Source organism: Lycium barbarum, chromosome 12 (genome assembly GCF_019175385.1).
Source record: "Lycium barbarum isolate Lr01 chromosome 12, ASM1917538v2, whole genome shotgun sequence".
NCBI classification, from domain to species: Eukaryota; Viridiplantae; Streptophyta; class Magnoliopsida; order Solanales; family Solanaceae; genus Lycium; species Lycium barbarum.
In genome coordinates, this window is record NC_083348.1 from 47,624,430 (window position 1) to 47,696,518 (window position 72,089).

The 72,089-nt window shown below is 38.9% G+C and overlaps 2 protein-coding genes and 1 long non-coding RNA gene across 7 annotated transcripts; 2 read left to right on the top strand and 1 right to left on the bottom strand.

Moving 5' to 3' along the window:
* The first annotated feature begins 7,138 nt into the window (after positions 1 to 7,138).
* LOC132624952 (ferredoxin) lies at positions 7,139 to 7,833 on the top strand. Its single transcript, XM_060339716.1, has one exon. It carries the CDS (start codon positions 7,225 to 7,227, stop codon positions 7,657 to 7,659), a length of 435 nt encoding a protein of 144 aa, XP_060195699.1. The 5' UTR covers positions 7,139 to 7,224; the 3' UTR covers positions 7,660 to 7,833.
* Positions 7,834 to 8,199: 366 nt separating this feature from the next.
* LOC132624951 (MLO-like protein 4) lies at positions 8,200 to 40,659 on the bottom strand. The gene is given in 15 exon segments (XM_060339715.1): positions 8,200 to 9,020; positions 9,124 to 9,184; positions 35,385 to 35,452; positions 36,098 to 36,133; positions 36,262 to 36,432; positions 36,515 to 36,555; positions 36,632 to 36,681; positions 37,227 to 37,312; positions 37,824 to 37,898; positions 38,279 to 38,370; positions 38,618 to 38,678; positions 39,131 to 39,247; positions 39,341 to 39,567; positions 40,194 to 40,251; positions 40,337 to 40,659. Coding segments are annotated over 15 exon segments (1,707 nt in total). The 5' UTR covers positions 40,463 to 40,659; the 3' UTR covers positions 8,200 to 8,582.
* LOC132624953 (uncharacterized) lies at positions 9,193 to 33,782 on the top strand. Of its 5 annotated transcripts, none has more exons than XR_009576581.1 (7): positions 9,193 to 13,977; positions 16,700 to 17,789; positions 20,193 to 20,290; positions 23,169 to 23,242; positions 30,370 to 30,446; positions 32,079 to 32,173; positions 33,348 to 33,782. It is a non-coding gene; the product is annotated as an uncharacterized LOC132624953 (long non-coding RNA). The 5 variants fall into 5 exon arrangements; XR_009576582.1 differs by having other exon boundaries at positions 20,214 to 20,290; XR_009576583.1 differs by lacking the exon at positions 20,193 to 20,290 and having other exon boundaries at positions 16,700 to 17,546; positions 17,701 to 17,789.
* Positions 40,660 to 72,089: the final 31,430 nt, after the last annotated feature.

Here is a 72,089-nt window from a genome sequence, read left to right on the forward strand (position 1 = left end):
AGCATCTCCCTTGTAAATATACCATCCCCGAGAATCTAACTCGGCCCAAATCATCAATCAACAATCCGAGAATTTAACTCGGCCAAACTATCAACAACAATACCAACAATCGTGCCAACAACATCAACAATCAGTTCAAGACGCATTCTAACATTGATAACCTTTGTCATACAATTCAACGACATTTCATTTATGTTCAATTCAATTCACATAATATTCAAAACAACCCAATCAACATACTACTTCACCCGACACCTTCCAAATTCAACAAGAACAATAACAACCTATTTCCTTCTTTCAAACTCAATCACAACAACCCAACTTACAATCTTCCAAACACATCTCTTATCTCCAAATTCATGAGTTATATCAACAACCCATACATTAATAAATTTATTCTTACAAATATAAGAAACCACACTAATGTCACACTAACTTCTTCAATAATGCACAAACGATTTCAAATTCATTTCAAGCCACCAAACCTTCATTTTACATCATGGAATCCACAACACAACAATCAAACTACTAAATAAAAATCAATTCATCTTTCCTACACCATACAATCCCATTCGGCCACCCCCCAACATATATCTATTTCATGAGTTTCATCCGTTTATACATGCTACAATACTCACAAATCATCTATAACACATGAAAGGAGGGGTTAAACCTTACCTTTATTCTTTGACTCCTCTTATTCGGCTAGAGCTTCCATCTCTCACCATAAGTACTTTGCTTGTTCCAACAACCACTCCATGTTAATTAGGACCTTCAAATTAGTTATAATACTAGGAGAAAATGATTTTTCTTCATCAATTTCCATGGATACATATTTTGGACTTATGGCCGAACACTACTATATTTCTCTCTTCAAGTTTTCTTGAGTTGGAAGATAAATATTTGTCTTGCTTTGTAAGCATGTCCACATATATATAATTAGCCTCATCAAATAGAGTGTGGACACATGCCCCTTCTCCAAGCTTCTCTAATTTTCTTAAATTAAAAAGATGACTTAAACTTGGTTAGTCATCACTCTTTTCTTTCTTTTTTTTTCAAGACTTACAAGTTTCCATAATTCACTTCTAACCCTAAATTTTTTCTTAATATTTCCATGAGCCACCTTGTGAATTTTCCTTTTTACCCCTAGCCTTTCTTAATATTTCCACATCAATAATGTTCATAAGCAACTTGCATATTAAACAAGATCAAAATATGGCCTTGCCCTTAACTTTTCGCAATTATCTTGAATTATCCGAACGTACAAAATACGGGCCATAACAATAATACTTACAGATCCTGATGGGAATAACTAAATATGATTAAAGGCGAGCCAATGGTGAAAAATAAGGATGACATTCAGAGTATGAGGGTCCGAAGGTCCGGGGTTGCTAGTCCGGGGAAGTGGAACAATAGCTGATGTATGGATGAAAGCACGTTGAGCTATTAAGGGCTAAAACACGAGGATGATGCAGATGACCACGAATACAGGAACTAATTTCAACATATAGCAAATACATAACCAGTCGTACACATGTATTGTTGAATTATATTATGATACGTTAGTTTCTATTAATGATACCCCCATACACCCCCTTACATTCAAGGACGAATGTTCTTAAGCGGGGAAGGATATTATATCTTGCACCAGTTATTACATTTTGCACCATTCGGGCGATTAATCCATTTCAATTCAGTTAGAGTACGTTTGAGGAAAAAATCTTCCCTTGAGGTTATAAGTAATGTTGATCCAGGAGCGACTGAAGACAGCTCAAAGTCGTCAGAAATCCTATTCAGACGTACGACGGTGAGACCTAGAATTTCGATTTGGCGATGGGGTATTTTTGAAAATATCGCCTATGAAAGGTGTTATGAGATTTGGTAAGAAGGAAAACTCAGTTCGAGATTCATTGGCCCTTATAAAATCCTTCAAAAAGTCGGTCAAGTATCTTACGAACTGGGACTTCCATTAGAATTAAAAGCAGTTCATCCCATCTTTCATGTGTCTATGTTAAGGATATGCATCGGAGATCCTCCAATCCTTCAAGTATTGTGCCATTAAATGATATGCAAGTCACGGATAGCCTAACCAACGAAGAGGAGCCAATTTACATCCTTGACGGGCAAGTCCGCAGACTTAGAACTAAAGATGTGGCTTCCATAAAGGTGTTGTGGAAAATCAAGGGCAGGTAATAGATGACATGGGAAGCCGAAGAGGAAATGAAAGCCAAATAACTTCATTTATCCCTGCTAAAGTTGATGTCGCGTTGGAAGAGGCCTTACAAGACTCCACTCAACTAGACGATGATTCACGAGGTTGTATCCATACTAAAGACGACACTTATAATAGACTTACATGAACTGTAAGCATTTTGTGTTGGAAGCCTAGGTGTGATACACCAGACCTCGGAAAAGAATGAGAGTTGTTATGCTAATTAATGATCCATGTTGAGTGTCGATCAAGAGAAAGATAAGAACCAAGATGATCACCTGATGTACATTAGTACTGATGTTTATTTCCCCTACGAGATCCTACGTATGATATGTTGCGTAATGATACCTATGAGGTCCCACATTCATGGGCGAATGTTCCCATGGGGAAGGATGTTACACCTTAGAAAATTTCATATCGCTAGGGTTATAAGCAAACTAACGTGGGCTCAGAGGGTCCATGGAACTCTTATAAGGTTAAGCAAGACTATTAACCAGTATTAAGAGAGTATCTAAAGGTTCCGAGATTAAGCGAAATGAAGAACGAAAGTTATCGAAACTTTGAGAAAACTTGGCAGAATGTGGCACGGGATTTCTAGTCCAACATTATATAGGTATATCTCCTAACATATGAGGATTTATGGAGGGAATCACCTATCCAAATTGAATTTCATTGAGTCTAGTTTCCAATGCAACAAACTGCTCGTCGATAGGACATCGGAGTAGGAAATTATGGGCGTTTCAAGACAGACTACTCGAGCAGTGCATTTTGAAGCCTCGGGGCAACTCGACAGTGCAACTCGACGACTCGTCCAGAAACTTGAAGGTCCGTTGAGGTTCCTGTCGAGTTGAGGCGATGGAACCGACCTATGAGGGTATAAAAAATCCATCCCACCTCATTTTCATCATTATCCAACTCCTCAACACCTCTATATACCTCCATATACTCCTTTCAAGATATTTTACTCACTGGATCATTAGTCACTCCAATTTATACGCTAATTAGCTCGGGAAGCTAGTGGAAATATCATAGTATTGTAATTAGTTGTGGAGAGAAACAAGGGAGGAGAGATATCTAGTTGAAAGCTAGCAAGGATCAATCCAAGCTTAGTAAGGTAAGATCTTCCCTTTACATCTATGAAATTAAGTTAATTCAAGGTTATATTCACTGGATTATGATGTACATAGTCGAATTTAGTAAAACACTGATCAACCCTAAATTGAATGTTATTCATTGAATAATATAGATATGGGATTGAGCTTGGTATTGTATGTGTTAAGTTAATTGTTGTTATAACCTTGGGAACGTAGTAGAAACAGAGGAAATATTGCTCAAATTCCTGTAACTCGAATCACCCTTCGATATGCAACTCATATATGTTGATGTACAAACATGATAGGTTATAACTAAAGACATATCCTTCAATATAGCTTCGGGGAAGGAGTGACCATCGAGATAAGGATTTGTTCAAAGTGACGGCTCGACAAGTAAGGTATGTAAGGTGTTTGGTACTCCTTTTTCCTTAGCATAAATCTAAATATAGCATACCGATGCATATACCCCGATGATTCTGCTCCAATCATGTATCACTTCTTATAGATGTCCTTGATTGAATTGCTTACTTTTTTTCCCCAATTAGTTTGATATACTTCTTCAATGATTCTTAAATATCATCATGTCAATCATCATTAAGTTATTTCTTTGAGTTCGATACGAATTTCATAATTCATTCGGAGGTTATCGACCTTACGTCACTCCGGAAGGCCCGATGTTAGTTCATTGGCTCCTCATGCATTATATATATGTATTGAACTATTTTACTACTCCGCGCTGCATTATAGTCGGTCGGCAGGCACGTAGATATGCACACCACTGCAGTGGGCATGTTATGATGTTACCCCGGACGCGGGATGATGATGATATGATGAAGATACGATGATGACACGATGATGATGCTACTATATGTATGTACTTGCATATGATTTTTTTTAAACTCATGCATTGCATATTGTACATCCCCAGTGGCGCAGGTTACTTTTATTCTCTTATATCTATGTCTTACTTATGTTATTGTTTCTTGCCTCACATACTCAGTACTTTTATTCGTATTGATGTCCCATCCTACGAGACGCTGCATTTCGTGCTGCAGGTCCTGAGAGACAGAGCGGAGGACCTCTTTAGTAGGACTATCAGCTTTAGCGGGTCATCAGCAAGTGCCATTATACCGGGCTTGCTCTTTTGGTATATGCTATGTTTACATGTTATGTATACGTATCTTTTGGGTATGACGGGGTCCTGTCTTGTCCAGTATGTCATGTATATGTACTCCTAGAGGCTCATAGACAGTATGATGTATGTAGATGCCATGTACGGCGTCGCGACCTTCGTTTGATTATGACGCTCTTGTGGCAGCCTCGTCGGCTAGAGAATATATATATTATGTATGGTCATGCATATGTCTTCTGTTGTATTGGGCCTTTTCTACGTGCAGGTGTCTTTCTATGTTACAGTGAGATCACATTTGAAGCCGGGATAGTTGTACTGAGATTATGTCAGTATACGCCAGGTGGTATTATTCGGTCGATAGGGTCGGGTGCTCGTCAGCCCCTCGTCAAGGTGTGACACCATTAAAGCTTGAATAATAGTATAAATTAACTTCATATGTTCAGGTTCCTTTTCGTTGCAATTGATTCTCTCTTACTAGAAGAACATTTTGAATAGATCTCGTTCTATTTGCTGTCGGGTTTCTCTCTTTGGTGGTGATCTCAAAAGTATCAATACAACGTTTTATATAAGAGTAGGATGTCTACTTCTTGTTCTCCAAATCCTAGTAGAATGGGTTCAAGAAATCAAAGAACCTAAACTAAGTTTGTCTTGGTTTCCAAACCGCATCGGCCTTCTCCTTGTACCTGGCTAATTCAATGTCTTGATCCCTAGTGAAAGAGACAAGGTTGTGAGGTTTTTTGCCAGGTTATGTTATCGTATCCGAGTCATGTTGGTGAGTAAAAGTTTTCATGGTTCACATATGAACGTTGTTGATGTTGCCACCTGAGTAGAGGTCATGGAGGCTCATGAGGACATTATAAGAGATAGGCAGAGAGTTCGTCATGTTGCACCTACTAGCAATGTTCCATCTGAAGCAGGGGTGGTCATGGTCAAGGTTATTCTAGATCAACCCAATCAGCTATACTTTCTTCTTTCAGTTCTCCACCAGCCACTTAGGGGCAGCAACAATATCATAAGTATGGTGGTTCATCTTAGATAGGGACCAACATTTCTAGGTCCCGTGGAAGAGCTCCAGTAGGGAGACCTCCCCGTGTGTTTGGTATGGTCATACAAAATACAAATTCATCCAATAGAGTTATTATAGGCAATGTTGCTCAAACTTTCCAAAAATGATGATGCACCCTTGTCTGATTCTCAAGAAATGCACTAAGTTTGGAGGATCTAACATGCACTCATCGTCTTTTTTGAAGAGTTTGATCCATATAAATTATAGGTATACTTTCTGTATGTTCTCATGATGCTTCTGCACTTATAGATCTGGGATATATGTATTCCTATTTGTTGCCTTACTTTACTCCGTGCTTGGATAAAGAACTTGTTATACTCGATGTTTCATTTGATGTCTCGAACCCAGTAGAAGAGTTAGTTAGAGTAGATATAGAGGCTGTTTGGATCGACTTATTTTACATGCTTTTAAGCCAAAATAGTTTTTCACCACTTTTGCAGTGTTTGCGTAAGATTAAAAAGTGCTTTTTAGCGAAGCCAAGATAACAATAAGCCAAAAGCCTAGGATTCCTAACTTATATCTTATACTTATAAAGCCAATAATTTATAGGGTCATTTGCACTTTGCCCCTATTTTGTGTTGGTATTTAATATTTTCCACTCAATGCAAATAACTTTTTCGCAAGGCATAAATTTATATTTTCGCATTATAATATTCCACAAGTTATGCCCCGACGCCTTAAAGAACTTATGCCCCGCTAGGCATAAGTTCGATTTTGAAGGATAAAAATTAAAGACCAGCCCATTTGAAGGGCATAAATTAAAGACCAACCCATTTGACGGGCAAGTCGTGCAATTTCTTCTTCTTCTTTTTTTTTTGCGCAGATTGCCCTTCATTTGGGGTGGTCTTTAATTTTTTTCCCTTCAAATTGGTGGTCCTTAAGTTTTACCCCTCGCCTAACACCCCGAGGTTGTGGGTTCGAACCCCAGGTCAGTAGAAGAAAAAGAAAATCGCAAGATAGAATTTTGCAAGGCAGATTTTGCAAAATTCAGCTTTAAGGCAGAATTTGGGCCGCACAGGCAGAATTCTACCTGTGCCATGTAAATTCTGCCTGAAGGACAAAATTTAAAGACAACCATTTTAAGGGGTAAAAATTAAAGATCACCCCCAGCGAAGGGCAATCCTACAAATTGCCCCAATTTCTTTAAGTTATAAGCCCGTCCAAATAGGCTCATAGTCTATCCAGTACACTATTCAAATAGTGAAAAAATATTTAATTGTCCAATACTCAGATTAAAATTTTATCTTAATAATCAGATATAAACACTGATTCAAACCTCTCAATGTAAGAAACAACAAACGGAGCCGTAAGTAATCCATCCTGGCCATTTGTATTTGTTGGGGTCCTCTAATTTATAAGGGGAAGAAAATCCTTTTTATGCCAGTACCATATCCTTTTTTCTTTTTTCCATTTAAATTGTGGTTGACAGTGGAAGACAGGACAAAATTAAAGCCACAAGCCTTTTGAGAATGAAGGGCTAAAATTGAAGCTTACCATCACATTTACAAAATGACTGGTGAATCCCTCTATGCTGATAAAATGATAAAGCTAGCCACACCATGTTGACACGTGGAAGATAAACCTCCCTAACCCTTCTCCAAAGCACATTATATCCACAAGCCCCTCACTTCTTCTATCCTCATATCTCAAGTGGGAGCATATATCAAGTGAGAGCAAACCAAAGTAAAGCAAAGAAAAGAATTGTTTCTAACTTTGAGAAATGGCTAGTATTTCAGGTACCATGGTTAGCACTTCTTTCCTCCCAAGAAAGCCAGTTGTGACTAGCCTGAAAGCCATACCAAATGTTGGACAAGCTCTCTTTGGGCTTAAATCTGGTAGAAATGGTAGGATTACTTGCATGGCTACATACAAAGTGAAGCTTGTTACACCAGATGGCCCAGTTGAGTTTGATTGTCCAGATGATGTGTACATTCTTGACCAAGCTGAGGAAGAAGGACATGAGCTTCCTTACTCATGCAGGGCTGGTTCTTGCTCATCTTGTGCTGGAAAAGTATCTGCTGGAACTGTTGATCAGTCTGATGGAAACTTCCTTGATGATGACCAAATTGCTGATGGATTTGTGCTCACCTGTGTTGCTTACCCACAGTCCGATGTAACCATTGAGACTCACAAGGAGGAAGCACTCACTGGCTAAGTTCTACATTTGTTCACCTATCCATCACTACCAAAATAAAAAATAAAAAGAACACTTCATTTGTTTGATGAGCATTTACTTTTGATATGTAACTTTTTTTGTTTTCCCTCTTTTGTTCTCATAAAAGATGCTATGTATGTCTTTTAAGTCAATGACTTGTGCTTAGTATATCAACTCCTATCTCCTTTAATGATGGATGTGCTTATTTTCATCTATATTTAACTTGTCTCGGATTCACCTGCTAAATTGTGTGCTCCAATGAAATGGATATTGGTTTACTGATAGTTTCCGCCAGTCTAGTTGAAATTTCATGCGTAGATGGCAAATGTAATCCATGTTCAACCAAGACAAAATGTATTTTATCTCATCACACTCTATTTTACGACATTAAAGAATCACCACTAGTACCTTAGTCTAGATCCAAGATAATACTTTATTCCATAGCCTTAGGGCTACTGAAAATTTACAAAGTTAAATAAGTCTTAGATGTGCAAGCACTACATCTTTGATGCGGACATTGATTCTCATGAGAGGTCACAATTGTTGCGAGCAAAGATAATAAAGCATTTTCATTATGCTACTAATACTTGCTCTGTCATCCTGCCCAATCCTGGGTGGAAAAGAGTCATGGGGCGTAAAACAAAAACATCTTAAAGGTCTAATGTTATAAACTGGAAATTCCCATGTAAAATTAGGCATATATTCATCAGACTGTTCCTTTACAAATAATATATGTTCATTTTCTGAGTAACACAATACAAGACTAATCTAGCTTAAACATAGAGAAGTGGTCTTCAAGTCTAGATAGCAAAGGCAGCAATTTATACTCTTAAGGGGCTTATCCCATGCACGAATTGCTCTGCGTCTACTCAGCTAATGTAGTGTATTGTACAGAATAAATACTTGTGTAGCACGAGAAAAAATCATGTCTTCTGAAACAGCTCGAAGAGTGTTTCCAGCTTGCCTGCATCATCATTATCTACAATCTCTTCTATATCAGTAACCAGAGGTTCAGATGAATGCCTCTCATCATCCACGATCTCCTCTGTATCGGATGAATATTCCCTGTTTCTGAAGGAAAGTTCATGTTCTGGTTGGTTTGAAGTTTCAACAATGCAATCTTCATTTGAGACAACATTCTCATCTAGGTGGTGAAATGAGCCTCTAGAGGAACATGGAGATAAAGTTACTGTTGCTATCTCATCCCCCTCATCAATTGTTGATCCAAGGGAACATGTCGATCTTGTAGTGATAGAGCGTATCGCATCTCGCTTCGACTTGTCCTTTACTCTTTTGCACCAACTGTGAAGTGAGTCTCGAACACTTTCAGCTACTAGAGCCTTTCCACACCGCGAACCCATCTGTAACCAAAATGTTTGTATGAGACTCTAGTTCAGTTGGCATTTTAATACTTGCTAAATGTATTATTATAGAGAGACATAGTAAATGAGAAAAAAGTATCACCTGTGAGATAATCACGTTTAAAGGAACAGTGCCGTGGCTTCACCAGAACTGCACAACAACCCTGTTCAAAGAGTGCAGTTTCTGAGTACCAAATAGGTCTACAAAGGGTCCATCATGAATCATCATAAGACTAATTTTATAAAAGATCTATTAGGGATTCCTTATTCATCTTAAAGAATGAAGTAGTATATGAATTGCCCAAGAACCATGTTCAATAAATGCAGTTTCTAGTACCAAAACCATCTGCTTAGGGACCACATTATCATCATATCATATCATCATGTAATATACTAAATAGTGGGAAGCTCCATAATTGAAAGTTATATTACGATAATACTCTTCAAAAGTTGATTGACTAAATTACCCTCAATCTAAAAGTAAAATTACCCTCATCTAAACACTATTCCTGTAATATATTTGTTTCAAATAGGAATCTACCTTCCAATAAATGATAAATGAAACAATTAATAGAAAATCATCTCTTATTAACCAATTAGCAATTATAATGGAAAGAAACGTTACTTATCATGTTAATAAATTGTAACCTTTCAAAGTGTAATGAATTAGTAATTATAATGGGAAAAAATGTCAGTTATCATGTTAACCAGACAGATTATGAGGAGTTACCATTAATAATACAACATGGTCTACATTCATTTGATGTGAATAAGTGCAACTCTACAAATCCATTTTACGTTAATCAATGCTTCTTTTCATCTCTCATACTTTAAATGCCATATACTAAATGAATACTTCATCTTCACTTTTACTTGTCCACTATTCTATTAATAGATTTTCACTTTTACTTGTCCACTTTCGCATATCAAGAGAAAAATAATTTATTTTTTCTATTTTACCCTTAATATTAATTACTCATTCCAAATTATTTTTCAAATCCAATGCAATTATACATTAATTAATATGGGTATCATGACAAAATGTGCATTTCATTTATTATTTCTTAAGAAGTGTGTAAAGTCCATAGTGGACAAGTAAAAGTGAACGGAGGGATTACAAAGATAGTCCCACAAACTAGGCCACGATAATATCATAATTATGAGTCGGGTTATTAGTCACGATATCTACACACTTCATATTCCCATCCATCTTCGCTCCATTTATATAAATTCAAATAATCATAGCAAACAAAGTGAGTTGCAGCAGTAGTAGAAAGGGAGAGATTTGTTTGAACTAAGGAAAGATTTCTCCAGCTCATGTCCAACAGCCAGTGTTTTAAAATGAAGTCTTGCCCGGGGCGGGGCACTGGCAAAACCCCCGGGGCATACATCGGGGCTTAATTGCTGTGAGGCTTACGCCCTAAGCGCCCGACTGTAAGCCCTAAAACGCCTAAGCTCGACTGTACGCCCTAAACACACCTAACGCTCAATGCTCGCCTAACGGTTCTTACAAAAATTATATGTTAAATTCCTTAATTAAGGTCGTTGACCTTCATAATTCTTTAACAAATGAATGATAGTTAATACTTTTTCATCTATAGAAATAAGAAGATTGAGTGTAACTCAAATAACAAGTCGTAATATTGTATATTTACTATTTGAGAACATCGTGAGAGTGAATAACACTTAAAAATTCTTTTAAAAATGCATAGCCGAATTGTACATTTCACTTGTCATTGGTCTTTTGTCCCATGTATCAAAATTATCATATTTTATTATTTCGATATTTGAAAGTAATTTTATTTTTATTCGTGAAGAAATTACATTTTAATTATAATACTGATAAATTTTATTGATTATTTGCTTATATGAAGATAAAATGAATATTATGATAGTAATATTGTTTTAAGAAAGAAATTGTGATTTTTTCACTGTTTGAAAGTTCAGATGTTAGAGTTGATTTGCATTTCATAATTAGTTTTATTTCATTGTATTGTTTATGCTTCTAAAGTTATGTTATGTATAATTACTAGTTGTAAGTGGCGTATAATGAATTGCTTTGATTAGTATTTTGTGAGGATAGAGCGCATATTATTTTTCTTTTATTTTTTTATGTAATTTTACCTAGTTAAAAATATTATTATAATTATATTATTTTATGAAATACTAAAAATTAAATACTTATGGGGCTTACGGCCCGTGTCTCGGTGCTCAAGCCTTGCCGAGGCATATGTAAAACGCTCTGCCTTACGCCCCCGCCTTTTAAAACACTGCCAACAGCTATGTGTTCTTTTAGTTAATATTATCTCTCCAGTATTTGTTCTATCATGTCTTATGCTTAGGCCTTGGGTTGTTTTGAATTTCCTTTCTTGGGATAGTTTTCTAAAATTTGGTAGTCTGCCAAAAAATTTATAATCGCTGTCGGCCCACATGCATTTTTTTACTACTAATTTTTATTTTCATTTTCATTTTTTCATCGTCATTTATAGCAATTGACATTGCTTATCTGATTAAGATTATGAATAGTTGGTGGTCATAGCAAGAATGAATTATCATCAGTTTCATTATCAATGTGTGAGGGTAATGAAATTCAGAAAGCCCTATTCACTACTGCACTCCAGCATATTGACACTAAAAGGTTTCTTTATAGTTAATTATATGTCATTGTTTCATCTCTTTTGTTTATTTACATCCTACTTCAGTTTGTTTCCTATGATCTGATAATTCCCTTACAATTGTTAAGTATTACCATTTGCAAGGGTGAATGAGATGGCAATATAAATGAGACAAATGGAACTAATAAAATTAAAGGAACTGAAGTGGATGTTTATATGTGCTATATAATCTCATTCTACGTTTTTAGTATTATTCTTTTATCGTTACGTTATCTTCTTTAAATATAATTTGGGAACTATGGGATTAAAAACATGAAGTGTCAGCTTAAGTAAATACCTGCAAATTGTAAAGGCTTGGCCAAGCAAAGATAAATATGTATATTACTGAATTCAACTTGGATTTAATTATTATTTAATTTCTTTTCTCTTTTCAGGGTGTATTTCCTACTCAAAATAAGTTATCCTACCTTTAAATTCTGAAGATTAATGTGTGTTTATTGAGCTATATTTGTAGGTTTTGTGGAGATATATATTTTTTCGTGGTGTCTTTATTAATTTCGTTAGAGATATTTACATGCATTTTTTAAATTTAGAGCAGGAATTCATCGATATACCACATACCATTAGATGCTATATTATCTTAATTAGTTTTACGTACTTTAGCATTTCCTATTTTGCAAACAACTGACTAATAATTAAATAAATGAAAATTAGCTGACACGGTTGTGTTTATATAGAGAAACATATATTTGGTAGAATATATTTTAGTCTAGAAGAGTATATTTGAAATCATCCTTTGCATTTTTTTGGATGCAAAAGTAAGCTCTATATATAAACACATTAATCAATACATGGTCATCATATTTACAAAAATATTATGAGATAAATAACTATCACCATGAAAATAGGTCTGTACAAATTTTATATAGTAGTAGCGCTCAAACGTGCAACGCACGTTCCAAAGACTAGTTGCATTATAATACACGTTACAAAACAAGTAACAACAATAAAACCAAGATATATATGTGTTGATAATTAGTCTTCTACTTGATTTTCATTTCATGTTTTAATCTAGAAAGACAGTCTACCAGTTCCTGCTTTAGTTCAACAACTATTCAAAAGTCATAACAGCCGTCAACTTAGGGCATTCAGTAAGGACCCAAATTCCGATGCAACAACGCCTGGCAATTATCTCTTTTGGTTTGATAGATATTAATACCTTATTTTGAAGGTATTGGACTCGGACCAGGCTTGAAAATCAGGAACAATGGCTTAACCTAGCAACTAGACAGGACTGAAACTTGAGGATTTTAGCTTAGCATACAAGGTGAAAATGGCAAAATCAGACAAAAAATAAAATATGACAGGTCGTCAACAGCTTGGGTGGAGGGTTCGAGTTTTAGTATCTCGTCACTTCTGCTGCTAATATTTTAGCTGCTATTTTAAGTGGTTCTCACCAATGTTCCCCTTAGAATGTAATGTACGTAGATAACTGAAGAGTAATTCGTAATCGAAATGGTAATTTGAGAGCTAAAATGGACTGTTATTAATCACTGAAAGATTACAACCAAAAGGTTACAAGGTTACAACCAAATGATCGCAAGATCAGAATGGTAACAGTGTGAAACTCTAGTTTGAGCTTCAACCTGCAATGGTGGAATTAATGGTGAGATTAGAGGGAGAAGATAGAGAGAATTGGAGAAGAAGAAGAGAATTGAAGAAATGGGCTCAGAATTTACCGGTCCAAAACTAACTCTCCATTGAGGCCCAATGCAGATATATACAACTAATCAACCCAATTACTAACTAATCTCGGTCGTCGATCTCATCACCGCCTCAATGATTTAATCCCCTCCGTTGAATTAATGAGCCCAGTCAACTGCCAGCTGGTGCCAACTGTGCGCCAACTGGTCCTGTCGTTACACGCCACGTCTCCCACTTGATAACAAAACCACTAAACCCTCCTCATTTCTCTACTTTCCTAATCAGAAAAACCTAAGCGTCGTTTCCTTACAAACCCTCCTCCTTCAAATCGACCTTGTCCTCAAGGTCGGAGTTGAGCTACAAATGTCGGGAACCTACTCTGAATGTAATCCCAATCCTCCCACGTGGCAGCATCGGGGCCCAAATTAGCCCACTGAACCAAAACCTTAACCCCCATTGCATTATTGACCTTCACCATTCTTCGTTGGAGAATCGCGATTGGCTGCATCAAAATGTAACCGTCGACATCACAAGCAGGTGGGGTGTTGGTGTGCAACCAAGTCCGACCCGATACATCGCTCTAGTTGAGACACATGGAAGACCGGACGGATCTGCGAGCCCGATGGAAGCTCTAAACGGTAAGCCACTGATCTTACTTTTGCAATAATCTTGTAGGGTCCATAATAGCGTGCACTAAGCTTTAGGTTCCTGCGAAGTGCAACTGAGTTTTGATGATAGGGTTGGAGGTTTAAGTAGACCATATCCCCAAGCTGTACGATACGCTCAGATCTGTGATGATCCTTAAAAAACTTCATGCGCGACTAAGCTTGGGTGAGGTTGTCCTTCAGTTGTTGGATGTGTAGCTGCCTTTCTGCTAAACACAGCCCAACTGGGGTACGAATAGAGTGTGGTAGTGACCCAGTAGTGACTTGAGGTGGTTCATACCCATAGAGAGCTTGAAATGGTGTTGTCTTCAAGGAACTATGAAAATTCGAGTTGTACTAGTACTCAGCTAGAGGTAACCACTTAAGCCAACTCTTAGGATTAGTAAAACCATAGCTCTAAGGTAAGACTCCAAACACCTGTTGAGTCTTTCTGTTCGCCCGTCTGTCTGTGGGTGGTAAGAGGTAGACATATGCAACTTGGTGCCCAAGGCTTTGAATAAATGCTGCCAGAACCCACTGGTAAAAATAGAATCCCTATTTGATACAATGGATCTTGGAAATTGATGTAGTCGATAGATCTCTCTAAGAAATAGGTCAGCTACATCAGAAGCAGTGGAGGGATGTTTGAAGGCAAGAAAATGCCCATATTTAGTTAACCTGTCCACCACCACTAGAATAACATTCTTATGCCCAGAATTAGGAAGCCCTTCCACAAAATCCAAGGCAATGTCAAGCCAAGGAGAATCAGGGATGGGTAGGGGCTGTAGCAACCCAGGTGTGCATACAGATTCAGTCTTAATTCTCTGACAAACATCACACTCAGAGACTAACCTGCAAATCCCCTCTCTCATATGGGGCCAAAACAAGAGCATCTTGATTTTTTTTGTATGTTTCTTGCTGCCCTGAGTTTCCTCCCAATGGGGACTGATGCAATGCCTCAAAGATAGATTGTCTCAACTCATTACCCTTACCTATCACAATCCTATTATCATACCTTATAACCCCTTGTGATAGAGTATTGTTATGTCCCGTATTTTTATACATTGGGACAACCCGGATTAACTATGATAATTTAAGGCCAAGACTATTCCGGGATTTGAAGTCGGGATTTTTGACCATTTGATTTTATTTTGAGACATAAAGTTATATATAAAATTGTGGGCATTGAACACTTAGGAAAAATTGGGACCACAATTCATAAATTTGGAATTAAAAATCTTGCAAAATAAGGCCATGGTGGCCGTGTATATGAAGTAGTCCCACACAATTGTGTGGCCAATTTTAAATGGTCCAACACATGTGTGGGCCAAAGATGTGGAGATATTTTGTGGAACCTTAAAATATGAAGACTAAGTCATTTTTTTTCTCATTCAACACTTAGCAAATAAAACAAGAACTTGGAGAGCTCCACTCCCTCTAGCTCACGGCTAAGACCAAGGAAAACCAAATCCCTTTCAAGCCTCTCCAAAATTATTTCTTTGGTTCAAACCCACTAATTAGAGGTCCCTAAGTAGCGTGGAGACATTGTTGGAGCGATCAAGTCATTTATTTGAGAGATTGCAAACCCTAACCCATTGTGGAGTTGAAGAGGAAAAGTGAGAAGTTTTCTTGTTTTATGAGTTATAAATATTGTATGCATATTGTAGTATGTTAATATGGATGGAAATCATGAAATATTGTATGTTGGAAGTGGGTTGTGTGATAGGTGGTCTAGCCGTGCAAATGGGTGTTGAAAATGAAATTGATGAATTAATTGGTTGTAACATATTTGATTGTTGTAGAGTGGAGAAGAGAATAAAAATCATCGAAATATGTATATGTGTAGTGATAGACGAATATGGGTCTTATTATATGCCGAGGATTGCACTAATATCGCTTAGCGTCGAAATGGTTGTTGTGATAACTTTTATGTTAGAAATGAGAGTTTAATGTCTCAAATTGATATGGTAAGTGTTGAGGACTGATTTGGAGAATTTTGTGCACTTAATGAAATCCTTATTTATGAGAACCATCAATATATATATGTGTAGTGTGGCCGGGTATAACCTCCAATTTGTAGCAAAGAATGAATTAATATCGCTTAGCGTTTTAGTTGTCGTCGTTATGAATTCTAGTTGGAAATAAGTGTTTAATGACTAAAGAAAGATGTTGAGATTGTGTGGGCTGATTTGAGGCCCATTGTGCGTTTGATGTAATTCGTATATTTGTGAAAATGACATCGTTATATTGTGGATTGTTGATACAAATCATGAAATGAAATTGAGGAATGTGCTATAGGGGCTGTCTCGGTTTAGGGGGCTGTTTTTCGGCCAATTTGGAGTAAAATGTTGGATCGTTGGAAATATTATGTGAGTTGTTTAGAATGCCCTTGAATATTGTTGAAAAGGATTCGGGTTGATAATTGAATGTATGAGCTATGTTGTGGCTTGAATGTAAGCCGTTGAAAAAAATATTAGGAATGTTGTCGAATGTTGAAAAAGAGATTTATTAATGTAATATTGCCTTTCGGATTGATTATCGATGTTGCTAGGTTGGTTATTGTGGTTGTTGTTGTTGATTTTGAGCGAGTTAAATTCTCGGGATGGCCTATTTACAGGGGAAATGCTGTCGAATTTTCTGTAGAATTTAATGTTAGTTGGAATAAATGGCTTAAGTGCCTATGTTTAATATTGGATATTCGTTGGCATATTTGTAGACCTTGGGGAGCCCGAGGCGTAGATTGGAATTCACTTTAGATTGGCCATCTTGGAGTGCGTACGAGGTATGTAAAGCAACCTCCCTTCTTTTTGGCATGTCTTAGTTTTACATAGGCTAGATTAGAGCCTTAAGGAAATTCCAAATCCGAAATCCGAGCATGATATGATCTATATATGTTCCTTGGCACTCTTATGTATGATTTGATGAAATATGAACCTTTATGTATTTGAAATAATCGCTTTCCGAACTTTGCGCAAAAAGGTTTCACTTTAAAGAACTTCGAAATTTCTGAATGCCATACATTTCACATAAATGCTCGGATTGCTCCAATATTTTTATAAAATTTTGCATTATGTATGATACGTATGTTTTCCATAGGCGGGCCCGACTTGGGTAAATACCCGTCCGTGGGTCCCGCGACTTTCCTTTATGTAATTCAGAGAATCTTTGAAAGAATTTGGTATGATTATTATTCCGATTTCAAATATGATCATTTTACTTATGTTTGAATTTATGATAATGATTTTATGCATATGACTACTCACGACTCTACTCGTGCATTCTGTTATTCCTTTCGCCGAGTCCCGGGCCGGTTCTGTTGTCGTGCGCATTTTGATATACTCCGGAGTTATGCTGTGTTTATGGTTCACCGAGCTACTCGCAAAAGAGGGTCGGGTTCCACCTATATTTGGTGTTATGCTGTGTATGGCGTTATGTTGTGATGTGATATGTGACGGGGATACGGAGATTTGAAACTTTCTGGTGTTATGCTGTGTTATGGCGCCATCGACGGGTGGGCGACCATATTCTTCTGTACCCTATGCATTACTTACATATTTTTGAAAGTAAGCAAATTTTGATATGTTGAATTTGCACTTATGTTTGGTACTTCCATTTCGTTTATGTCTCAGATTTGCTTTCTGTATATTCTGCTTTGCATACTCAGTACATATTTCGTACTGACCCCCTTTCTTCGAGGGCTGCGTTTCATGCCCGCAGGTACAGATGCACAGTTTGGTGATCTACCCATTTAGGACACCCTCTTCTGCTGTTTGGAGTGCTCTTCTCATTTCAGAGCACACATTTTGGTATATATTCGTTCGCTATGTATATATGTATTTGTTCAGGGGCACGGCGGGGCCCTGTCCCGCCATATGATTCGGTTTGTCTGTTTAGAGGTCTGTAGACGTATTTGTGGGTGTGTGTGCCTACTTCTGTACAGATGTGTTTGCATGACTCTATTCGTTATGGCAGCCTCGTCGGCGTGCATTTTGTATATGTTTGTGGCATCCTTGTCGGCGTGCATTTGTATATGCGTTTTGGGTCGTTGTGCCATTTGACAGCCTTGTCGGCTTTTGACATATTTGATAGCCTTGCCGGCTTTTTGATATATGTGCATATGTTCGGCGATGTATATTCCGCTGCCTTTTCTGATTCTGATATAATGTTTTGTACGCGCAATCGCGCAAGATAATATTCGTTCTCAACTCTGTTTAAAAGTGATGATTTAGTTTGTATGTCCGTTTGGGTGCCCAAGTAGGGCACCAGTCGCGGCCCACGGGGCTGGGTCGTGACATGTATAGTGAGGTTTAGAGCCTGGTGCTGCAATTAACTCTGTAAGCAGCTGTAAGGACTGAGGATCATTGTTACACCTTCCGTTTTGTTGCAAGGAATTTTGGCTTATTGGCGGTGTGTACCTTCGGTTCGGTAATTAGCACTAGAGTTTTGGATATGAGATATTTTACCTTGTATGTGTATAGGAGTATAAGTATGCATTTTTGACATTACGAGGGGATTAGAAGTGAAACGAATCGAATCGGAGCAAATCAGAGCAGTTCAGAAAAACTGCTGAAACCAATCAGCGTCGACGGCCCAAAGGACGACCGTCGACACGTTGACGAGCCGTCGTCTGGCACCGTAAACGGGGTTCTGCAATCAGGCATCTCAGGCAGCAGTTCGACGGGGCATGTCGACGGACCGTCGACCCTACTCGTTGACCCGCGGATCTAGAAGTTTCCAGCCCTGATTATAAATATAAGATCCCACGTTTTTATTTCATTATTCTCCAAAAAAATATCCTACATCTCTCTAGAACTCTCCAAAACCCTCCCTCTATTTCTACAATAAATCTATACCAAAAACCAAGATCAAAAGTAAAGATTAAGAGATTCATGTGCTAGGAAGCCTACTAGGGTTTGTGAAGAGTAAGAATTTCTTTGGCATTCAAGTGAGGAATTTTATTCTAAGGGAGTAGATTGGCTCAAGGCTTATTCCCAAGTGATTAAGGAGAGTTTTATGTTTATTTCATGTTATTAAGAATATTGAGAGGTTGAAAGACTTGGATTATGGGAGAAAGTGGAATATGAGCTTAGATATGAAAATAATCGTATGTTGGGTAGTAAGTTAATGTGAACCATGATCCTTAGTATGAGATGAATATAATCTCATTATAGATAATGCTAATGATGTTGAGGAAATGTTATGTGAGGAATAAAAATGATGTATTATAATTATGGTTATGGATACCCTTGAAGGGAAATTGTGAGAATTGAATAATGCTTAGCTTAAAGAGGTTATTGATTAGGATATTGTGGGTGTTATTGTTGATGTTTGGGAGTCGTTCATTATATGGAAGAAGTTGTTGAAACAAAGGAGATATTGCCCAATTTTCATTCGCTCTTAGTCGCCCTAGCTAAGCTTAAGTATGCCTTCAATTATCTAATCTTAGTGCAAATTCCCTTGAAGGTAGAATCACAAGCTTGAGAGGCACGCAATTAGATGATAGAGTTGAATAGATACAAAGGTATGCGAGGCTAGTCCCTTCTTTTCTAAGGCATGATCGTTACAATATGATTTTCTTATCTTTCCATAACTCTCTTATAATCCGAGAATTACGAGTCTATGATTGATAAGAGCTTCTCACGAAATAAAGACAATAGATGCGTTATGAATATGACAATGATGATGAGGAGTCTAAGTCTAGAGACATCAAAGCTTATGATATGACATTCTTATGAAGCTAACGATTCCTTGGTGTTATTCATTGTTACTGGACTCACCTTATAATGCTAGTTCCTTCATGGTGAGGCATGATGATTATGACTATTCCATAATGGAATCGGGGGTTCTTGACCTTACGTCACCCCGATAAAGCTAGCTTATCCTTGAGTTTTTATGCATGCTTTATGATAAGGATATGATGATGAGATTACACCGTTCCTGGATGGCCGGACATGTCACCGCTAATGCGGGCTGCTTATGATTACACCGTGCCTAAAGGGCCGGACATGACACCACTAGTGGGCGGCGGGTGATAGTTACCCAGACGCGGGTTAACGATGATGGTATATTTGATATGCATAACATGTGTTTTCCTTTAAAAACTTAAGCAGGTTATATCTTCACCTCATGTTTCATTGTTTCTTTTTATGCTAGTATTGTTCATGCCTTACATACTCAGTACATTTTCGCACTGATGTCCTTTTTTTTAGACGTTGTGTTCATGCCCACAGGTAGACAGGGAGACAGTGCAGACCCGTAGGAGCTTATCTCATTAGCGGATTCACAGGAACACTCCACTACTCCGGAGGTGCTACTTATGGTCATAGTATTTTGTATATATTTTGGGTATAACGGGGTCCTGTCTCGTCCTTATGTCCTAGTACTCTAGTAGAGGCTTGTAGATACGTATGTGTGGGTAGTAGATGTCCCACGATGACTACATTGTATTTTGTATATCATTTTTGTAGCCGTGAGGGCTTATATATATGCATATGTTGCCTTCGAGATTATGTGTGTCCAAGATAAGTATGATGACTAGAATAATGAGTGGCGCTCGGTAATCCGCTCCGGGTGCCCGTCATGGCCCCCTAGTCGGGTCGTGCCAAAAGTGGTATCAGAGCAGTTCCGTCCTAGGGTGTGTCTACGAGTCGTGTCCAGCAGAGTTTTATATATGGGTGTGAAGCGTGCCACACTTATAAACAGGAGGCTGCGGGGCATTTAGGAAAAATTGACCATTCGTTTTCTTACTAGATCGTGCCATAGAGCCATATTATAGATTTTCTCCTCCCTAATTGTGCGTTATGATTTCAGCGATGCCGGTAAAGAGAAAAGCCACAGCCGCCCAGAAGGGCAAAGCTATGACAGAACGGAGGATGGAAAGGGAGCCACCAACAAATATAGAAGATGGTGAATATCATAATGAGGCTTCATCCAATACTTCTCACACTCCGTGTTACACCTTGGAAAATCCCCCGTATACGTACAGTGAATAGGATAGCAAAGGACATAGCGTATGCGATGTTTCGATGAGTAAGAAATAGTATTTGATGACCCTCAATGAGATTTCAAAGGCATATAATGCAAAGAAAGAAAGTTGCCAAGGAAAGAGAACCGTATGCTGTGTATCCGATAAGAATTTCGAGCAACGAGTCTATGATGGTGTAATGATGTCTTGGAGACAAGTAATAACGTCTCTTAGATTGGTATTGAGATGTTAAAAAAATGCCAAGAAGGTTCCATAAGGATTGGAGATCAAACAAGTCGACGAAAACAAGTTCTGGAGAACTGGACAATATACGGCCAGACATACTGGCCGTATAATATTCACGGACCGTATGTCCAGTCCATAGATCCAGTCCAGAGCAACATGGCTCATTGGACCAAATATACGGTCCCAACATACGGTCAGTAAAAATTATACGGACCGTATGTTGGTCCGTATAAAGTGGTTCAGCCAGCTTTTGTATTTTAATATAAGGGACCCTTTTCATTTCATTTTCATTCCATCCCCCACTCCATAAGACAAGAACACTCTATAATATTCTCCAACATCCATCCACAAGAAAATCAAAGGAAATCAATGATCAACAACACCAAATCCATGAATCAAAGTATATGAAACCCAAGTAAAGTTCATCTTCCCCAAAGAAAACCAAAAGAGGTGAGATAGGGTTTTGGTGCTAGAGGAGAAACTCCACTCAAGACTTGTTCAACCATTATCTAAGGTAGGTTTCATGACTAAACCATGTTTTTTAAGGAATTGGAAGGATAAGATACTTGAATTGTAGAAAGACATAGGAAATGGTTCATTAATGAGTGAATAGTGTCATGATTGGATGATAGTTGGATTGAATCATAAATGTTGGGGTGTTGTGATTACGAATACGTCATAAATGACATTTAGACCATAAGATAAGTATTATATACGAGGAAACACGATAGTAAGCTATAACCACAAATGTGGAGAAATTGAAGAGAAATGGTTGATTGTGGTCAATATATGTGAATGATGATTGTTGATTGCAATATTGTGAATGTTGTTGTGAGCGTTTGAGAGTTGATATAGAATATGGGAAAATTAGTATAAACAAAGGAAGTGTTGTCCAATTTTCCCAAGCTTTAGAAAGCCCGTTCTTACAATTGCGTAGCTAATGACGATATAAATTCTCTTGAAGGTAGAACGTGTGCATTAAAGGAGAACACGCAAGCGATAGCTTAGCTAAACGCCAAAGGTATGTAAGGTTTATCCCTTCCTTCAAAGGCATGAATCTTTCAAGCTTTCCATAATCCTCCTATATGATGGAACTTATGAGTTCTTAAATATACTAAATTACATACGAGCATGATGATGATGATAATGAGTTAAAGTATAGAGATTCGATAGTTCACGATATGATGATCCCATAACGCTAGTGATGCCATTGTTGTTAATACTCACCTTATGCACTATTTCCTTCAAGGTGAGGCAAAGTACTCATAAATGTTCATAATGTAATCGGGGGTCTACGACCTTACGTCACCCCGACATAGTTATGGTTGTCTTCAAAGTCTAATGTATAATCCTAACGCTAAATGTGAAATAATGCTAAGTCATGATATGTCTATAAGATGATTAATGATCCTAGCTTATAATATGCCTATGTTATGTATGAATATGCCAAGCTATGATAAGAATATGATACATTCATGGAATGTGTAATAGTGACGGGTAATGATTGATTTTGTGACGATGAGATTCCACCGTGCCTAGATGGCCGGGCATGTCACCGCTAAGGCGGGCTGCTTATGATTCCATCGTGCCTAGATGGTCGAGCATGTCACCGCTAAGGCGGGCTGCGATGTTACACCGAGCCTAGTGGGTCGGGCATGATCACCACTAGTGGGCGGCATATGATGGTTACCCGGACGCGGGATAACGATGAGATATGTTATGAGATGTGATGAGATATGTGATGTGACGAGACATGTGATATGACGAGATATGTGATGTGATGACTTACGTACCATGATTATGTAAAATGTGATATATGTACGAAATGTAATTGCTTGTGACACTCTTGCAGGTTATATCTTTCTCTTATGGCTCACTGTCCTCCTATTGTAATTATTCCATTCTTGTCTTACATACTCAGTACAATATTCGTACTGACGTCCGTTTTCTTTGGACGTTGTGTTCATGCCCACAGGTAGACAGGGAGGAGAACTTGAGACAGAGTCGTAGGAGCTGCTAGCTGATTGAAAGCACTCCTTTGTTCCAGAGGTGCTTGATCATTCTTTTGTGTATTTTTGTATATATTGGGCTCGACGGGGTCCTGTCCCGTCTATGCGTTTTGTACTTCCTTAGAGGCTCGTAGATACTCAATGTGGGTTATGTGGTCGGATAAAGTCACTATGGTATAATTGTATTTATTATTTTTGATAGCCTAAAGGACTTATGTATATGAAACTATTTATGTTTACAAATGAAACATGACTTCCCTATAATTTGAAGATAAAAATTGATAAAAGAGTAATTAACGAACATGATGAGTAGTAGAACGAGCGGTGCTCGGTGGTTAGCCCCGGGTACCCGTCGCGGCCCCTAGCTGGGTCGTGACACTCCGCCTACTCTAGAAGAACAAGATGGGGCTTCAGCTCCGGCTCCTATGCCTCCAGTTCCTCCACCGGGTACTTCAGGTCAACAAATGACCGAAGCTATTCAGCTATTGACACAACTAGTTGCCGCTCTGGCTCAGCGGCAGAGTACGGGTCCAGGTGACAGGGCGACTAGTGCTAGAGCCAGTGACTTTATGAGTTTAAATCCCCCAGAAATTTTCGGGTCAAAGTCGGATGAAGACCCGCAAGGTTTTATTGATAAAATACTGAGAACGTTGAGAATTATCCATGCCTCTGATACTGAATCTGTGGAGTTGGCATATTATAGACTCCGGGATGTGGAGGTTCTTTGGTATAATAATTGGATATCTTCGAGGAAGGAAAATGCATCTCCCTCAGTTTGGCAAGAATTTGTAGATGCTTTCATCCGCCAATATTTTCCACCCGAGGTTCGAAGGGCCCGAGCTGATAGGTTTTTGAATCTGAAGTAGGGGAATATGAGTGCTCAGGAGTATAGTCTCCGTTTCAATTCATTGGCCCGGTATGCTCCCACTATGGTAGCCGATATAGGAGATAGAGTGCACAAATTCGTGAGTGGCTTAGGGCCACATTTGTTCAAAGATTGCTTGACAGCTTTGTTGAAAGAGGGGATGGATATTTCCCGCATTCAGGCCTATGCCCAGAACCTGGAAGAGCAGCAACATCCGCAAAAGAGTGAGTGCGATGTTGATAGAGGGTAGAGTAAGAGGGCCAGATCTGTTAGTAGTGAGTATAAAGGGGGTCAGCAACAGTATTCTAAGTACTCGGGCCAGTCCGCGATTAGTGCACCTCCTTGGTTTGTAGGTAGGAGATTTGACCGCCCCATTCATTCAGGGCAGGGTCAGAGCTCGAGAGCTTCGGGTTCCTAGTTTGGAGGTGATTATAGTCAGACGAGACCACCGATCCCACGATGTAGTCAGTGCAAAAAGTTACATTCGGGCCTGTGCTGCCAAGGTTCAGATGCTTGCTATGCCTGTGGACAGGTTAGGCATATGATACGAGATTGTCCATCGATGGTTGGTAGAGTTGGGGCTCAGCCCACGGGATCAGCAGCCGGTTCTTCTTCATCCGTGTGCCCCGAAGGGCAGACTCCCCAGATTCCAGCAAGCCGTGGTAGGGGCAGAGGGGGAACATCCAGTTCAGGGGGTACCCAGCCCCGTATTTATGCTCTAGCCGGATACCAGGATCTTGAGTCCCAGATGTGGTTACAGGTATATTGACCATATTCTCCCATGACGTTTATGCATTGATTGATCCGGGTTCCACGTTGTCTTATATTACTCCCTATATTGCTGACCGTATTAGGGTGAAACCCGAGCCAATTAAACCTTTCAAGGTATCTACTCCTGTTGGTCATCCCGTAATAGCAAGGCAAATGTATAAAAATTGTGTGCTTGTAGTATGTGACCGCCAGACTACAACTAATTTGATTAAACTAAAAATGTTAGATTTTGATGTGATTATGGGCATGGATTGGTTGACCTCTTGCTATGCTAATGTCGATTGCAGAATGAAAGTAGTTCGATTTCAATTCCCAGGAGAATCGGTGCTTGAATGGAAAGGTAATACAGTGTCCCCAAGAGGTAGGTTTATTTCCTACCTCACGGCAAGGAAGATGATAGCTAAAGGCTATATTTATCATCTAGTCCGAGTTTATAACACGGAAGCAAAGCCGCCGACTTTTCAATCCGTCCTGGTAGTAATTGAATTTTCGGATGGATTTCCAGATGAACTTCCAGGCCTTCCTCCGGAAAGAGAGATTGATTTTTCTATTGATGTGTTGCCGGACACCAAGCCAATACCTATTCCTCCTTACCGAATGGCACATGCAGAGTTAAAAGAGCTGAAGGCGCAACTGAAGGATTTGCTTGAGAAAGGATTTATCAGGCCCAGTTCATCACCATGGGGAGCACCTGTCCTATTTGTGAGAAAGAAAGATGGTTCCCTAAGGATGTGCATAGATTATAGATAGTTGAACAAGGTAACGATAAAGAATAAATACCCGCTTCCAAGAATTGATGATCTGTTTGACCAATTACATGGTGCCAAATGGTTTTCCAAAATTGATCTAAGATCGGGGTATCACCAAGTGAGGGTTAGATAAGAAGATATTCCCAAAACAGCTTTGAGAACAAGATATGGCCACTATGAATTTCGGGTGATGTCATTTGGGTTGACTAATGCTTCAGCAGTAGAATCTGATAAATAATGTATTCAGGCCTCTCTTAGATCTATTTGTGATCGTGTTCATTGATGATATTTTAGTATACTCTCGGACAGAAGCAGAGCATGCAGACCATTTGCGCATTGCCCTTGGGATTCTTCGGACTCGTGAATTGTATGCTAAGTTTTCGAAATGTGAATTTTGGCTAAATTCTGTAACTTTTCTGGGCCATGTTATTTCAACTGACGACATTCGAGTTGATACTCAGAAAATAGAGGCTGTGAAGACTTGGCCAAGGCTCACAACACCGAAGAGGTCCGTAGCTTCTTGGGATTAGTAGGTTACTATAGAAGATTTGTGGAAGGGTTTTCCTCTATTTCAGCACCATACACGAAGTTAACTCAGAAATTCGCAAAATATTTCAGTGGACTGATGCTTGTGAACGTAGTTTCCAGGAATTAAAGGATAGATTAACTTCAGCCCCAGTCATGACACTTCCAGAAGGACCAGAGGGGTATGTTATTTATTGTGACGCCTCCGGTGTCGGAATGGGCTGTGTGCTGATACAGCACGGTAACTTCCAGGCAGTTGCGGAAACATGAGAAAAACTATCCGACCCATGATCTTGAATTGGCTGCGGTTATTCATGCACTAAATATGTGGAGACACTATTTGTATGGCGTTCATGTCGATATTTATACAGATCATAAGATTCTCCAATATATCTTCAAGCAGAAGGACTTAAACCTACTACAAAGGCGATGGTTAGAATTATTAAAGGATTATGATGTGAGCATTTTATACCACCCCGGAAAGGAAAATGTAGTAGCTGATGCACTTAGCCGCAAATCAATGGGTAGTCTATGTAAGGTCTCTCCAGAGAAGAAAGAATTAATCCATGAGCTCCACCAGCTAGCTAGCCTCGGAGTTCTCCTAATTGATTTAGGCAATGTCGGAGTTGGTATTCATAACCCAGCCGTTTCGTCCTTGGATATGGAGGTGAAAGAGCGCCAATATGAAGACCCTCAGTTAATTTACTATAGAGATACACTTCCTGAGAAAGAGAAGTCACCATTTGAAGTTTCTATAGATAGAGTTCTTAGATACCGAGGCAGGCTATGTGTTCCAAATGTTGCAGGGCTACGTCGTCGTATTCTAGAAGAAGCTCATTACTCTCGGTATTCCATTCACCCAGGAGTAACAAAGATGTATCACGATCTCAAGCTAATGTATTAGTGGATGGAATGAAGAAAAATATAGCCGAATTTGTAGCTCAATGTCCAAATTGTCAATAAGTGAAAATTGAGCATCAAAGGCCAGGAGGATTGTTACAAGCCATGGAAATCCCAACCTGGAAATGGGAAGTGATCAACATGGATTTCATTGTAGGTTTACCTCGTTCCCGGCGTAAGTATGACTCCATATGGGTTATTGTTGATAGACTCACAAAATCAGCTCATTTCCTTCCAATCAGAACTACATATTCGGCAGAATATTATACAAGGTTGTATCTTAAAGAGATAGTGTGACTTCATGATGTCCCAGTGTCTATTCTCACAGATAGAGGAGCACAATTTACAGCTAAATTTTGGAAGTCTTTCCAAGAAGGTTTGGGTACTCAAGTGAGACTTAGCACCGCTTTTCATCCGCAAACTGATGGATAAGCTGAACGCACTATTCAGACCTTGGAAGAAAAGTTACGGGCATGTGTGCTAGATTTTGGGGGTAGCGGGGATGATCACTTGCCTCTTATCAAGTTCGCATACAACAACAGCTACCATTCCAGTATCCAGATGGCCCCGTATGAGGCTCTATATGGAAGAAAGTGTAGATCCCCAATTGGATGGTTTGAAATAGGAGAGGTACAACTAATAGGTCCGGAGTTGATTCAGCAAGTGGTGGAAAAGATCAAGGTTATCCGGGATCGATTGTTGACAGCCCAAAGTCGTCAGAAATCTTATGCGGACAACCGTCGACGAGACTTAGAATTTCAGGTTGATGATTGGGGATTCCTGAAGGTATCACCGATGAAAGACGTGATGAGATTTGGGAAGAAGGGAAAATTAAGTCCTCGATACATTGGACCTTATATGATTATCCGCAAGATAAGCCAAGTAGCTTATGAACCGGACTTACCTCCAGAGCTTGAATCAGTCCATCCAGTTTTCCATGTATCAATGCTCCGTAAGTGTGTCGGAGATCCTACCAGAATCGTACCTATAGATGATGTTCAAGTTACGAAAAGGTTGTCTTATGAAGAAATACCCATTGCTATACTAGATAGACAAGTACGGAAACTTAGAAATAAAGAGGTAGCCTCAGTTAAGGTCTTGTGGAGAAGTAATAATCGAGAGGAAATGACTTAGGAAGCGAAAGAAAACATAAAGTCCAAATATCCATAATTTTTTCCACCCCCGGAAGAGATTCAAGATGAGACATCAGTATTAAGAGGTATGTAATGCTTTCTATTTAATGCTTTTAGTCGTGTATGGCCATAATTTCTTGCTATTGTGTGGTGGCCTTATTAGGCGATGTTATTGTGGACTGTTGTGACAGGATGGTAGCGCCATATTATAGGGGAAACTCTGGCGAAATTTTTGTAGAAATGTCGAGAACTTAACATTCGGGGACGAATGTTCCCAAAGGGGGGAAGAATGTTACACCTTCCGTTTTGTTGCAAGGAGATTTTAGCTTATTGGCGGTGTGTACCTTCGGTTCAATAATCCAGACCAGAGTTTTGGATATGAGCTATTTTACCCTGTATGTGTACAGGAGTATAATTATGCATTTTTGACATTACGAGGGGATTAGAAGTGAAACGAATCGAATCGGAGCAAATCAGAGCAGTTCAGAAAAACTGTTGAAACCAGTCAGCGTCGACGGCCCAAAGGACGACCGTCGACACGTCGACGAGCTGTCATCTGGCACCGTCGACGGGATTCTGCAATCAGGCATCTCAGGCGGAAGTTTGACAGGGCATGTCGACGGACCGTCGACCCTGCTCGTCGACCCACGGATCTGGAAGTTTCCAACCCTGATTATAAATATAAGATCCCATGTTTTTATTTCATTATTCTCCAAAAAATAGATCCTATATCTCTCTAGAACTCTCCAAGACCCTCCCTCTATTTCTATAATAAATCTTTACCAAAAACCAAGATCAAAAGTAAAGATTAAGAGATTCATGTGCTAGGAAGCCTACTAGGGTTTGTGAAGAGTAAGAATTTCTTTGGCATTCAAGTGAGAGATTTTATTCTAAGGGAGTATATTGTCTCAAGGCTTGTTCCCAAGTGATTAAGGCGAGTTTTATGTTTATTTCATGTTATTAAGAATATTGAGGGATTGAAAGACTTGGATTATGGGAGAAAGTGGAATATGAGCTTAGATATGGAAATAATCGTATGTTCGGTAGTAAGTTAATGTGAATCATGATATTTAGTATGAGATGAATAAAATCTCGTTATAGGTGATGCTAATTACGTTGAGGAAATGTTATGTGAGGAATAAAAATGATGTTGTATTATAATTATGATTATGGATACCCTTGAAGGGAAATTGTGAGAATTGAATAATGCTTAGCTTAAAGAGGTTATTGATTAGGATATTGTGGGTGTTATTGTTGATGTTTGGGAGTCGTTCATTATATGGAAGAAGTTGTTGAAACAAAGGAGATATTGCCCAATTTTCATTCGCTCTTAGTCGCCCTAGCTAAGCTTAAGTATGCCTTCAATTCTCTAATCTTAGCATAAATTCCCTTGAAGGTAGAATCACAAAACTTTAGAGGCACGCAATTAGATGATAGAGTTGAATAGATACAAAGGTATGCGAGGCTAGTCCCTTCTTTTCTAAGGCATGATCGTTACAATATGATTTTCTTATCTTTCCATAACTTTCTTATAATCCGAGAATTACGAGTCTATGATTGATAAGAGCTTCTCACGAAATAAAGACAATAGATGCGTTATGAATATGACAATGATGATGAGGAGTCTAAGTCTAGAGACATCAAAGCTTATGATATGATATTCTTATGAAGCTAACGATTCCTTGGTGTTATTCATTGTTACTGGACTCACCTTATAATGCTAGTTTCTTCATGGTGAGGCATGATGATTATGACTATTCCAAAATGAAATCGGGGGTTCTCGACCTTACGTCACCCCGATAGAGCTATAGCTTATCCTTGAGTTTTTATGCATGCTTTATGATAAGGATATGATGATGAGATTACACCGTGCCTGGATGGCCGGACATGTCACCGCTAATGCGGGCTGCTTATGATTACACCGTGCCTGGATGGCCAGACATGTCACCGCTAATGCGGGCTGCTTATGATTACACCGTGCCTAGAGGGTCGGACTTGACACCACTAGTGGACGGCGAGTGATAGTTACCCGGACGCAGGTTAACGATGATGGTATATTTTATATGCATAACATGTGTTTTCCTTTAAAAACTTAAGCAGGTTATATCTTCACCTCATGTTTCATTGTTTCTTTATTATGCTAGTATTGTTCGTGCCTTACATACTCAGTACATTTTTCGTACTGACGTCCTTTTCTTTTTGGACGTTGTATTCATGCCCACAGGTAGACAGGGAGACGGTGCAGACCCGTAGGAGCTTATCTTATCACCGGATTCACAGGAGAACTCCACTATTCCGGAGGTGCTACTTATGGTCATAGTATTTTGTATATATTTTTGGGTACGACGGGGTCCTATCCCGTCCTTTTGTCCTAGTACTCTAGTAGAGGCTCGTAGATACGTATGTGTGGGTAGTAGATGTCCCACGATGACTACATTGTATTTTGTATATCATTTTTGCAGCCGTGAGGGCTTATATATATGCATGTGTTGCCTTCGAGATTATGTGTGTCCAGGATGAGTATGATGACTAGCATAATGAGTGGTGCTCGGTAGTCCGCTCCAGGTACCCGTCATGGCCCTCTAGTCGGATCGTGACAATCATACTCATAGCTGAGCATCACTTCTTGCATCCAGGTAGGTTCTAGGGCTGTTATAGCACAACAGGCAGGATCCTCCTATTGCCTTCTAGACAAGGCATCATCCACTCTGTTTTCCGACCCTTTTTTGTACTGTACTTCATAGTCCAATCCTAATAGTTTGGTCAACCTTTCTGTTGTAATGCTGTGGTCACCCTTTGCTCTAGCATATACTTAAGGCTGTGGTGTTCAGTCTTGATGATGAAATGACCACCCTATAGGTAGTGCCTCCATCTATAAACAGCTGCTAGGACTGCCATGAACTCCTTTTCATAAGTAGAGAGACGAAGGTGCTTGGGTGACAATGCCTTGCTGAAAAAAGCAAGTGGTTGACCTTCTTGCATCAGCACTGCCCCTATCCCTCTAGCACAAGCATCAACCTCAATAATGAAGGTCTTATTGAAATTAGCCAGTGCTAACACAAGTGCCTTGGTCATAGCACACTTTAACTCCTCAAATGCAACAGTAGCTTCATCAGACCAAGTGAAAGCATTATTCCTTAAGATATTAGTCAATGGCCTACTAATCAGTCCATAGGACTGGATGAACCTCCTATAATACCCTGTTGGTCCCAGAAATCCTCTAAGTGTCTTTAGAGTATTGGGAATTGGCCAGCTTGCCATAGCCTCAATTTTGGCTGGATCTGTGGCAACCCTTTTACCAGTAATCACATGGCCCAGATACTCCACCTTGTCCGACCCAAATGAGCCCTTAGACAACTTAGCAAATAGTTGTTCTTTCCTCAGTACTGCCAACACCTGACTGAGATGATGAGCATGGTTTGAAACCGATGCACTGTACACCAAGATTTCATCAAAAAATACCAACACAAACTTCCTTAGGTAGGCAGCAAATACATGGTTCATCAGACTTTGGAAGGTTGCAGGGGCATTAGTTAGGCCAAAAGGCATGACCTTGAACTCATAGTGCCCCAGATGTGTCCTGAATCCAGTCTTGTGTATGTCCTCCTCCCCCATTCTAATTTGGTGATACCCTGCCCTAAGATCAATCTTAGAGTAGATACATGATCCACACAGTTCATCCCAAAAGTGATCAACCAATGGTATGGGAAATTTATCCTTGATAGTAATGTTCTTTAGTTCCCCATAGTTAATACAAAATCTCCAAGTTCCATCCTTCTTTTTGACTAATAGAACTAGAGATGAGAATGGGGAATGGCTAGGTTGTATAATGCCATTGTTAAGCATCTCATTGACCCGTTTCTCAATTTCATTCTTTTGAAAATAACTGTACCTGTATGGCCTGATGCTCACTGGTGATGCTCCTTCTTTCAGGGGTATGAGATGATCATGATTCCTCCTGGGAGGTAGGCTCTTTGGTTAAGCAAATACATATGGGAACCTGCTCACCACTTGGTGAAGCTCCTCAGGTACAATTTTTTCTTCCTGAACTTCTACAGCTGATAGTGTGAACAAATGTGCCCACATAGTTTGACCCTTCCTTAGAATGTGCTTCATGCCATTGGCTGTCATCTTTTTAAGCTCATCATGATGATACATGCCCCTTAGTTCTACTCTCTTGCCCTTATGAGTTACTTGAACCTTGTATTCTAGGAAATCCAACAACACAGGTTGTGTTGTTTCATCCAGTCTCCTCCTAGTATCATCTCATTCCCTCCCAGCCTGATCAACCTCACAGAATCTTCAAATTCAATTCCATGGCTCCATTTAAACCTAGGACAAGTATGTTGACTGTATATCCTGTTGCCATCAGCAACATTGACTCTCATAGGTGTAGCATGCATGGCTTATGACACAGCCCAACTTCTTAGCAGTGTCAAGGTCTAGGAACCTGTGAGTACTCTCTGAATCCAGCAGGATAGTGATTTTGTTCTTCTTGGATTCTCCTACCAACCTTATAGTGTTAGGCATTTCCACTCCTGATAGGGCATTTAGGCTGACTGTTTCCTCCATTATTTCTCCTGATTGCAGAGCTTCTAGCTCTTTTAATTCAGCAGGGTTCATTTCTAGTGTCTGCTCACCCCTTGTTCTACTATGGCATCTATGGCATTCAACTGCTTCAGCTTGCATTGGTGGCCCATAGTGTACTTCTCTCCACATTTGAAACACAATCCATTTGCCCTTCTATACTCAAACAGCTTGTTGTTCTGACTGTTCCCACCAGAGCCCACATTTCTCCCATATCCACTAGTGTTTTGATTCCACCCTGATGTTGCTCCTTTGTTCCATTGGACTTTATCCTTTTTCCCTTGGGCATTCAGTAGATTTTGTTAGTGTCTTGCCTTGTCAATTGCTTGAGTAAATGAGTAGGGGTTAAGCAACTTGATGGTGTGTCTTATGTCTTCCTTGAGTCCCTCCACAAAGAACTCTAAGAAACATTCCTCAGGAATAGCAGGGTTGCGGATTAAAACCCAAGTCTTAAGGTTCTCAAACTGCTCCAAATACTCGTCTACTGTGCCTTTTTGCTCCACTTTTTTGAATGCTCCTATTAGATTCAATTTACTGTTGCTTGTCTCTTCAAACCTTTTACAAATTTCTTCAGTGAATTCCTTCAATTTAACTGATCCTCTGTTAATGTGATAGGAAAAGAACCAGGACTCTGCCTTCCCTGACAGATGCATCACTGCAATCTCAAGCTTCTGATCCGGGTCGAAGATGCGATCGTACTGGAAGTACCTATCAGCCTTTCTCAACCACTAACAAGGATCAACTCCATCGAAATATGGAAACTCAAATCTAGGGTGGTGATCCCTAGGGTTCGATGATCTTGTATACTCGTTCGCTTCTCCTCATGCATTTTTGCCGCCTGAAAGTTCCATTTGACGAACTCCTCTAGGTGCACTACCTAGGATTCCTTCCTGAGTTGGAGTTTGACTTGAAGAGGTGTTACCAGTTGCTCCTTCTGGCTTATTGACCAATTTTTCCAACAGAAAATCCATTGTTTTACCTAGTTCTTCCATTTTCGGGTCATTAGACTCGATGTAAGTTTGTAATTGAGTATCCAATTTATTTTACCAACTCTTCAGTCATTTTTTATCGTGTTTCTGGGACTGTCATAGTGGCTAGAATGGGCTCTGATACCAATTGTAACGTATGTAGATAACTGAAGAGTAATTCGTAATCGAAATAGTAATTTGAGAGCTAAAATGTACTGTTATTAATCACTGAAAGATTACAACTAAAAGGTTACAACCAAATGATCACAAGAACAGAATGGTAACAGTGTGAAACTCGAACTTGAGCTTCAACCTGCAATGGTGGAATTAATGGTGAGATTAGAGGGAGAAGAGAGAAAGCGAATTGGTGAAGAAGAAGAGAATTGAAGAAATGGGCTCAGAATTTACCAGTCCAAAACTAACTCTCCATTGAGGCCCAATGCAGATATATACAACTAATCAACCCAACTACTAACTAATCCCGGTCGTCAATCTCATCACCGCCTCAATGATTTAATCCCCTCCGTTGAATTAATGAGCCTAGTCAACTGCTTAGTCAACTGCCAGCTGGTGCCAACTGGTCCTGTCATTACACACCACGTCTCCCACTTGATAACTAAACCACTAAACTCTCCTTATTTCTCTATTTTCCTAATCAGAAAAACCTAAGCGCTGTTTCCTTACATAGAAAAAGATTGAAGTTCTCTCAATGTCAATGACAACTAGTCACTAGTCCATTTCTGTGTGAAACTAGTTTCGTCTAGTAAGATCTGATCAATGAAGATTGAGGGGTGCAGTTGCATACTAGAAAGGAATCAGTGGATAAGCTCCAGTTATAGAAGATGAGAGATATAGGTATGTAGTAGAAAGAGGAATACAAACAAATAAACGATGCAAGACAACCTTCACCGAAAGATAAATGTATGTGTACACAGTACACGCAGTCGCAGAACTAGAATTTTTACTAAGGGGTGTCAAAATATAAAAAAAGTAAATATATGACGAAATTAAGGGGTTCAACACATAGTATGTATATATATATATATATTCTTTTTACATATTTACATAGTGTAATTTTAGGCGAAGAGGTGTCGATTGACACCCCTTGGATGCATTTGGCTCCGCCACTGAGTACACCCGAGGTTAAGACTGATAGACAATGAAGGAACTACCATGGCAACAACGGGAGTCATTTGACCAACCATAATTTTTATACTATATGCAAACACAGTGCCTTCTAAAAGGGTCTTTTGCAATCGTTTAAGATAAGTACAAGTAAGCGCTCATGTTTATTCCCCATAAGAAGCATGTCGGGAAAGTGAGATGAGACGGTACTATGGTGGCTATGTGAAAACAGCTCAGAGGCTCAGTCTTATAGGAGAATGATATGATCAATGAAGATGTACCGATAGAATTGAGACAGGGATGACCAAAAATAGAGTACTACAGGAGCATTATATAGGAAGATACTTAACAAAGTAAAGGCAAGAATGGGCTAAAGTGGATATAAAAGTAAAGTTCTTCATAAATTGAACTATATTAAATGCAGAACTGGTTCCATGATAGTACTTTTAAAGTGAAGCACTGAGAAGTACAACTCTATAGAAAATAGGACAATGCATTTGACCTACTAATTTTAGCTTCAAGGGCGAGGGGCTAGGTGGTCAAGGTGTATATTACATACCCTGAAATCAATCTGATGACAACCATTGCATGGTTCTTCATGAAGCACGCCCGTTGCTCCAATCCCCACTGCAGAAATGGATAAATAGTGTTACGAAGTGAATCATTGATCTAAAAGAACAAAAATTCTTCTTGAGATAACAGTCTTTTTCATGTCTATATCAGTCAAGAAAAAGACTTTTTATAAATGGGTGTCTCTATCAGTCAAGAAAAAGACTATCTTTCATCTAGGCCTACTATGTACAAGTTCAGTTTGCACACTCTAATAAAGAAGCACATAGATGTCATTTTGAAGCATAAATTCGTTATATAGTGATTATCCCTGTTAGTTTTCGAAAATTCAGAGAAAGAGAATAAGGTTCAGTAGAAACTTTTTTCATTCATCCATGTCCGAAGGGCATACACACATATATCTACATAATACATTTCAAAAGTTAGTAAAACACCTTACCTATCCAACCACTATTGTACTTTCTTATAAGACATATTCCACAAAACAAGGACCACCATTCTTTTACAAACTAAACAAAATATTAAAATAGGAACTATTAATTAAGACTATCCAGAAGAATCTCATTTTTCTAACACACTCCACATTCATTCATTTTTAGCAGTAAGAGAAATCTATTTACATGTCGACCTAAGAAAGTAGTAATCTTTAAACAAGAGGATGATCCATGGATTATAGAAAAGAAGAAAGGCGATGAATCTCACCAAGGACCAGATAAATGTTGCCAATTCAAAAGCATTCTGTGCAGACAAAAATATCATTGTTAGGGCATTTAACCATGCAAATCCTTTTTATCTTTTCACTTGTTTTTCTTAAAATGAACATTGAACGGTGAATTCAGCAAGATCAGAGTGATCGAGAATTTAACCTGAAAAGATATAAACTGTATCAATCGTAATAGTATCTTCGGTTTCCCAAACCAAAATAATTCATCGCGTGGCTTTACTTGTGTTCCAATAAGTGGACCCTTTGGCTCTGCAATTTCGAGTGCCAACAAGGAGACTACATGCTGTAGTTTTGTTCCAACCACCATGACAAGCTTTGGTACAAGGAATTGTTGGGCATCAGATACACAGATCATTTCAATGAAGTAACGGACCAAAGAAAGTAGGCTGACTTACAATGGCAGGAATAAAAGAAAGCCACAAGTAGATATTAAGACCTGCAATATAAGAAACATCATTTTGAAAACGTCAACAAGCCAGAGATGATGTTTCCATGTAACAACATTTAATTACCATGAATGTTGATGAAGATGCATATGATGGCATAACCCCAAAGTAGCCAGCTGCAAAGTCCTAGAATAAGTCAGCACAAATATGCAACTATCAAAACACCCATTTCTAGAAGAAACTAAGATAGAAAAGGGCATCCTGGTACACCAAGCTCTCGCTATGTGCGGGGTTTGGGGAAGGGCCGGACCACAAGGGTCTATTATACGCAGCCTTAACCTGCAATTCTGCAAGAGACTGTTTCCACGGCACCAACAACTGACCTCCTGATCATATGGCAGCAACTTTAAGAAACTAAGATCAAAATTGAGTAAATTTCCAAATAGTAACAGAACTACATCTCATTAACTGTGCAAAGAAGGGGTTTCCTATACTCTTTATTTGATGCTAAAAAAAATGATCCCAGCGTATTCCCAACTTTGCACGTGTTTTGGAAACAGTTTATGCAAAAGTACCTAGCTATATTCATACGCCAACAGACACTCAAAGAGTACCTCAGGTTTTTGGTAGATGCTATATCACAAAGTATAATAATTACTGAGTCAAAATGTCCTCCCACCCTACTGTGAACTAAAATGATCTAAACCAATAACAAACATACCTGATCCCTACAATTTCATAAAATTCATCTTCCATGCTACGAACCATGTACTTATGGAAATTGTATGTAAGTGGAAGCTTATGATTCTGCATATTATTGAAGCAAGGGTCAGGCAATAAAATAAATAAGTGAGCTTTGAGAAGAACAACAGTTTTTGATTCTTGATTTGGGTAAGTAATAAACCTGCTATAAATGTGTCCTCTTATCTCTGGCATTATTTATAAGTATCACCAGACAAATAAAACACCCTTTTCCACAAACACCTCCAAGCAAGAAAATAGTACAACGATACTGAACTTTGGTAACAAACATAATTAAAGCATTCAACTTGGTGCTTCAGCGGTAATGTTCAGATATTATCACTTAACATCAACATTATTTTTACGATATCCAGCCGTCTTGCATAAAGTTTCCCATAAGAGGACGCCTTTCAATTCGAATGCAGCTGCTTAAGCATGTCTAGAATGATGCAGACGAATTTTAACCGTGGAAAAGAATAATGAGCATTTCCACCTCTTCCCTTCCCTTCCCACACAAACGAAGGAGTTCAGGTATTATTCCTAAGCAGAATTCTATAAAAAGAAACTGAATACCTACAGTGATAAAGCCCAATCTCAATGCCAAGTAATCTGACTTATGAATTGAAGTCCTGAACTGCTTTAGAAAGCAAAGCTGCAAGATTACAAAACAAATCAGTGTCTCGGATTTTTTACAGGCAGGGCTAATCCAAAACCAAATTGCTGAAATAATACAGAAGACAAAAATGTATAGGAACTTTGTCATATTTGCAAGGGAGGCTAACAAGTGTTAGTCAAAGGTGGTACCCCAATAATAGATGCACTCAGAACTTGGCAACTCAGATTAAATTAAAGGAACTAATAATTTCTATTCACCAACTTGGATGGGAAAAAAGAATTTCAACCTTTTCCTATTATATAATCTCACGAGGCAGCTATGGAATAAAATTCCATGATATATAAAAAAAATTACTTGAATGCATCCTGATATACAGAGAGTGTATGATGTCGTCATACTAAGGCAAGAATTATTACCATCCATATAAGAATTCGACTCTTACTCCATGGATGAGAAGCATGATGCAGAGCAAAGGTGGACTGTCGCCTCATCTCCTTATTTTTTGGTACTAAATAAAACAAGAATAAGATAAAGCAGAATGATATTTAGAAGCTCAGCTCTATGCTAAAAGATCAGAACACATATTTACTAGTTAATATTAAGACAATTGATGCAATTAAATTGCATACATGTTGAACTATCTATGATAAGTTTCCTTAAATTTGTAACCTGTGCAAGCATGACTTATTTCTTTTCCTCATAAGGGAAGAAGGTGAATTGAGTACACATAGTTTATTATCTTCAATTCCACGCACCTTGTATGTTGTTCTCTGCCCCACTGCTGATTTGGTTTTCCCACTTTCTCCAACTGTATATCTACAATCAAATTCATTCAAAAGAAATAAGTATCCTGCCTTAATTTTAAAAACACAAACAAGGAAGAGCTTGAACCGAGCTGTTTTGCATCAAATAATATAGAGGTGTCATCCGACACCGTTTCGTCAAAAAACTTCACAAAGTATATATAAGTATAGTAATATTTTCTTTTAAAAACATGAATTCCACATAATAGACCGACACTGTCTGAAAATAATGCAAAGTAAACATCAATTTGATCAATCAGTAAAGCCTTAGAACATCTACATCCCTAGAACCAAACTCACATACAAGCTAAGTTGTGATAATGGGCCGACACCACTTGCATAAATTACGCTTCTGTTAGTATAATGTATATAATAACTATATATAGCATAAGGACTCTACGTGAAACATACTAGGCATGGAATATTTCCAGCCTTATTTAGAAAATGTGGATATTGAAACCCTACCTTGGTCATGGCCAAGCCCACAACAATACAACTGTAGAGAACATGGGTGATACCAAGAACAAACAGGAACCGGTGAAGCTGCTCGAGACCTTCATAGGAGACAAAAGGTTCACGTCCCTGTTACGTTGTTAATACAAAAGATTTGTCCTTAATTAGTGCAGTAGCAGAAGCAGCATTTTGGTGCAATATGAATCAAGAAAAACAATTTACCTCACCACATTGATGTGGTGGTTGATAAATTCCCTTGGGAGGAATATCAGTATGATTAGAGAGAATGGAGGACCTTGACAAATGGTTTGTCTCACTCGTACTGTCATAATCTTCTTGAGAACAAAGGTAGAATCTACTGCTAAAAAGTGATGAATTCACACAAATTTGAGAAATCTGCCTTGCGCATTGTCCCAACAACAAAGAAATTAGCCCAAGCAGCATCAACTCTGTCCCAATAAGACATACAAGGGAAAAAGAAATACACATCAGATGTTCCCAATGGAAAATCACCTACATTGCTTAAATATAGCATAGGTGCTTCAGGAGAAAAAAGATCATCAAAAGTCTTGAGATTGGGCAGCCCGATACACTAAGCTCCCACTATGCGCGGGTCTAGGGAAGAGCTGGACCACAAAAGTCTTTGAGATTGGAAGTATTATAATTGAGCATCATATGAAGTTGAAAACAAGATCTATTTTAGCAATTCTAAGTTATTAATTGACCAGCAAAATACAAGTGTTAAGCAAGAATGGAAGAAATGAAAAACTCTTGCAAACTTTATACACTGCCAAAGCTACCATTAACTGAAAAAAAAGAAAAAAAAAAGGATTACCCAGTTTGCAAACTTGTCAATAAGACTACGCCTCAATCACAAACTAGTAGGGTCGATTGTATGAATCTTGTATGGTTCAGTCTGTTTTATTCAGGCCCCTACATACTAAATAAAAGTTGGAAGTAAGTCGGACTTTTACTAGTACATCTTGTAGTCATACTACATATAGAGAGAGGTCAAGACAAGAAAAGAAGTCAAAAGCTAAGGCGTTAAAACAAGAAATATGAGACAATGGCTGACCTTCCTTTATCTTCTCCACAGAAGCAAAAAGAGCTTTTCTTCTAGTCTTTTTCAACCACTGCATATATACACAACTTACTAAGAAATGACTGTCCATTGGGTGTTTACTGAAACAGAATTAGTATCACACATTGACTACTGACCCTTCCAAATCGGTAAATGGAGCGTTGGACAAACAAGCAAACAAATACCATAACTGTGGTGACTGTTGCCACTGACCATGTTGGTGTTTCCTCCAATGACCTTCCTTCCCTGAATACTACTTCCATTTCTTAACCACCTTCTTCAAAGTACAAGCCTTTCTGGGAAAATCAAGATCCAGCAAGTGACTGGATACTGAAAAGGCTACACATTTGACTTCAACTTATAATATAATAACACTTTTTTACAATTACAAGAGTGGAGATCCACTGCATGGAATCTTCCTCTTTCTTTCTCTCACTTTTGTTGGACTAAAAAAGAAATGTGGCTAACTAGCTACTTCTTTCTTATTATATAATCACTCCGTAAGAAAATAAGCGTCATCTTTGACAAAAACATTTATTCCACAATAAGCGTCATCTTAAAAATTCAAGATAAAAATTAGCAAGCGTTTCGAACGATGCTTTTAGCATTAACTGAGTAGTGCTTTTTAATATTGCTCAATTCTATCTAATAAATTATAAAAGAGGTAGTTTAGTAAAATCCAAATTATATTTGTTGATTTTCTAATGAGTGTAATTTTTAATGAGAGTACACTTATTTTGGGATGAATAGAGCAATATAATATTTTTCTTGATTTGATAAGTGGACACTCTTTTTGACCAAAGAAAAAAAGGCTAAGGATGTGTTCGGTAGGGAGGAAAACATTTTCCAATTTTCTCATGTTCGTTTAGTCAAAAAATTTGGAAAATATTTTCTTTAGGAAAACAAGTTCATCAAAAATGAGAAAAATAATTTCTCTAATAAAAGTAGAGAAAATAAGTCCACAAGTGCATTGCACCAACCACCTTACCACCACCCACCCCACACCACCCCCATCCCATACGCCCCAAAAAAATTAATTTTGTTTTGACAAAAAAGACTTTTTTTTTTTGGCACCCCCAACTACCAAAGCCAATCACTCCTGTAACCCATGCACCACACAATCCCCACCCAACCCAACCCCGAACCACTCCCGCAACCCATGCACCACCCACCCCCAACAACCCAAACCCCAACCACTCCGAAAAGTGTTTTCTACCAACCAAACGAACGTGAGAAAATAAGTAAGAAATTCACTTATTTTTTACTACCCAAACAAACATGAGAAAATAAGTAGAAATTCACGTATTTTCAAAAACACATTTTCCAAGAAAACATTTTCCTCCATATTGAACACACCCTAAGTGAACACTCTTTTTGATCTGGAGGGAGTATTAATTTATGTGGCAACTTCTGTCTTACTCCCTTCATTCTCTAATAAGTGGTGTTTTTAGCTTACTCACACCCCTTAAGAAATTGATTACTCTTAGAAAATTATGAATGTTTTTTACTAACTTACCCCTAATTAATGTCTAGAAAAGAAAAACTATTTAATGATTCTTGATTATAAATAATGGTAAGTTTGATAGAATAAGATCAATTTCTTTTTTAAATCCTAAAACACCACTTATTTTGAGAAAAATGAAAAACCTAAAACACTACTTATTATGGAATGGAGGGAGTAATTAATGTAAGGTAATAAGATTAAAAATGTGAGTAAAAGCCCAGCTATAAATGCGTTGGGAGTTGCTAATATCTCTTGCTTTTGCTTCCTCCAAGTCCGACCCTCTCACATGCATGCTGTTCCAGGGAAGGTACCTAACCACCTAACTTCCGGTATTTGTGCATCCGCGTTACTCGTCACTCATATCCCATATGTAACTGTCTTTTTGTCCTTATTTTGCCTAATTTTAAATTTTCGCTACATATCTATCTTTAAAAGTGACATTAATTTGGTTGACAAAAAATAGAAATTAAGCTTGTGATATTTTTAACTTTACGACATGATGTGATTAAGGACATTGCTTTCAATAGATCCTTCCTACTATACTCTTATCTATGAGAACATGATTTTAAAAAAATTACTCCATAAATATAGCATTAAATAATGTGTTTAAATTATAAAATAAAATTAAGGAAGAAGGTGTACGTTCTTGAAAATGATAATTATTGATTCCACTTAGCTAGAGCTCAGTAAAGGAAAAAATCTTATTCACAAAAGCCTTGAGATGCCTTATCGTGATTTCTGACATTGGTGGGAATAACTTATGAGAACTGTTGTTATTTTTGTGACCTAATAATGAAAACAAACAAGTATGACAAAATTACTTTTATCACAATTTTCAAAGATTTGTCAAATAACATAAATTGATCATTTGGTCTTTCGAGATTTGAGAATGAAGAGGTTGATGTAATACCCCGTATTCTCGGATTAAGGTTGGAGCCAATGTACATAAACAATCGGACGCGAGCCTCGGAGTATTTGAGACGTATGTAAATGTATACATAAAGATTTCAATGTGATAAAGGATATTAGCTCAAAAGTTGAGTTGGAAATTTTCCACGAGTTAAGGCTTACAAATGAAATAATACAAGGTCCAACTTCATATAAATATATTTGCCATCATATAAGTGTCTATGGGGGTGTGCTACCTATCAAATGAAAGGTATTCGAGTCTGTTTCCAACACATCAAACCGTTCGTCAATACGATGCTGGAGCAAACAGTTATGTGTGTTTTACTACGGACCTGTGCAACAAAACGTTGAGGAAAGCATGGAAACCACTTGTACAACAAACATATCAAAAGGGGGAAGTCTCAATGAGTCAAAACCTCCAGATTCCTACAACAACAATCAAAATATAGGAAGAAAAGTGAAGGAACCTGGTCCTTCACTGAAAAGGAATGGTGGCCGAAAAGCAGCAGCACAAAACATGGCCAAAAGAAGCAATCAAGATCTATTCTCTCCAAGGAACTATCTCGGAGAACCTGATGCTCATAAGAGAGGAATAAAATTTGCTTGTAGCAGAACTTAAGACTCCCAAAGGAGATTTTATCAGAAGAAGCCCCATGAATTCAAAATCCCAGCAATAAAGAGGATTAAGGCTGGAGGATGAATCCAAAGAAAGGGAGTTGGAAACTACGCAACATTCACTCCATAAAAGAAAATAGGCAGAGTACAGAAACATAAATGGACACCACGAACTTTCTTCTCCACCAAGAACAAACCTTAGAAAATAAAGTTCCTCTCCTTCATCTTGTAATCTTGAAGGTAAGTATATTTCATCGCCAATAAAATTTATGGCCCCGTCAATTACGTGATTTGAACGTCAATTTTTCGTCAGATTGTAGAGAATTAAAGTTTTCTCGAGCAAGCTTAAAAGTGAATTAGTTTCTTGGTTTTCCAGCAATATAAGGTATGTGAAAGCATGATCCCTACATTCTTCTATGAATATTCTAAGTGCACTCTATGGTCGAAACTCACGGGATGGTGAACGAAAGTCATGAGCTAGTCCTAGTTTTGTCGATTGTTTGAGTTATAGGTAATAGATGTAGGGTTTGCTTAGGTGATGCAAGGCTCAAGAAGTTATTGTTTTTCCTCACGAACGGTTTGTGGGTTTTTTTAATAGGAAGAAAGGTTGGGTGTGAAGAAACACGGTTGAATTTTGAATCTCGAGAGTCCCTCTCCTAATGTTTGATGAATTATTTATATAGCTAAAGCATGATGTTGAACTGTTAATATTAGTTTTCGTCTTCGACGTTCTTTGTAGATTAAATCTTATAACAGAAGGATTGACTGTTCATAGTTGTTCTAAAGTTGAGAATCGAGGTATGTAATGGCTATATCGTTTTTATATTCTTTGGCATGACTCCCTACTATATGTTCCCCTCCTAAATGAGATTCAAAAGAATGAAACATCTTGAATCTTCTATTCATTCACTTGATGTTCACCTGTTCCTTTCATGTGATGTTGTTCTTATCGTATCGGTCTTCCATATGGCCTTATAGAGCTCCTCGTGTTTGTTGAGAATGTTAAGGCTCCTTTACATGAGAAATACATATCATATGCATATCAAATGAATCATTTCCATATATTTAATTAATTCATCGAATCATGTGACATGAGGCCCGTTGAGGCTTACGGCGGGTAAGGGAGGGAATGACATTTGCGTATTCATAGGTTATATGCCTTATGTGTCTCAATTGTTTATATAATATTATGCGAGGGAGGGGTCATTTGTCGTCCATAGTATAGGGCCCATTGTGGCTTATATAGGGGATGGACATTTGCGTATTCATATGTACTACGCCCTACATGGCTTATTATACTCTAGAGCTAACAACATTTGCTTAAGGTATTCCTACGGTTTACTTCTTAGCTTTCTGATAGATGTTGTTAATTACATTTCATTTGCCTCTGTTATGAGCTTTTGTATCTTCATTATTGTTCTGTATGCCTTAATGTAAGTACAATTTAATATGTACTCATGTCCTTTTTACCGGGGGAACTTATTTATGCTGAAGGTTCAGATACATGGGTTGGCAGACCTCCTCAGTAGGTAGTTACAAGTGTTATTCTATTCTTCGGTGAAATCCATTTCTACCTAGAGTCTAACCGGGTTTAGTCTATCTTTTGATGTATAAATGTTCAACCTTCATGGGTAGGCTCGGGTCCTGTCCCGATAGTACTATTATTGTCAGACACTTGTAGAGGCTTTATAGACTTGTAATGTTAGTATTATCAGTTATGTTTAGATATAATGTCAGTATCCAAATGTCGGTTGAACAAATTATCAGTATGTATTTTTGCCATGTAGCTTTATATGTATGTACCACTTTTGGATTAAAGCAAGTTGATGTTGCCATACTTCTTATGTTTTCTAGTCTTCATATGCTATATGATTTAGTGTACACTAGGTTCACTAGTCTTACAAGTTGGTTCACTCAGTCAAGTTAAGGCACCGGTGCTGGTCCGGCGTAACAAACTTGGTATCACAACAGACCTGTGTCCTAGAGATTCTATAAAGTCATGTTTAGTAGAGTCCTACTTTTTGTTGTGTTGCACGTCCAACTTATAATTGGGAGGCTATAGGACATTTAGGAATTGTTACCCTTCCTTGATACTTTAGACCGTGCAGTAGATATGAGTCGTAGGAGCTTGATTCTAACTCATGACTTGTTAGGTGCTTTTCAAAATATGCCCACGACAAGAAAGACGGCTGCTCCAAAAGGCTAATGCATCTACAGAGGCAGGTACTAGTAGGCCGTCACTTTTTATTGTTGTAAAACCTCGTGCCTTTGGGATATGGTTTGACTCATAAGATGGGAATTTAATGTCACGATCCAACCCCGTAGGCCGTGACTAGTGTCCGTGCTGGACACCCAAACGTACCCAATAACCCCAAACTAGCATATTAGCAGAATATATCAATATAAGAGTCAATTTGGCGTTACTAGATATCGCATATGCACAGATATAGCACGTGGAAGCCGATAAGGCCATCACAGATCATAACAACCCAAAAACATATACAGAACCCACATGTATGTCTACAGACCTCTACAGAACAAAACAAAATCATAAGACGGGACAGGGCCCCGTCGTACCCCTGAATAATATACATATGTACAATAGCAGAAGACTGTACCAAAATATAGGCTCTGGATAAAAAGAGCGCTCCAAAATAGCGGAATAAGATCCTAAGCGGGCGGATCAGCAAACCTGTCGTCAGTACCTGCGTGGCATGAAAACGCAGCCCCCGAAGAAAGGGGGTCAGTACGGAATATGTACTGAATATGTAAAGCCGGAAGTACAGAGATAAAGTCATAACCGGAAACAGAACGAACAGAAAAAGAATGCAAAATCCAGAATATCAAATGCATATTTCCAAAACATAAGAAGTGTGTACAGAGACATATGCCATATCGTATCCGGCCCCCGCCAAAGGGACTCGGTAGACAGAACGTGGTCACCCCCCCGACGTTGGTGCCACAACACATAAGGATCAGAATAGGGGATAACCCCATAACATAGCATAACATATCCGATGGCCATATCAGATCATATCATATCAAAATATTGTACATGGCACAGCATACTCCACAACCCATGTACATGTATACCTGCCCCCTCACATCGAGGCACGGCGAACAATGTAATGGAAGTCGCTTGAGAACATATCCTGGCCCGGGCTCAGTGTGGGAAATATTGAGGCATCCACAAATGGAGTACTGAGAAACTAAATGCAATAAAATACCATATATATTTCCAGAGACTCAATGAGGCATATCGAATGACAAATCAAAGCAATGAAATCGGACAGAATCATAGTAAGTGAATTTCGGATGTCATAATGGTTTACGGAGGCATAATCTTTCTAAGAGCGTTTCCAAGATCCAAAACGGTTTATAAGACTTAATGGAGTATTAAAAATGACTTTTATTTAGTAGTTAAAACATTTCCTTTAAAGCCGCTCGAAGACAAGTCATAAATACAAAAAGGTAAAATCGGAAATAGCTGGCCCACCTCGGGACAAACAAAGCGGTGGGCTCAAATTACGTATTTTAAGCATATAGGGTCACTTATAGAGGTACTAGGGACATTTCATAACTTTCTAAACAATTTGCGAAAGTATACCTAAATCTTCCAACAAAGCATACCTAAAGGGTTTAGTTATATTGAATGCACAAGTGACAATTTCCAACGCGGATTCCGATGGACAGAATATATTCCGAGGCTCAAATCCGATCCTAGTACACCTAGGGCATGCCAAAAGAAGAATCGGGATAGCTTTACATACCTTATATGCATCTCACGCTCGTCCAATCTCCAATCCCGTTTCACCCAGAATCTACAAATGGTCACATTTACCAATTGTGAGTTTTAGATTCTACGAATTCAACTTAAATTCATATTTGTCTACCGAAATTTCGGCAGCACCTCCCCTATACATATAGCACCCCCGAGAATTCAACTCGGCCAAAACAATCAACAACAACATCAACAACATCAACAATCGCAACAAAGCACAATATAATACACAACTAGTCTTCTTCTTAACATAATGCAATAGCTTCCATTCCGACGCCAAATTTTCAAATCAACACCATCATACTCACATTCATTACTAATCAAAATCATTACAATGCCGTTCGGAAGCATTTCATATCATTTCTATAATATATACCCAAGATATACAAAATATACAAACTTTCCACCAAAGCCATAATTCATCCACATCTTCAAATCACTAACATACTTATTCCTAACATGTTTCCATCTTCTAAGTTCATCAACGATCATCATAGTTTGCACCTTAACAACTTAATTTCCATAATGTCATAAAATCATACGAAAACGACATAAGCTTCTATATTCCATTTCAATGCAAACTTACATCATTTTACCTTCATTTACATTGCAAGGATCACAACAACACAACTAACACACTAAACAAACTTAATTCATTTCCATTCCACCAACTCCACATCACACGGCCAAACACCACATTACTAACCTCAACTAAATTCATTCAACTTTCATTTCCAATGTGAATCCCACTATAATCACAACTAAAACACAACATAAAATTCAACACACTATAGGTATACACATATACACACACACGGCTACATGCATATATATATATATACCCACTTTGCAAACTTCCATTTCTCTATACTTTCAGCTCATTTCTACATACTACAACACAAACAAGCCTTCATAACATAATAAAAAGGGATGAATTCTTACCTTTTTCTCCAATCTTCTTCACTTGTCCAAAGTGTGAGATTGATGAAACTAGTGCTCAATCTTCCAAAACAACTACACCAAGTTGTAGAGGGACCTTGAATTAGTAGGAATTCAACAAGAAAATAATTTTAGAGGTAAGATTTTGAGGGATGATTTTTCTATGGCCAAACCCGAAATGGCTTGTGTTGTTGTTCTTGTTTTTCTTCTTCTATGTTTCTTGAATCATCTAAGGGATAAGGACCCCTTTATATTTAATTTAAGCACATGGAAAAATTGTATTAATTTTGGGTGGGCTTGGCCATACATGGCCGGCCACCCCTTCTCTAATGGGCCTCAATTTTCATCCATTTATTTGGGCCCAATGGATTATAATTCTTGTTTTGTAATTCCCGAAACTAATTTCCAAAATTCCAATTTTGCCCCTTGCCTTCCTTAACACTTCCACATTAATATTCTTTCATAACCAACTCATGTATTAATAGAAATCACTTATGGCCTTATTTCTTACAAGTCAACATTATTTCAAATTTTTCAAATGTGTGGAAACACGGGATATAATATCCTCCCCCCCCCCCTTTAGAACATTCGTCCTCGAATGTTAGATTAGTCTTATAGGGTCTTGTAAGCGCTTCGGGGGAGTTTTTCTTTTTGTGATCAGCACAATTGATACACATTCATTATTGAATATAACTAAGCAAGGATTTTAGATTACCTGTGGGCATAGGGAACAAATGAGGATATTTCTTCTTCATTTCCTCTTCAGCTTCCCAGGTCATCTCCTCCCTGTTATTGTTCCGCCACAGCACCTTAACGGAAGCTACATCTTTATTCCGTAATCTCCTTACCTGGCGGTCCAGAATGGCTACAGGCTGCTCTTCGTAAGATAGTCCCTCCGTCACCTGAATATCATCTGCTGAAAATATTCTGGAAGGATCACCGACACATTTACGGAGCATGGATACATGAAATACCGGATGTACCGCTTCTAAATCAGATGGCAGGTCTAGTTCATAGGCAACATTCCCAATTTTCCGAATAATCTGATACGGCCCAATGTAACGCGGACTAAGCTTACCCTTTCTGATCATCTTCCTCGCCTTAAGGTATGAAATAAACTTACCTTTTGGCGTTGCTGTATTACCTGCCCACTCAATAACTGGCTCTCCTGGAAACTGGAAACGAACCACCTTTTGCTGGCAGTCAACATTAGCATAACAGGAAGCTAGCCAATCCATGCCCATAATAACATCAAATTCAATCATATCTAACTCCACCAGATCTGCCTTAGTATCTCGGCCACATATAATTACAGAACAGTCCTTACATACCTGTCTCGCTATAATAAAATCCCCAATCGGTGTAGTTACTTCAAATGGCTCTATAGGTTCAGGCATTATACCAATTTTACTAGCGACGAGAGGAGAAATATATGACAATGTAGAACCTGGATCAATCAACGCATACACAGACCGAGAGAAGACCAATAATGTACCTGTGATGACATTAGGCGATGCCTCCTGATCCTGGCGGCTGGCCAAAGCATAAATGCGGTTCGAAGGACCGCTAGTACTGGGCACTCCACTACGGCCTCTGCCGCGACCTGCTGGTGCTGATGTACTCGGCCTCGTACGCATGGCCACGGAATAAGATGATGACCCGGCGACTGATCCGGTAGGCTGCGCTGCACCACCCATATTACCCTTATACGGGCAATCTCTCACAGAATGGCCCTAGCGGCCACAAGAAAAACAAGCGCCGGTGGCCCGGTAACACTCTCCAGGATGGTATCTGCCACAATAAGAACACTGAGGCCTGGGTGGCCTCAGCTGACCGAAACTCCTGTCTGCTCGGGAACCTGAAGCCCTGGAGCTCTGGCCTGCTCATGAATACCCTGGGCTATCAAATCTCCGGCCTGTAAGCTGTGGAGGTGTACTCTATGCCGGCTGGGAAGACTGTCTGCTGGTCTGCTGCTGCTGCTGGGGCTGCCTGCTCCGAAAATCCCCAGAATACCCAGCTGATCTGGCCCTCTTGGGCCGTCTCCGATCCTGACTCCGGTCGGGCTGATGTCCCCTATGCCGGTCCTCCATGCCCTGGGCATGTGCCTGTATACGGGCAATATCCATACCGGGCTGAGCAGCCAACACCAAACAACTGTCGATCAAATAATAATCTAGCCCCATAATATACCGGTGCATCCTGTCGGCCATAGTAGCTACCACAGCAGGTGCATATCGAGCCAATGAGTCAAACTCCAGGCTATAGTACCATACCCGACTATATAAGGCTAACTCTCAACGTGCGAGAATGTTGTTGATCTTCCCAATTCCACGTTTTTCACTATTACAATGAATTGCATCAGAAATAGAGTTATGCCTTAGTTTTATGAAAAGTTTCAGAATTTCTATTCTTTAAACAACATAGTTTCGTAGTAGTTCGTTCATGATTTTCATTCTGAAAATTGTGAACTCAGTACATAATCAGTGTCGGCTTCTGTTTGACATCCCATGGGTCTCAATCATGAAACTCCAGAATGCTTATGAACAATTAATACTCTAAACTATAAACAGTCCATGATTCCATGTCTCAGAATATTAATGCTCAATATTCCATGTTTTGAATTACAGTACGATTCTCAGTTCTATGATATAAATTGTTAAATGATGAACACATGTATTTGGACCCGAGGCCACGGTTTATTTATACTTATACTTAGGATTGAGGCCACAGAATTATGTACTTATAATTAGGCTAGAGGCCACAATTTATGAACTCAGTTAAACAGGTGATATCGCATGTTCAGTAAGGGGTACTTATAATTATGATCCTTATGATCAGTTTAGTTATCCTCATGTTTTCATGTTTCAATATTTAATATTTATATATGACTTATGCCATTGATTTGGGATGCCCCATTCCCCCGAGAACCCCACAACTATTTATTCTTTCAGTTGGTTTTACATACAAGTACAATTCCAATGTACTTACGTTCCTTTTTTTTCCAGAGCCTGCATTTCATGATACGGGTATTGATTTATAGGACTACATATCTGTTTGTTAGGACCTCACTTGTATCAGCTGGTTGGTGAGACCTAGTTTCCTTTGAGGTGTTGCTTTAATTTTCATTTATTCATATGTTAGACCGTCAAGAATGTTGGGGGCCTTGTCCCGGTAAACAATCAGTATTCTTCAGAGGCTTCGTAGACTAGAGTAGCAGTGAGTCAGTATTTTCAGATATTGTGTTAGCCATGTTGGCTACACATTTATATTCTCAGACTTATCTTAGTATTTCATAATTATGATATTCAGTCAAAATTTCAGTAGCTCAGCATGCTTATAAGTTATATTCTGCACAATTATATTCCAGTAGTTTAGTTCAGCCATGAATGGTTCGCTCGGTCCAGCAGTTCAGGAATTGGGTGCTGTGTTACGCACAGGCCTAGGTCTGAGGCATGACAAAGCTTGGTATCAGAGCACTAGGTTCAAGTTTCTTACCGAGTCTATGAAGCCATGTCCAGTGGAGTCACCTTTATGTGTGTGTGCGTGCCACATTATAAGTAAGTAACGTAAGCCCAAAGTGGACATGAAGCCCTTATAAAGATAAGGAAGACATCTAACAATTTTAAGTATGTACCTTAAGGTTTAGGAGTTAAACGAATTGGAGGAAGCAAGTTCGTTGAAGATAAGGATTGGTGTCATGTTTTTGGAAGGTTTTGCATTGGTTGTGCTATACATTGTTTGGAATTACATGATAAGGAGTTACAGGGCTTCTTAGATGGTTTATGAGGGGTTACATAACTTTTAAGGAGGTACCATAAAGATTGGAAGTCAAACGAATCGAAAAGAACACATTTTCACAAAAATTGTAGTTTGTGGGTAGTTTGTGGCCGCATATTGAGTTTGCTGCACAGCAAACTGGCCTCAAACTTGCCATTTTGGGTGAACTTACTACCCAGCACCACCCCATGTTGCTTTGGGAGTATGCAGCCACAAGTTCAACTTACGGTACCGCATCTCCACCGTAACACGGAGCGGTGGGGCAGTTTTAAACCCTTTTTAACCTCCAAAAGTTCCCATTTTTTCATACACACTTTCCACACTTCTCTCTCCACATTATAAGAATGTTCTAGAAGGTTATCCACCATTCCAAAACATTTTATACCATCACAAGAGAGGATCAAACTCCAAAACCCCAATCTAATTCATGGAAAAGGATTGTTCTTTTCTCTACTTAATGTTGTGATGAATTTGGTCTTGGAAGAAGTTGAGTGGGGTGAAGTTCTTCTGGTGTAAGGTATGTTCTCCATCCTATTTCTCATGATTAAGTTGATTTTAAGGTTTAGCAAGTCCTATAAAAGAATAGAATCATAGTAGAGAAGTTGCAAAGTATTAAGTTGAAGTTGATGGCTATGGGCTGATTTTGAAAGGGGGATTTTGGATTGATTTAAGTTTATCTTGGATATAATTTCTTCACTATGGTATTGTTGTCACTGTTATTATTGTTTGGGAATTGTTTTGGAATTTTATGGAAGTAGATGCAATAGGGAAAGTGCTGCCCAATTTTCGTTAGCGTACTAATTACTCTAATTTGACCTTATGAGAGCTTTGAAGGCTTAACTCTAGTATGAATCATCTTGAATATAGATTTACAAGCTTGGGAGGATAAGCGTTAAGTAGTTAAGGAGATGACAAGGTATGTTAAGGTTGTCCTTTTCTTTCTTATGTCATGATTCCACTGTTACGAGCCTGCACGAAGGATATAGACAATAACTACGCTCCTAGAAATGCTAGAAGTTTATGTTCTTGATTCTCTTATGATACTATTGATTCTTGTTTCATGATTAATGATTATTGATCTTGTTTATTGACTTGATCTCATCTTACGATTATTGTTCCTCCAAGGTGAGATATGTTCACGATGATAGATCCATAATGGTAATCAGAGATTTACCGACCTTACATCACTCCGATAGAGTTATAGCTTTTGTTTTGGCTCTCATGCATGCTTTATATATATGTATGTATTTTCTCACACTGAGCCGCGCTATAGTCGGCCGGTAGGCACGTAGATGTGCACACCACTACAGTGGGTACGTTACTATGTTACCCCAGATGCGGGATGCCCCGGACGAGGGATGATGATAACACCGAGCCTATATAGTCGGGTATGGTACTATATATGTAAGTATTAAAATGTTTTTTTAGAGAAGCTAAGCATGCATAACATCCGCTTTAAGAGACATTCAGATGTACAGGTTATTTCTCTTATCTAATGTTTCTCTCATATCCTTATTATGTTGTTATTAATGCCTTACATACTCAGTACATTACTTGTACTGACGTCTTTTTGTTGTGGACACTGCGTTCATGCCCGCAGGTAGACGAACTAGACCCCTAGGCTTCTTCATTAGCTATTGTGCAGGAGCGCTCCGCTTGTCCCGGAGCTGCAGTTCAGATGGTATTATTCTTTTGCATATATATATGGGCATGGCGGGGTCCTATCTCTTCCTTATGATGTTATACATTCCATGTAGAGGCTTGTAGACAAATGTATATAGTTAGATGTTTTATGGCCTTTTCAATGCATATTTTGTATATAATTTTTGGTAGCCTTGTCAGCTTGTATATATGGCATAGTTTGATGGTGAGTATATAGATGTGCATATATCTCTTGGACTCCTGTCCCTTACAGATCATGGTATTTATGAGTTATCTTTGTGGTCCATCGAGATATGATTATGAGATGTATGTCATGAGGTGCTTGGTAGGTTAGTTCCGGGTGCCCGTTATAGCCCTTAGGTTGGGTTGTGATAAAAGTGGTATCAGAGCAGTTCATCCTAGGGTTTGTCTACGGGACGTGTTCAGTAGAGTCTTATTTATGGGTATGAAGTGCTCCACACTTATAAACAGGAGGCTGCAGGGAATTTAGGAATAATTGACCCTTCTTTTTCATCTTAGATCATGCGATAGAGCCATGTTATAAGGATTCTCCTTTTCTAGCAATATGCTATGATTTCAGCGATGCCTGTGAAGAGGCAAGCTACAACGGCCTAGAAGGGCAAGTCAGTGGCAGGTAGGACGATTAGAAGGGTACCATTCACCGACGTAGAAGAGGTCGAGTCCCAGAACGACACTCTAGATCGTGTAATAGAGCTATAGCTTTAGAAATGATTCTAACTAGTGCATCTTGCATCTCTTTCAGAAAATGCCTGCTAAGAGAAAGGATTCCAATAGAAAGTCAGCTACTAGCCAAGGGGCTACTATTAATGCTGCCCAAGAAGTCGACTTTCAAACTTAGGGAGTTCGCCCAGGACTCACGGACCTGCATCGGGTTCAATACCCCCGAAATCACCCGTATGTGCTACTGAGAGGCCTTCTTAGGTCCGTATTGCAGTATCTCTACACAACTTATTTGATGTTGACCGTACTTGGTGATCGTATAATAATATACGGACCGTACTTTCAGTCAGTAAATCTCTTTTAGAAAATTCCGGTTTCTGAGATTTTAATCATTGTTAAAGACAGTATAACTTTATACGGACCGTATAAATGGACCATATAATAAATACGGTCAGTTTATATGGACCGTATAAATGGACCATATAATGCCCCGACTCAGTTAAGCATAAATACCCCAGTTCAGCCTTTTTATTCTATTTTTCATACTCCTAAGCCCTAGCACGAAGGTTTTCTTCTCCCATCAATCCAAAACAACAAGGTAAGCCATTACAAGCCCTTCCAAGTCAATTCTAACTTATATTTATGTAATCTAATAAGGAAATCATTATTCCTAACCTAGGGTTTTCAAGAAATCCCATGTCAAGGCTCAAGGTTTAAGCTTTTAGAATTCTATTACAAGTTTTGGAGCACTAACAGCTATGTAGGGCTTCTATCTACATGAGGGAACATCTTTGTTCTTCCCCACGCCATGTTCTTCCATGATTATACGAAAGTTCACCAAAAACTAGGGTAGATACGTTCATGATAACCCTAAGTTCATGTACCATGAGTTACCATGTTTTAATTATAAATTCGTTATTGTATTCCTAATCTTCCATTTTGGTTATTGGGAATCCGTCCGTAATCCATGAAAACCCATACTTTGCATTCCATGGGTTCTTACAAGCAAGTTATGAAATATTATGTTTATTTTCATGGAAATCCTACATGTCCCCATGTTTTCATGCAAGTTATATTATGTAATTATATTCATGTTATATTATACTTACAAGTCATGTTTATAAAAAACCGTGGGCTCAGATGCCAACTATATTCATGTTCATATTTCTGGGAGTTGCACAGATTACCGGGAAGGCTCAGATAGCCTGAAACTACGTTTGCCACCATAGGATAAGGATCGCTCCACCCAGCTAGGACGATTCCTTCATTTTTTCCTCATTGAGGGATGTTGGATCCATTCATGTCATGTTCATGTCTTGTACCTCGACAAGGTACAAGATGGCTTAGCTGATCAGGCAGAGATCAGACGCCACGTGTTAACGTGGTAGTTACATGTCGGTTATATTCATGTCAGATACTCACGTTCATGACCAGGTTTAAGTTTCAGTTTCAACTCTTATCATGTTATTTCATGTACTATGCTTATTTCATTCAGTTTCTTTACATACTAGTACATGCAATGTGCTAACATCCCTTTCTATTTCTCGGGGGCCTGCATTTCATGATGTAGGTATGGATTTACAGGACGCAGCATCTACTCAGTAGGATTTGCTCGTATCAACTTGTTGGTGAGCCTCATTTTATTCGGGGTGTTATCCTTATTTATTTTCATGGCATGTTTAGCAAGTTAAGGTATGCTGGGGGCCTTATCGCAACAAGTATGTTTTACAGTTCAGATTCATGATAGAGGTTTCATAGACTAGTCAGTCAATTATATCAATACTCAGAGTTATGTAGCCATCTTTGGCTCAGTTTATGATATTTCCGCATTCACGTTTTATAAAAGTATTGTTATTAAATATTATGACTTCTCATGTTCTATTAAGGCTCGTCATGTTTCATGTTATATTCCGCTCATGTTATTCCTCATAATGATTCAGCAAGCCAAGTGGTTCGCTCGGTCACATGCAGTAAGGCATCGCGTGCCGTGTTACATCCAGGCCATTCTATCTATCTAGGTGTTACTAAAATGTACCATGACCTTAAAGAGGTTTATTGGTGGAATGACATGAAGAAGAGTGTGGCAGATTATGTGGCTAAGTATTTGAATTGTTAGCAAGTGAAAGTCGAGAATCTGAGGCCTGCTGGTTTAGCTCAAAATATAGGCATTCCAATGACTTCAGTATTCATGTATTTATGTCAGCTTAGTATCATGTACCCATGTCAGTTCAGTATTCATGTATTTATGTGTTCGTGTCAGTCCAGTATTCATGTATTCACGTCAGTCACATTTATGTTTCAGCTACCCTGTTACACCATGTTATATGTACTTCCATGCCCTATGGGTCTTGTGTTGATGCTCTGGTTAGCTGGCATGTATTTGAGAAATGTTGGGATAGTCCGATTTATAGAGGAAACTCTATAGAAGGTTTTGTAAAATTTTAGAGTTAGTCATACTTTTAGCATTAACCTATCATTCTAGGACGAATAAACCCAAGGGGGAGATAATGTAACACCTCGTGCCTTCGGGATATGGTCTAATTCGTAAGATGAGGACATAATGGAACCAAGATGGGAATTTTAGGAAGTCTTTTGAAACCTACAAAAGGTGTAAGAAGAGTCCTTGGACAAATTAAAGTTGAAAGCTACACTACTGACCATGTTTTCAAGTGAGTTTTCATAGGGTCTCACTTCAAGCAAGCATAACCCCCTTATTCATTGGGAATTTGGGAAAAATTCTACAGTGAAAGTTGTAACCCTTTGAAATTCCTTTCAATCCATATAAGGACCAGGCTAAATAGATATTTGTGCAAAAATTTATATGCACTTTACTGGAAATTACGTAGTCTGCGCGGTTGGCTATGTGGCCAAGCTTTAGTGCAGGACCATGCACCGGAGGCAGTGTTACTGCCTTTGGTGCGCTTCACTGTGCAGTTAAGACTTCTAGCTATGTAGCGACGTACTGTGAAAGTCATTTTAAAAGCACTATGTCCTACACCACACCCTAAATACGAAAACTTACTCTAGGAAGGTAAGGTCTCAAGAACTCAACTTCTTCAAAGGTCCCTCAATCATCCAAGGTAAGATTTGACCATAAAATATTGATGTCACGACCCAATCGGAAGGTCATGACGGGCACCTGGATACCGAGCACCACAAGACATACATGCATTGCATAACTATATCCTAGTGTGGGCCATGATACTGACTAATAGCTATCATAAGCTGTAAGGGACACAAGCCTATATATATATATATATATATATATATATATATATATATATATATATATATATATGTATATGTATGCACTCGGAACTAACCTACCAAGTACCTTCTAACATCCATCTCATAATCATATCTAAGTGGGCCACATGGCTAACTCACAATTATCATAAACTGAAAGAGGCATGAGGTCAATTAGCATATACATGTCTAAATAAACATCATCAACTATGCCCATATGTATGAGCGGACAAGGCTGCCAAAAATGATATTCAAAATATAAACCGGTGAGGTTATAGGACATCTAACCATATACACATGTCTACGAGCCTCTATATGGAGTGCATAACAACATAAAGACGGGACAGGGCCTTGCCATGCCCATATATACACAAAAGAATAGCACCAACTGAACTGTAGCTCCGGAACAAATGGAGCACTCCTGAGCAATCGCAGATGAAGCAGCCTAGGGGTCTAATCCATCTCCCTGTCTATCTGCGGGCATGAACACAACGTCCACAAACAAAAGGATGTCAGTACGAATAATGTAGTGAGTATGTAAGGCATGGGTAACAACATAATGAAAATATGAAAGAGACATGAGATACTAGAGATAACCTGTACATCTGATTGCCTCTTAAGGCGGATATCATATATGCTTAGCTTTTAAAAAAACATTTTCATACATACATATATAATATAAGAGTTAGTGTTGTGGAACGTGCAACCCGATCCATATATCATATCATTCTGTGTCCGGGGTAACATCATAATGTACCCACTGCAGTGGTGTGCACGATAGGTGCCGTGCCTGGCCGACTATAGCGCGGCTTGGTGTGAGAAAGTAGCTACATATATATAAAGCATGCAGAGAGCCCAAAGGAAAGCTATAAATCTATCGGAGTGACGTAAGGTCGGTAACCTCCGATGTGTTATTATAGATCCATCATCATCGCCATATCTTACCTTGAAGGAACAACTATCATAATATGAGATCAACAACAATGCATAAGATCCATAGTCATGCAACAAGCTCAATAATATCATGAGAACATCAAGAACTATAAGCTTTGGTATCTTTAGAGATGGAATCATCATCATGGAGAACATTTACCAACAATACCATAAGAATCTTGGGAATCATAAGCTTCTAGCATTTTTAGGAAATAGGACATTATGGATATCATGTATAGGTTCAAAACAAAGGAGTCAATCCTTAAGAAAGAAAAGGTTAGCCTTAACATACCTTTACGTCTCCTTAACTACCTAACGTTCTCCTCCCAAGCTTACAAATCTACATTCAAGAGAATCATACTAGAGTTAAGTCTTGAAAATATTCATAAGTTCAGATTAGAGCAACTAGTGAGCTAGCGAAATTTGGGAAGCACTTCCCCTATTTTATGTACTTCCACCAAATTCCAAATTAACTACCAAACAATAACAACTACATCAGCAATTCCATGATCAAGAGATTTTATTCAAATTATATCCAATGCAAACCTAAAACCTCTTCTCATAGTCAATTTATAACAAGAACTTCAACATAACCCCTTAATACTTGTATACAACACTTCCTCATCATCATTATTATCCCTCATAAAAAACATTTACTCAAAACACGCTAATAATTATAGCTCATGTTAATTTACAAGCCTAAACTATCATCAAATTCATATTTGAACTTTTCCTCCACTATCTCCTCCCCAAATCTTAGCATAATTACCAAATAAACTCCTAAGCATGAAACTAAGATGAAATCTTACCTGAAAATTCAAGAAAAATTCAACTTCCCAAGTCACTTCACCTTAGAATTACCCTCCAAAGCTTTTACAAGAAGAAGGATCAAATTTGAATCTCCTTTTGTAACCCTAAGTGCTTTGATCTTCACTTTGATCCTTTATTTGGCTTGGAAATGTGTTGGGATATGTTTGGAGAAATTTATAGAGCTCTCTTGAACTTGGGAGTGTTTTTAGAATGACTAAAATGAAGAGGGGTCGTCGTACTTAAATTCTGAAAATTTCCACCGACTTAAATTATACGGTTCGTATAACTTGGCCGTATAACATTTTATGGTCCGTATAATTCGGTCGTATAATGTCACCATCATTTCTGCTTCTCTGTAAAATTTGATATCCTTTTCATAATATTATACAACCAACTTGATGGCCGTATAATATTATACGATCCGTATAATATGGTCGTATAATACCACATGAAATTTCTACTTTTCTGCAATAATTTTGTATTCTTAAATACGGTTCATATCTTGAAATACAGATCATATCCCACTTATACGACCCATACACCATATTATCCAAAAGCAACTTTTGATGAACCTTTCCGCTTCGATTGACCTATAAGCACAAGTTAAACATGTCCAACCTAATATGTCCTTGAAACAAATCCCGGTGTCCAAAACTACGACACCAATGTACTACAAATATCGATGCGCAAAACCAGAAGGTGTAACATTCCTCCCCCCTTAGAAACATTCGTCCTCGAATGTTAACCTCCAGGAATTATACATGAATTTTGGCAGAGTCTCCCCTATAACTAGACCACTACCAACCTGCTAGACAGCAACCCAAACCATACAATGCCACACTGGGCCATAACAAGCAATAACAAAAATGGCCCCACACGACCAATAAGAGTAGCTGATATATAATACATACTTGAAGATGATCACGATGTAGTTTGGATCTGTTCTGGAGCTGGAAACAGATGAGGATATCTAGACTTCACATCTTCTTCAGCTTTCCAAGTCACCTCCTCTATATTCTTATTTCTCCACAGGACTTTAACTGAAGCTACATCCTTAGTTCTCAATCTCCGAACCTGTCTATCTAAATAGGCAACGGGAACCTCTTCATAAGATAATTGCTCCGTGACCTAAACATCATCTACTAGTAAAACTCTGGAAGGATCTCCAATACACTTGCGAAGCATGGACACATGAAAAACTGGATGGACTAACTCCAAGTCTGAAGGTAGATCTAATTCATAGGCCACCTGGCCCACCTTGTGTTCTATCCTATAAGGCCTAATATACCGAGGACTAAGCTTACCCTTCTTACGAAGTCTCATGACACCCTTCATGGGAGACACCTTCAAGAATACCCAATCATCAACTTGGAACTCTAAGTCTCGTTGGCGATTGTTCGCATAAGAATTCTATCGACTTTGGGCTGTTAATAATCGGTCCTGAATAAGCTTAACCTTCTCTACTGCTTGCTGGGTCAAATCTGGCCCCACTAATTTATTCTCCCCTACTTCCAACCATCCAATTGGCGATCTACACTTCCACCCATATAGAGCCTCGTACGGGGCCATCAAGATACTGGAATGATAGCTATTATTATATGCAAACTCAATGATAGAAAATGATCATCCCAACTACCTCCAAAATCTAGCACACATGCCTGTAGCATATCCTCGAGAGTCTGAATAGTGCATTCAGCTTGTCCATCAGTCTGGGGGGTTAAATGCTGTGCTAAGACTCACATGAGTCCCCAAACCTTGCTGAAAAGACTTCCAAAAATTAGCTGTGAGCTGCGCACCTCTGTCAGAGATAATGGATGCTGGAACACCATGGATTCATACTATCTCTTTGATGTAAAGCTTTGCATAGTCTTCAACTGAGTACGTGGTCCTGATAGGTAGAAAATAAACTGATTTTTGAGTCTATCCACAATTATCCATATGGAATCATATTTACTCTGAGAACGAGGAAAGTCTGTAATGAAATCCATATTAATTACTTTCCATTTCCAAGTTGGAATCTCCATAGCTTGCAACAATCTACCGGGCTTCTGATGCTCGATCTTTACCTGCTGACAGTTAGGACATTGAGCTATAATATCTGCTATGTCTTTCCTTATTCCTTCCCACCAATAGATTGAATTAATATCATGATACATCTTTGTCGATCCCGGAAGAACAGGATAACGGGAACAATGGGTTTCCCCCAGAATCTGGTGACGCAACCCCGCAACATCAGGAACACACAGTCAGCTTTCCAAGTCACCTCCTTTATATTCTTATTTCTCCACAGGACTTTAACTGAAGCTATATCCTTAGTTCTCAATCTCCGAACCTGTCTATCTAAATTGGCAACGGGAACCTATTCATAAGATAATTGCTCCGTGACCTAAACATCATCTACTAGTAAAACTCTGGAAGGATCTCCAATACACTTGCGAAGCATGGACACATGAAAACCTGGATGGACTAACTCCAAGTCGGAAGGTATATCTAATTCATAGGCCACCTGGCCACCTTGTGTTCTATCCTGTAAAGCCCAATATACCGAGGAGATATATTCCTTCCGCTTGAAAATGTCTTGGAGACTCTTGTGGTCTGTATAAATGTCAACATGAACGCCATACAGATAGTGCCTCCACATCTTCAATGCATGAATTACCGCAGCCAACTCTAGATCATAGGTTGGATAGTTTTTCTCGTGTTTCCACAACTGCCTTGAAGAATAAGCAATAACTTTACCGTGCTGCATTAATACACAACCTAGTCCAACACTCGAAGTATCACAATAAATAACATAGCCTTCCGGTCCTTCTGGAAGTGTCAAGGCTGGGCCGAAGTCAATATGTTCTTCAGCTCCTGAAAACTATGCTCACAAGCATCAGTCCATTGAAATTTAGCTGATTTCTGGGTCAACTTTATTAGTGGTGCAGAAATAGAAGAAAATCCTTCTACAAATCTTTTGTAATAACCTACCAAACCCAGAATACTATGAACTTCAGTAGGTGTTGTTGGTCTCGACTAAGTCTTTACCGCTTCAATCTTCTGAGTATCCACCCGAATACCACCAGGTGAAATAATGTGTCCTAGAAAAGTCACAGAATTCAACCAGAACTCGCATTTTGAGAACTTTGCATATAGCTTCCGAGACTAAAGAACTTTAAGGACAACACGTAAATGATCTGCATGCTCTGCCTCAGATCGAGAATATACCAGGATATCATCGATGAATACAATACAAATGATTCTAGAAAAGGCTTGAATACACTATTCATCAAATCCATGAACACCGCCGGGGCATTAGTCAACCCGAACGACATTACCTGAAACTCAAAATGACCATATATGGTTCTGAAGGCTGTCTTTGGAATATCTTTCTCTCTAACTCTCACCTGGTGATACTCGGATCTTAAATCTATCTTTGAGAACCATTTGACACCATGTAATTGATTAAATAAATCATCAATTCTTAGGAGTGGATACTTGTTCTTTATCGTTACCTTATTCAGCTGTCTGTAATGGATATACATTCGTAGGGAGTCATCTTTCTTTCTTATAAACAACACAGGTGCTCCCCACGGCGATGAGCTAGGCCTAATAAAGCCTTTCTCAAGCAAATCTTTCAACTTCTCTTTAACTCTTTCAATTCTGCGGGAGCCATTCTATAAGGAGGAATAGATATTGTCTTAGTATCCGGTAGCACATCAATAGTGAAATCAATTTCCCGTTCTGGTGGAAAGACTGGAAGCTCGTCCGGGAATACATCTGGGAACTCATTAACTACTGGGACAGACTGAAAATTAGTGGCTTTGCTTCTGTATCCTGAACCCGGACTAAATGATAGCTATAGCCTTTAGCAATCATCTTCCTTGCCTTGAGATGGGAAAAACCTTCCTCTCAGGGACACTGTATTACCCTTCCTGTCCAGAACTAGTTCTCCCGGAAACTGGAATCAAACCATTTCCGTTCTACAATCAACATTAGCATAACAGGAAGCCAACTAATCCATACCCATAATAACATCAAAATCTACCATATTTAACTCAATTAAATCTGTGATAGTATGACGGTCACATACTATAACCACATAATTTTTATATACATGTCTAGCTATTACTGGGTCACCAACGGGTGTAGACACTTCAAAAGGTTTAATTGACTCAAGTTTCACCCCAATCGACCGATACTATAGGGAGTAACATACGATAATGTAGAAACTGGATCAATCAGTTCATACACGCCATGAGAAGATACCAATAATATACCTGTGACCACATCAGGTGAGGACTCGAGATCCTGTCGCCCAACTAGTGCATAAATGTGGTTCCTAGGACCGCTCGAACTGAACGCTCCCCCTCTACTTTTACCACTGCCTGCTGCTATCTCTGAACTCTTCCCCAGGGGGAGTACGGATGATGAAGAACCGTCTACGGACCCTGTGAGTTGAACCATACCTCTACCACCTCTCGATGGACAGTCACGCATCACATGGCCTGGCTGACCGGAGACGTAAAAAGCATCCATACATAAACGGCATTGTCCAGTATACAACTTACCACACTGAGTACATCATGGTAAAGGTTACCTCATCTGACCAGAATCAACCCTATACCGGGAACCCGAGGCTCTGGAACTCTGACCCGATTCGGAATAAATAGGTTGATCAAATCTCTTGCCTGCAAATCGCGGAGATGCACTGGCTGCTGAATGACCCGAGTGCCTAGAATACTGCTGCCTCTGACCCCATCTGAACTCACAAATAACACCTGAGGATCTGGCCCTCTTACTATAGCCCCTATCATACTCACGCTCACTCCTCTACTGTTGCTGTCGTTTTTCCAAAGTCTGGGCATGGGCCTGAATACGAGAAATATTCATTCCTTCCTGAAGTGAGGCCGTCAAACAATCATCAATCAAATGGGGTCCCAATCCATTCACAAACTGGTGAACACGATCTCCCATATCAGCTATCGTAGCTAAAGCATACCTAGCCAATGAATTAATGAAGGATATACTCCTGAGCGCTCATGTTCCCCTGTCTAAGGTTCAGGAACCTATCAGCTCTGGCCCATGAAACTTCTGGCGGTTAATAGTGTAAAAGCATCTACTAACTCCTGCCACACGAGTGGAGGTGCATTCGCCCCTCTAGAAGACACACATGTACTATACCAATGAACAGCCACATCTCACAATCTATAAGAGGCCAACTCTACTAACTCAACATCTGAAACATGCATTGCCCGCAAGGTCCTGAACATCTCATCTATGAAGTTCTATGTGTCCTCGTCAGGCTTTGACCCAAAGAATTCTAGAGGTTCTGAGTTGATGAAATCCCGGACTCTGGCGCTGACAGCTCTATCACCTTGACCCGTACCCTATCGCTGGGCCTGAGCGGCTACTAACTGGGTTAGAAACTAAATAACCTCCCTCATCTCCCGGCCTGAGGCATCTGGTGGAGAAACTGGGGGTGCTGGAGCTGGAACTCCTCTATGCTCCTCTGGAGTGGGCGGAGTGTGAGAGGACCGAGATAGAACATCATTCTGATACTCGCCCTCCTCCACATCTATAGGCGGTACCTGTTCAGTCCTCCTACCTGCTGCTGACTTGCCCTTCTAGACAACTGTAACTTTTCTCTTCACATGCATTACTGAAATCATAACACACTGTTAAGAATAATGGAATCCTTATAACAGGGCTCTATCGCACGATCTAGGATGAGAAAGAAAAGTCAATCATTCTTAAATTCCCCGCAGCCTCCTGTTTATAAGTGTGGTGCACTTCACACCCATAAATAGGACTCTACTGGACACGGCTCATAGATAAACTTTAGGACGAACTGCTCTGATACAACTTTTTTTCACATCCCAATCAAGGGCCGCGACGAGCACTTAGAACTAACCTACCAAGTACCTTCTAACATCCATCTCATAATCATATCTAAGTGGGCCACATTGTTAACGCACAATTATCATAAACTGAAAGAGGCATGAGGTCAATTAACATATACATGTCTATATAAACTTCATCAACTATGCCCATATGTACGAGTGGAAAAGGTTGCAAAAAATGATATTCAAAATATGAACCGGTGAGATTATAGGACATCTAACCATATACATATGTCTACGGGCCTCAACATGGAGTGTATAACATAATAAAGACGGGACAAAACCCTACCTTGCCCATATATATCCAAAAGAACTGTAGTAGCTGAACTGTAGCTTCAAAACAAATGGAGCACTCTTGAGCAATCACAGATGAAGCAGCCTAGGGGTCTGATCCATCTCCCTGCCTACCTGCGGGCATAAACGCAACGACCACAAATAAAAAGACGTTAATGTACTGAGTATGCAAGGCATGGGTAACAACATAATGAAAATATGAGAGAAACATGATATAAGAGAGATAACATGTACATCTGATTGCCTCTTAAGGCGGATATCATATATGCTTAGCTTTTAAAAAAACATTTTCATACATACATATATAATATAAGAGTTAGTGTTGCGGAACATGCAACCCGATCCATATATCATATCATTTTGTGTTCGGGGTAACATCATAATGTACCCACTACAGTGGTGGGCACAATAGGTGCCGTACCCGGCCGACTATAGCGAGGCTCGGTGTGAGAAAATAGCTACATATATATAAAGTATGAAGAGATCCCAAATGAAAGCTATAAATCTATCGGGGTGACATAAGGTCAGTAACCTCCGATGTGTCATTATAGAGCCATCATCATCGCTATATCTCACCTTGAAGGAACAACTATCATATGATGAGATCAACAACAATGCACAAGATCCATAGTCATGCAACAAGCTCAATAATATCACGAGAACATCAAGAACCATAAGCTTTGGTATCTTTAGAGATGGAATAATCATCACGGAGAACATTTACCATAAATACCATAAGAATCTTGGGAATCACAAGCTTCTAGAATTTTTAGGAAATAGGACATTATGGATATCATGTATAGGTTCACAACAAAGGAGTCATTCCTTAAGAAAGAAAGGGCTAGCCTTAACATACCTTTACGTCTCCTTAACTACCTAATGTTCTCCTCCCAAGCTCACAAATCTACATTCAAGAGAATTGATACTAGAGTTAAGTCTTGAAAATATTCATAAGTTCAGATTAGAGCAACTAGTGAGCTAGCGGAATTTGGGAAGCACTTCCTCTATTTTATCTACTTCCACCAAATTCCAAATTATCTCCCAAACAATAATAATAGCATCAACAATGTCATGATCAAGAGATTTTATTCAAATTATCTCCAATACAAACCTAAAACCTCTTCTCATAGTCAATTTATAACAACAACTTCAACATAACCCCCTTTACACTAGTATACAACACTTCCTCATCATCATTATTATCCCTCATAGTAATATTATACTCAAAACATGCTAATAATTATAAATCATGTTAATTTACAAGCCCAAAATATCATCAAATTCATATCTGAACTTTTCCTCCAATTTCTCCTCCCCAAATCTTAGCATAATTATCAAATAAACTCCTAAGCATGAAACTAAGATGAAATCTTACCTGAAAATTCAAGAAAAATTCAATTTCCCAAGTCACTTCGCCTTAGAATTACCCTCCAAAGCTTTTACAAGAGGAAGGATCAAATTTGAACCTCCTTTTGTAACCCTAAGTGCTTTGATCTTCACTTTGATCCTTTATTTGGCTTGGAAATGTGTTGGGATATGTTTGAAGAAGTTTCTAGATTGCTCCTAAACTTGGGAGTGTGTTCAGAATGACTAAAATGAAGAGGGGTCGTTGTACTTAAATTCTAGAAATTTTCACCGACTTTAATTATACGGATCGTATAACTTGGCTGTATAATATTATATGGCCAACTTACTGGCCGTATAACATTATACAGTCCGTATAATTCGGTTGTATAATGGCACCATCATTTTTGCTTCTCTGTAAAATTTGATATCCTTTTCATAATATTATACGACCAACTTGCTAGCCATAAGAAAACTGAACCCAAGTGTACAAGCCGACAAGGCTACCAAAGCTAATGGTACAACAAAAGGAGAACCAAGATGGCCACAGAACATCTAACTGTGCAAATCTATCTACGAGCCTCTGCTGAAGTGCATAACACAATAAGGATGGGAACGGATCCCGCCATTCCCAAATGTACACAAAAGGAACATACCAAGCTGAACTACAACTCTGGAACAAGTGGAGTGCTCTTGTACAACCACTGAGAAGACAACCTAAGGGTCTGAACTGTCTCCCTGTCTACCTGTGGGCATGAACGCAACATCCACAAACAAAAGGACGTCAGTACGGACAAAGTACTGAGTATGTAAGGCATGAGAGTAACATAAGAAAACATGGGGTAAATGAGTGAAACCTGTACATCTGAACTTCTTTTGAGTGTCAATGATATGCATAAATATTATGCATGAATGCATGAGGTCATACATATATATAAATGCGTATATAACGCCTGTCAAGCCTCTGTGGGCATCACATCATATCGTATCTGCCTCTGTGGGCATCATTATCATCGTTATTATCATATGACCAGCTGATCAGGTTCCTGTGCGTATATAATGCCGTCACCTTCCCTATACCCCATACATATATATATATAGTACGTAGTATACGCGTATATAACGCCTGAGGGATCACAGGTTTGTATATGCATATATATAAATGAAATGCAATGCGTAAACATGATAAGAGTACAAGTAAACTCTAGAGACCAAACTGGATCTAAAGAAACACTTTATGAATATAACAATATGGAACATGAATCAAATGGATCATCCCTAACTCAAAGAGTAGAACCGTTATGGATTAACGTTACCTGTACGTCTTGTTCGTATGGATCATGCCAAAACGAAGGAAAGGGACAGCCGTAACATACCTTGTCATCCACTTAAACACGTTATGTCTATACTCCCGAGCTAGCAAATCTACATTCAAGAAGATTCACACTAAGGTTAAGTCATTGAAACACTCATAAGGTGAGTTAACGAAATTTGGGCAGCATTTCTCCTATATCATCTACTTCCATCAAATTCCAACAAAACTCCTAAAACATCAATAACAACATCAAAAATATCATAGTTGAGAGATCATATTCAATTTAGACTCAAATCAATCCAAAACATCCTTTCAAATTCAATCCATAGCCAATAACTTCAACACTATGACCTTTCTATCATGATTCTCTTCCTCTTTAAGACTTGCTAAAGCTCCAAATCGACTCAACATAGGAAATAAAGTGAAAATCATACCTTATAGATTGAATAAATTGACCTCACACAACTTACTTCAAAGCTTATTCACCACAACATCAAGTAGAAGCAAGAACAATTACTTTCCATGAACTAGATAGGGTTGAAAGTTGATCTTCTCTTGAAATAGTTTGGGATGCTTATGGATGATTAGGAATAGTTGAGAGATCTTGGAGAGGCACTAGGGATATGATTTGGTGAAATAATGATCCCCAAACCTTGCCAATTTAATTTATAATCGAGGAACAAAATTTCCACCGCCTCAATTTCACGGCCGTGGAATATTTTACGGTCCATGAAAGTGACCGTGAAACACTTAACCAATGACTTCCATCCACTTCCACCACTCCACGGTGGCACAACATCATTTTCACGGTCCGTGGAAATGGCCATGTAAATGCCTTGGTTCAATTTTCTGGCGAAACGTATTCTTTTCGATCCGTTTGACGTTTGACCTTCATACTCTTTTCCAAACATACTTAAAAACTTATATAACTCCACGATACACCCGTAGTCGTCATGCAAAACTTCCCAAATGATTTCCAATTCAGACCTATGACAATTGACTTAAAACGAAACCTTAACGTACGCGAAAGATGAGGTGTAACAGTCTCCCCCCCTTAAGAACATTCGTCCTCAACTGTTAAAATCCTAGGGGGATTATAAAATTTACGGCAGAGTTTCCCATGTAACTGTACTACTACCAACCTGCGCCACAACAAACCAAAATATACAATGCCACATAGGGCCACAACAAGCAATAACAACAACGACCTCACACGACAAGTAATCATAAGAAATGAAATACTACACAGCTGAAGGAAATGGTGTCTCTGTCTGGGCCTCCCCCGAGATTGGAAATAAGTGCGGATACCTGGATCTCATATCTTCCTCAGCATCCCAATTCATCTCCCCAATATTCCTATTCCTCCAAGGAACTTTAACTAAAGCTGCATCCTTAGTCCTCAATCTCCGAACCTGTCTATCTAGTCTAGCAATGGGAACCTCTTCATACGATAATTTTTCAATAACCTGAACATCATCAATGGGTACGATTCTGGAAGGATCTCTGATACACTTACGAAGCATTGATATATGGAAAACCGAATGGACTGACTCTAAATCTAAAGTTAGATCTAACTCTTAGGTCCCCTGTCCCACTCTACGTATAATCTTGTAAGGCCCAGTGTACCGAGGGCTAAGCTTACCCTTATTATCAAATCTCATAATGCCTTTCATAGGGGTTACATTTAAGAATACCTAGTCATCAACTTAGAAATCTAAATCTTGTCGGCGATTTTCTGGATAAGACTTCTGACGACTTTGAGCTGCCAATAATTGATCCTGAATTGGTTTGACCTTTTCTACTGCTTGTTGAATCAAATATATCCCTATTAACTTAGACTCCCCCACTTCGAACCATTCGATAGGTGATATACACTTCCGCCTATATAAAGCCTCATATGGGGCCATCTGGATACTGGAATGATAACTATTATTGTACGCGAACTCAATAAGCGGTAAATGATCATCCCAGCTACCACTGAAGTCTATCTTGCATGCCCGTAGCATATCCTTGAGGGTATGAATTGTATGATCAACCTGTCCGTCTGTCTGGGCATGAAATAGGTGCTAAGACTCACCTGGGTCCCCAAACCCTTCTGGAAAGACCTCCATAAGTTAGCTGTAAACTATGCACCCCTGTCAGAAATAATGGATCTGGGAACACCATGAAGTCATACTATCTCCTTAATATAAAGCTTCACATAATCCTCGGCTGAGTAAGTAGTCCCAACAGGCTAAAAATGAGCTGATTTTGTAAGTCTATCAACAATTACCCATATGGAATCAAACTTATACTAAGAACAGGGTAATCCTGTAATGAAATCCACATTAATTGCTTCCCACTTCCAAGTCAGAATCTCAATAGCCTGTAATAATCCATCGGGCTTCTGATGTTTAATCTTCGCATGATGACAATTAGGACACTAGGCTACGAACTCTGCTATGTCTTTCTTTATTCCATCCCACCAATAAACTTCCTTAATATCACGATACTTCTTCGTTGTCCCTAGGTGAATAGACTAGCAAGAGTTTTGAGCCTATCGCATAATCTGACGACATAAACCTGCAATATTAGGAACACATAGTCCTGCCTTGATATCTGAGAATTCTATCTGCAGAAATCTCATATGGTGACTTCTTCTTCTGTGGGGATGTGTCTCTATAATGAACTAACATGGGATCCTCATAATTGCGCTCCTTTACCTCAGTTACTAAAGATGAGACTGCTGAATCCGGAATAGTAACCCCTTTATCGCCTGAATGTCATAATCGAACTCTTAGGCTAGCTAACTGATGAAGTTCATGAGCTAATTCACACTTCCATGGCTGCAAATAAGATAGACTACCTATGGATCTGAGGCTAAGGGCATTGGCTACTACGTTCTCTTTCCCAGGATAGTACAAGCTATTGACATCATAATCCTTCAATAGTTCCAGCCATTGCCTCTGACACAAATTCAACTCCTTTTGCTTGAAAATATACTGAAGGCTCTTATAGTCTATATAGATATCCACATGAATGCTATACAAGTAATGTCTCCACATCTTCAATGCATAAATCACTGTAGCTAACTCTAGATCATGGGTCGGATAATTCTTTTCATGCTTTCTTAACTACTATAAAGCATAAGCAATAACTTTACCGTGCTGCATCAACATACAGCCTAGGCCAACGCCTGAAGCATCACAATAAATAACATAGCCCTCCAATCCTTCTGTAAGCATCAAAATTGGAGCCGAAATCAAGCTATTCTATAACTCATAGAAACTGCGCTAGCAAGCATCGGTCCACCAGAACTTGGCTGATTTCTGAGTCAGCTTCGTCAGTGGTGTAGAAATAGAAGAAAAACCCTATACGAATCTCCTGTAATAACTGCCAAACCCAGAAAACTACGAACATCTGTGGGTGTTGTGGGTCTCGGCCAAGTCTTCACGGCTTCAATCTTCTGCATATCCACCCTGAAACCTTCATCTAAAAGAATATTCCCAGAAAAGTCACAGAGTTCAAGCAGAACTCACATTTAGAGAACTTTGCATACAACTTTCGAGCTTGAAGAACTTTAAGGACAGCATGTAAATGATCTGTATGCTCTACCTCTGATTGAGAGTATACCAAAATATCATCAATAAACACGGTCACAAACAGATCTAGGAAGGGTCTGAATATTCTGTTCATTAGATTCATAAATACCGCTGGTGCATTAGTCAACCCAAACGACATTATGCGAAACTCAAAGTTACCAGATCTGGTTCTAAAAATTGTCTTCAGAATGTATTTCTCTCGAACTCTCACCTGGTGATACCCTGATCTTAAATCTTTCTTCGAGAACTATTTAGCACCCTACAACTGATCGAATAAATCATCAATCCTCGAAAGTGGATACTTATTTTTTATTGTCTCTTTATTTAACTGCCTATAATCAATACACATTTGCAAGGAGCCGTCTTTATTCCACACAAATAAGACTGGTGCTCCCCACAGTGACGTACTAGGCCTGATAAAGCCTTTTTCAAGAAAGTCCTTCAACTACTGCTTTAACTGCTTCAAGTCAACAGGTGCCATTCTATAAGGAGAAATGGATATTGGCTGAGTATCTGGTAATACGTCGATGGCAAAATCAATCTCCCGCTCTGGCGGAAGACCTGGAAGCTCATCTGAGAATACGTCTGGAAACTCATTAACCACTGGAAAATAC

Coding starts and splice junctions, on each gene's coding strand:
- LOC132624952 (XM_060339716.1), top strand. CDS start 7,225: ATGGCTAGTATTTCAGGTACCATGGTTAGCACTTCTTTCCTCCCAAGA.